This window comes from Petaurus breviceps, unplaced genomic scaffold, assembly GCF_028583685.1.
Source record: "Petaurus breviceps papuanus isolate PSGF00001 unplaced genomic scaffold, PetGlider_PUasm1.0 189, whole genome shotgun sequence".
NCBI lineage: Eukaryota > Metazoa > Chordata > Mammalia > Diprotodontia > Petauridae > Petaurus > Petaurus breviceps.
This window is the reverse complement of record NW_027185809.1, coordinates 48,068,726-48,140,814: the sequence shown is the minus strand read 5'-3', so window position 1 is coordinate 48,140,814 and position 72,089 is coordinate 48,068,726. Positions and strand designations below refer to the sequence as shown.

The following is a 72,089-nucleotide window of genomic DNA, read 5'->3' as shown; positions in this document are numbered from 1 at the left end:
CTCAGACATTTATTAACTCATAACCCTGGGCAAGTGATTTAGCACCTGCTGCCTCAGTTTTTTTTTTTTTAATCTGTAAAATGGGGTAATTAAGATTACCTCCCAGGTTTTGTTATGGGAATCAAATGTAAAAATATTTGTAAAACACTTTGAAAAACTTAAAATGTTATGTAAATGATTTGTAGTAGTAATACTATTAGCAGCAGCAGTAGCAGTAGTAATACTACTAGGAGTACAATTAGTGATGATAAGTGGTGGAGGTAGCAAGAGAAGTAGTATTAGAAATCTGACAGTTGAAAACAAATATTCTACTGCACTATTTGGTCAGGCCAATTCAATAAGTTTTTTTTTATTATTGATATTAGTGAAATTATTCCATGTGCCCAGATGTAATTGCTCATTCTTTCTGGGATGCTTTGGTGGTCATGGAGTATATTATCGCAAGAGTAGATATCCAAGTTTATTTAATTATATTTTGTTCTTCCATTTAAAAAAAGGTAAAAATTATGTATTTAAACCTTCATAGGCATTATTACTTTTTGTACCTTGGTTGACACTAACTTTTCAGTGTACTCAATGTATATATCTGAAGCATACTTGGTTTGTTCAGTTATAGGCAATGTAATATAATTATAATTCTAAGAGAATGCACTGCCTTTAGAGTTACCGGTAATGTAAGATAATGTCATCTTGCAAGAAGATATAGTGGAGGCTGTGTCAGCACTTCCACTAAAAACCCCAATTTTCAGTCATTTATAACATTGGCAAATGGGTCTTCAACAGGCCTAATACCATCTGTTGTTATTAAGAGTGACATTGCCGAAGGTTAGGCCAGCCCTACACAAGCTTTTTCATCTTTAGTGTTCATTGCTTCTCTTCTGTTTACTCTGAACTTGTCTAGTTCACTTGATGAAAAATATGCAAAGATCAGCTTGGATTTACTCCAAATCCTGTTGGAAAAACTGAATCAAACAAGGAAAATATTCATTTATCAACCCTTGTGCTTCCCCCATCTCATCTCTACTGTGATAGTATCACACAACTACATAAGAGTCTAAACTGTACATTTAAAGCTGGTCAGTTTTTTATGGAACAACAGGATACCTTGCATAGTTACTATCACTTAATTTGTAATTGGGTATAAAAAAGCCTGAAAAAAGTATTAAGAAATTTGAAAAAAAAAAACATGGAGAAATATGAATATAATGCTAATATCTAGTGTACAAAGGGAAAAAATGCATAATGTACTAGAAAAATCTCCTCAGGCTTGGATAAAAACTCATTCTGAAGAGACAGCCATAGAAAAATAAGGTAGAGTCATACCAACTTTCAGTCATTATACTGCCTTTTTGGCAATAAATCTAATGTGATACTGGATTAAAAACTGTTAATAGGGGGACAGAGACACAATGGCAGAGTAAAAGAAGGGACTTGAATGATGTCTTCACCTCAACACCTCCAAATACCTGTAAACATGACTCTAATCAAATTTTAGAGCTACAGAACTGACAAAATGACAAAGTGAAGCACATCTCCAGCTGAAGACAGCCTGGCAGGCCAACAGGAAGGTGCTATCGTGCTGGGCTGAGAGTGGAAGACAGTTCAGCATGACTCCTGCCAGTGAAGACTGAGCTGTGACAAACCTCAGGGGACTGAATCACTGGCAGCTGTCATGGCTTCCAGATATCTCAACCCACAAATGCCAAATAAAAAGTAGAAGATCTGTGGGGAAACTCTGTTGGACCTGGGTGAGGAAAGAGCACAATTTGGCCCCAGCCACAGGGTGCTGGAAGTGACCACAGCAGCCATGGTAATTTCTACTGCTTCTGGAGTTCCAGGCCCACATATGATGGGGAGATCAAGCAACTGATCAGAGGGCAATTTCAGGGATCTCTTTGTTGCAGCTGAGACAGGATTCTCTGGTTTTGCCTGCTTGGATCTGGGGCACAGTCTTGGGTGATGGTCCTGGGGTGAGGAGGAGAGCTGGCATGGAAGAACTTGTGGCAGCTGTGAAGAGGAAGTCCTCCTCACAGTTCTGAGGCAAATTGTGGTCAATCACAGACCAAACCACTGGCCACATCACCTTAGAAGAACTGAAAATTTACAGGTGCCTAGAAGTAACTCTGACAATAACTAAGCAAAACCCAAGGAACTTAGGAGAGAACACTTTCCACTAGGGGAGTAGAGTGCTATCTCGGCAAAGAACTCAAAAGTCAGCTGATTGACCAGGAAAATGAGCAAACAGAGTGAAAAAATCAGACTATAGAATATTATTTGGTGACAAAGAAGAACAAAACATACAACCAGAAGAAGGGAACAAAGTCAAAATTCTTGCATCAAAAGCCTCCAAGAAAAATATGAATTGGTTGCAGGCCATGGAAGAGCTAAAAAAGGATTTTGAAAATTAAGTAAGAGAAGTAGAGGAAAAATTGGGAAGAGAAATGAGTGATGCAAGAAAGTCATGAAAAACAAGTCTCCCCCCCAAATACTCAAGAAAATAACACCTGAAAAAGAGCCTAACTCAATTGGCAAAAGAGGCCCAAAAAGCCAATGAGAAGAATATCTTATAAAGCAGAATTGGTCAAATGGAAAAGTCCAAAAGCTCACTTAAGAAAATAATTCCTTCAAAACTAGAAGGGAAGCTAATGACTTTATGAGAAATCAAGACATTATAAAACAGATCCAAAAGAATAAAAAAAAATAGAAGTAATATGAAATATCTCATTGGAAAAACCATTTACCTGGAAAACAGATCCACAAGAGATAATTCAAAAATTATTGGACTACATGAAATCTATGATCAAAAAAAAGACCCTAGATATCATCTTTCAAGAAATTATCAAGGAAAACTGCCCCGATAATCTAGAACCAGAGGGCACCATCAAAGTTGAAAGAATCCACTGATTGCTTCTTGAAAAAAAGATTCAAAAAAGAAAACTAGGAATATTGTAACCAAATTCCAGAGTTCCCAGGTCAAGAAGAAAATATTACAAATAGAGAGCAACAATTCTAGTATTGTGGAAACACAATCAGGATAACACAAGATCTAGTAGCTTCTGCCTTAAGGGACTGATGGTCTTAGAATATGATATTCTGAAGGTCAAAGGAGCTAGAATTGAAACCAAGAAACACCTACCCAGAAAAACTAAGTATAATACTCTAGTGGAAAAAATGGATATTCAATGAAATGGAGGACGCACAAGCATTCTTGATGAAAACACCAGAGCTGAACAGAAAATTTAACTTTCAAATACAAGAATCATGAGATTCTTGAAAAGGTAAATAAGAAAGAGAAATCATAAGGGACTTATTAAATTTGAACTGTTTGCATTCCTACATGGAAAGACAGTATTTGTAACTTGTAAGACTTTTCTCACTATTAGAATAGTGTGTATGTGTATAGACAGAAGGCACAGGGTGAGTTGTATATGAAGGGATGGTATCTAAAAATTAAAATTAAGGCATGAGAGAGGAATATGTTAGGAAAATTAGGAAGGAAGAGATAGAATAGGCTTAATTATCTCACTTAAAAGAGGCAAGAGAAAGCTGTTACAATGGCACACAAGAATGAGAAGGTGAAAGGGAATGAGTCAATCTTACTCTCATTGGATTTGCCTCAATGAGGGAATAGCATACACACTCAATTGGGTTATCTTGGCCTACAGGAAAGTAGGGGGAAGGTAATAAGAAGAGGGGATGATAGATGGGAGAGCAGATTGGGGTAGGAGGTAGTCAGAAGCAAACAATTTTGAAAAGGGACAAGGTCAAAGGAGAAAATAGAATAAATGGAGGACATTATAGGATGGAGGGGAATATAGTTAACCTTTCACAATATGACTGTTATGGACACGTTTCGCATAAGTGCTCATGTGTAACCTATATTGCATTGCTTCTCTTCTCAATGGGGGTGGGTTAAAAGGGAAGAAGGGAGAGAATCTGGAGCTCAAAGTTTTAAAAACAAATGTAAAAAAATATTTTTACATGAAAACAGGAAGCAATATATACAAACAATGGGGACAGAAATCTATCTTGCCCTCAAAGAAAGTAAGGGGAAAGGGGAAAATGGGGAATAGAAGGGAGGGCAGAATGGAGGAAGGGGTAATCAATATGTATGCCATTTGGGTTGGGCATAGGAGAGAGATGGGGAGGAAATCTGGAACTCAAATCTTGTGGAAATGAATGTTGAAAACTAAAACATAAATACATTCTGGAAAAATGAAAAGAAAACTTTTAGTTGCAATGACTCTTCTGGGATACAAATAGGATACATGTTTTAAGCCAAATACGTGTATTTTCATTGTTATATTATTATTCTATTTTATCCAGAAAAGAGAGAAACTAGTTGTCCACATGAATACAATTCACTTGACTCAGATGAACAACATATCTATTTACTGAAGAGTGGTAAAATGTGATTGCTGAGGTACTATCAGTGATATTTGAAAGGTTATGGAGGGACTCCCCTTTCAGCATCCAATATGGCAGACTAATAAGAAAAGTGCTTTCACCCTGCCTTATTGACCTATGAATGTCCAAAAAATATCACCTCATGAAAAATGCAAAACAACTGGGCCAGCAGAAAGATGGGGTACAGCAATCCTTGAAGCTAGGGGGATTAATGGGAAAGGCCCCTCTTGCTCTAGGGGAGCAAGTATAGGAGAGGAGGTGTACCACCAAGCCAGTGGCAAGTTCCATGTCAGCAAACCAGGGTGTGATTCTGAGCCCCAGGGTGGCGCAGCAAGCAAGTGTCAAAACCAGGACCCCTGAGTGCCTCAGCACAGGCAGGGGGACCAAAAGGCACTATGTTGGGAAAACCATCATGTGCACCAGATTTCTCCAGACGCCAAATTTCCTGGTGCTTCAGCACAACTCCAGGAGGCACAGTTCCAGGCTGGCAGACATCCTGCAGCCAAACCTTCCAGTGTTTTATAGAAGCCTGGGTGAGCAAGTGTCTTCTAGGGGCCAGACTCCCCACCTCCTCCCTGAGAGCTCCAGTGTTGTTGAACCCAACTCAGCATTAGGTAAGCTGCCAGATGCTTACAGCCTACAGCTGCCAGCCATCTGAGGACCTAGCAAACAAAGTCAGTGACCAGGTCCTAGACTCCCAGAACAAGAAGCTTGGGTCAGTGCCCTGTGTGTTCCACCAGGACAGCTCATCTTTAAAAGCCATGAAATAGGCAAATAAGATGAGAAAAAAGCAAAAATAAACTTTGACCATAAAGAGTTACTATGGTTACAGGGAAAATCAAAACACAAGCTCTGAAGAGGACATCATTGCCAATATACTTATACCTGAAACCTCAAAGAGGAATATGAGTTAGTCTGAAGCCCAAAAAACCTTCTTGGAAGAACTCAAGAAGAATTTTAAAAGTCAAATAAGAGAGGAAGAAGAACAAATGGGAAAGGAAATGTGAGGTATGCAAGAGAGAGTCATTAGCTTGGAAAGGGAAAGACAAAAACTGACCATAGGAAACAAATCATTAAAAAAATAAAACTGGCCAAATGGGGTGAAAAATCCATATTGAAGAAAGCAACTCCTCAAAAAGTAGAATTGGTCACATGGAAAACAAGACCACTTGTGCTACTGTGAACAGCTTTCAAGATTCTGATAACACAGTATAATGAACACTCTATTTATTCAATAATAAATTAGGGCAAAACATTCACAGAAAATTAAAACAGCATTCAGAATATTACAACTTATCACATAAAATCAAAATACAGCATTAACACCAACTTATCACAGAAAATAGCCACATAGTTTTCACCAGAGTGGTCACATGGTTTTTGTCAAAGTACAATAATTTAGTCAATCGATCCCTTAGTAACTCAATCATTCAAGCAACTTAATCATTCAATCATCCATAAGGAGGTTTGCCTCCTTAAGGGTCACAGAATACATAAGTCAAAGTTCTCTACTCATGGGGAATGCTAAGTTACAAATCAGTCACTTAGTCATCAATTGCTATTCAACAATCAGTCACTACTTAGTCATCAGTCGCTATTCAGTTCTATCTTAAGGGGTTTTGGGAGATACACAAGCTATTCACCCCTTGGTCAGAAGTAAATCACAATTTCATCACTAATCAGTACCCATGGAGAGGTCTTTTCATCTCGCCTGGAGGCAGGCAGCTCCTACCTGAATCTACCAAACAGTCACCTGGGTTGAAAGACAGACAGTTCCCAGTTCCTTGCACAGGTTTCCATGGAGGTCTTGCTCCAAACTGAAGTTCACAGTGTCCAGTCCATCTTAAATCCTTCACAGTCTCTGCTCCCGAGAAGTCAAGGCTTAACAAAGCAGAAGCAGACAAAATACCAAGACCACAGTCATCCTTCCTCAGTTTTCTGCAGCTTCAGCTGGTTCTTGGAAGTCCTCAGCAGCTTGGCTGGCCCTTCGACTCAGCAACTCCTTAGCAGCTTCTCAGCAGCTCTGGCTGGCCCGCGGACTCAGAAGTTTCAGCTGGTTCCTGGAATAAAAATCACTTCATCCAGATTCTCAAAATAAAAGTCATTCTCTCCAGTCTGGGTTTCTCTTCTTCAGCCTCCTGAACCTGTCTCCAAGAAGATCTGAAATTCCAGGCAGGGCTTCTCCTTATATACCTATTAGCTCCTCCCTGTTCTGCCCCTTCCCGTTACATCAGCAGCTTCCTGTTACATCAACAATATGGTTTCATACCTTTTGCTTCTTAACAGTGGCTTGATCTAATTAATTTCAAACTAGAAGCTAAGTATCTGTTAGCTTTGCCAATACAAAATGATCAAATTACTTTACTATTACAAATGCCATGGATATCAAATCACTGAAAAGGAAAGCTTATGAGTGTATTCTCATATCTTTTCTTTGGGATTTTTCTCTGTAATTTTACAATATTCATTTTAATTACTTTGCCAATATTCTTTCCATTTACAATTTTGTACTTCTGCTTACTGCACTCTGTGTAAGTTCACACAAATCTTTCCACATTCCTCTGTACTCATCATATTTGTTGTTTCTAGCACATTAATTGTGTTTATAGCACATTAATATCACATTGCATTAATGTACCATAATATATCTAACCATTCCCAATCAACAGGCATATATTTTATTTCTAGTTCTTTGAAAATATAGAAGATATTATTACAAATATTTTGGTGTATGTGAGGTTTAATTCTTATGACTAGCCTCCCTGAAGTATTTGCTCAGTCACAGAATCTGTTGATCAGAGGATATGGAAATTTTAGTCATTTTATTTGCATAATGCCAAATTATTTTTAAAGTTGGATATACTGATTTACAACTCTACCAGCAGTGCAATAACACTGCTTAGCCCCAAGTTTTTAAATCTTTGCAAATTTCTGGGTTCATAAAAATGTGGGGTTGTTTTGATTCATTATTTTAGTGATTATTAATACTTTGCTATTGTTTCAAAATAGTTTATTAAAAACATTTAAGCACATGTATATTTAGGAATAGCTTTAGGTATTATATGTATAAACATGAATATACATGTACATACCATATGCATATAGATCTCTTGTATATACACATGATATATGATAGATCTAACATGAAACCCCAAAGAATAGACACATATTTGATATTTGTGTATGCACATACATATATAAATGTACATGTTTATATATGTATATATGAGAAGAAATTCTTACTTGAGAATGTGTTTCATATTTTTCTCTATTTGACCCCTTTCTTTTTAACCCAGTTGCATTAATTTTGCTTGTGTGGAATTTCTGTTTCATTCAGGAAAATTATCCTTTTCTTTCAATATTTTCTAGTTTATATATGAATACAAGCATCACCAATATCTTTGAAAAGGAATATGATGTTTCTCTTTTAATTTTTTTATAACATGATCTTTAATATTATGGTCACATATGAATTTTGAAACTATTGTAGACTATAGGGTAATATGTTGTAAGTCTAATTTCTTCCAGACTAATTCCAGTTTTCCAGTCATTAAAAAAACCAGAGAATTTTTTCTTTTCTTTTGCCTTGTAATTGGTCTTTAACATTTACCATATGTTTCTCTTGGATTTAAAAAAAAAGTGATATGCTGTTTTTTTTCCAAATTACATGTCCAGAAAATTTTTAGTATTCATTTTTACAAGATCTTGTGTGTCAAATTGTTCTCCCCCCTTCTATCCCTTCCCTTGTCTCTTTCAAAAATGGTAGACAATTTGATGTAAGTTTTTCACATGATATCATGTAAAACATTACTATATTAGTCACCGTTATGAAAGAGGAAACAGATCAGGAGGGAAAAAAAAACACAAAAAAAGAATAAAGTGAAAAAATATGCTTCAATATGCATTCATAGCCTCTTAGTTTTTTACCTGATGTGGGTAGAATTTTCCTTTGTGAGTCTTTGTACTTCTCCTGGATTATTGTGCGCCTGAGAATTCATAGTTGATTATCACACATTGTTGCTGAAACTTTGTCCAATGTTTTCTTGGTTCTGCTCATTTCCCTTTGCATCAGTTTGTCTTAGTCTTCCCAGGGTTTTCTGAAATCTGACTATTCATCATTTCCTTTTGCACAATAATATTCCATCACAGGAGTGACCAGGTTTGCAGTGAATAGAGCAAAGGCCCTGAAGTTTTTATGAGAGAGTTCATCCCTTTCACATTCACAATTATGATGACTATCTGTATCTTTCCCTCCATCCTATTCCCTCCCCTCTTTATGCTTTTATTTCTCCCCTTCTTCCTTCAAATCCTTAAGAGTTTTCCTTTTGACCACTGCCTCTCTCAGTATTCCCTCCTTATCATCCCCCCTTCCTTTTCCTACCCTTCCCCCTTACTACTTCCTCCCTCCCTTCTCACCATCTCCATCCTTTTTCTTAGCCCTTGCCCCCCCCTTGTACTGCCTGTAGGGAATGATAGATTTTTATGCTTAATGTAGTATGATATTTCTTCCTTGAACCAAGATTGATGAGGATAGATCTCATGCAATGTTCCTCTCCCTCCCCTTTTCTCCTATTATGATAGGCTTTATGTCTCTTCTTGATACAGTCCTATAATTAACTGATTATATTATTCCCTCCTTACATCAGAACCAATGAGGGCAAAGCTCGTATAATGTTGTATCAGCAAGCACCCCAGTGTCCCTAGGGTGGCTGCCAACACAGGTTCTTCGATCTGCTTTGTTAAAGGAAAGCAACTCAAAATGGGTTAACAAGCTTACTTTAATCAGTCAAATATGTATCATTTACCTAGTTCAGGGAGAAAAGGTCAGCACCCCGAGCTTCAGAGTACACAGACAGAATTATCAAGACAGAAACAGATCAAGTAGACAGGTTTCCAAACTGTCCAACCATTACATCCATACCAAATCAACATCTGGGTTTTTCAAAGCCGGGGGGCTCTCAACAACGGCTTCCCAGAGTTTCATCTGATCAAATCACCGAACACTTCTCAAAGTGAGCCCCCAAAGCAAAGCCTCCCATCAGGGATTATATGGCCTTCTCCTGGGTGAGAGAATGTAACCACCCTCTTGACACACTACCCAATCACACAGCATCAAGGTGTGGGCATTCCTGAAAACTAAGCCTCCTGCCACAGGCTCCATATGACCACATTCCGTCTATTAGGAGGCAGAGTATATTTTCAAATCAAGGAAGGTTCTCAGAGTCTCTGAAGCCTACCAAAGGGCCTAAGGGCAGGGAAGATCTTCAAATTTGCATTTCCATTACAAATGTTCATCTCCCTCCTTTCTTTCCCTCTACTATAATGCTTTCATGCCTCTTTGTGTGGCATAATTTACCGTTTTCTGCTTCATTCTTTCCTCTTCTTCCATTTCAGTCACTCTACAGCTCTTAATAAGGTTTTTTTATCATCATTTTGTGTAAGTTATACCCACACCCTCTATTTATCTATACTCCTTTTAAATGTTGTGATAAGTATAGAATTCTTAATATTAACAGATATCAGTTTCCCATATAGAGATGTAAACAGTTTGCTCTTATTAAATAACAAGTTATGTATGTGTGTGTATGTTTGTGTGTGTGTGAGTGTGCTCCCTATTTAACTTTCTATGTCTCTTGAGTCTTGTAATTAGAGATAGAATTTTCCATTGAGCTCTGGCTTTTTCATCAGGAAAGTCTGGAAATCCCATATATCATTGAATGACCATCTCCTTGCCTGAAATATCATGTTCAGTTTCACTGGATAGCTGATCCTTGGTTGTAACCTGAGCTCTTTTGCCTTGCAAAATATCATGTTCCTATCCTTCTTATCTTTCAGTGTAAAAGCTGCTAGATCCTGTAATCCTCTCTGTAGTTCCACGATATTTGAATTGTTTCTTTCTGGCTGCTTGTAGTATTTATTCCTTTACCTGATAGTTCTACAACTTGGCTACAACATTTCACAGACTTTTCAATTTGAGATCTCTTTCAAGAGGTGTCTGGTGGATTATTTGTATATCTATTTTACTCTCTGGTTCTAGGGTATCAGGGCAGGTTTCCGTGATAAGCTCTTGGATGATGTTGTCCAGACTCATTTTTTCATCATGATTTTCTGGTAGACAAATAATTCTCAGATTATCTCTCTTGGATCTCTTTTCCAGGTCAGTTATTTTTTCCATTGAGATATTTTACCTCTTTTTCTAATTTTTCATGCTTTATGTTTTGTTTGACTGATTCTTGGCGCCTTATAGAGTCCTTAGCTTCAATTTGAGTGATTCTAATTTTTAGCGAATTATTTTCCTCAGTTAGTTTTTTAAGCTCCTTTTCATTTTTAGTTCACACGCTTTTCTTTTTAAGGAGCTGCTTTCTTCATTGACAAGGTTGTTTTTTTGCAATTTTGAATTTAAAAGAATTAGTCATTTTATTTTCTACTTATCTAATTTTGTTTTCAAATTCCTTTTCGAGCTCTTCTAAGAATGTGTTCTGTGCTTGAGACCAGTTCACATTCCCTGTTGAAGCCTCAGCTGTGATTGTAGAATCATTGCTGTCTCCTTCCGAATTTGGTTTCTCCCACTTTCAATAACAGGATTCTAGAGTCTTTGTTTTTACAATCTGTTTTTACCCCATTTAGGGGCAGGGCCTTAGTGATGCCCTTCTTCCAGGACTCTCAAGCCTTTACTATTTAAAATTTTGATCTGGGACAATAATTTCTGTGTTTTCAGGGTTGGGGGGGGGATTAGAGCCACCAGGGTTCACTCTGCCATCCTGGTCCCTGGAAGTTCAGATAGGTGCTTTTTAAAATTTCCAGGCTGTGGGTTGATAGTCCCAGGAGTAGCTGCTGCCACTGCCATCAGCCCTGCTTTTGTCTCTTACCCAGCTCTGACAGATTCCAGCCCTGAGTTGATGAGCCTTGGGAATGGCCCTTGCTTTTGATGGATCAACTTGCTCCTGTTGTCTTCAGGAGAGGGGATCACCAGCAGCTGTGGTGGTTTCCAAATTTCTCAACCCATATTCACCAAAGAGAAAGTAAAAGGCCAGTCAGGAACTCTGTTGGAAGAGGGGGATAGAAGAGTGAGGTCCAACATCTGCCTCATTGTCTGGCCCTCCATGTGCTTCCCCCACATTGTGCAGGCTTCAGAGCAGTCTTTTTTTTTTCAAACAGATATTTATTATTACTCCTTGCCACATCCTCACTCAGGCTAGAAGCACAAGGTTATCTTTCTTGGGGCTCCTCACATAAATGCCAAATTTAATGTAGATGCCTAATTGCCTTAGCCCATTGCAGCTTAGAAAACCTAAGCTAAAGAACTCTTCCAATCTCAGCCTCCCTGGTAGCCGGGATTACTTGTTGGGCTTTGGAAACTTTTTCAAGAGGTGATCAGTGAATTTTTTTAATTTCTATTTTGTCCTCTGGTTCTAGAGGCAATTTTAGGGCAATTTTCCTTGAGAATTTCTCAAAAGATTGTCTCTAGGCTCTTCTTTTGATCATGGCTTTCAGGTAGTCCAATGATTTTTCAAATGATCTCTTCTGGATATATTTTCCAGGTCAGTAGTTTTTCCAATGAGGTATTTCACATTGCCTTCTATTTTTTCATTTCTTTGGATATGTTTTATAATATCTTGATTTCATATAAAGTCATTAGCTTCCATTTGCTCCAATCAAATTTTGAAAGAATCATTCTCTTCAGTGAGTTGTTGAAATTCCTTTTCCATCTGGAAAATTTGGCTTTTTAAGACATTCTTCTCCTCATTGGTTTTTTGGGCCTCTTTTGCCATTTGAGTTAGTCTATATTTTAAGTTGTTATTTTCTTCAGTCAGGCTGTTGACTCATTTTTCACAATTTTCTTGCATCATTCTCATTTCTCTTCCCAATTTTTCCTCCACTTCTCTTACTTGATTTTCAGACTTCTTAAGATCCTCCATGGGATCTTTTGATGCAGGAGTTCTGACTTTGTTGTCTTCCTCCCATTCTGTGCTGGGATCTTTTTTTGTCCCCAAAAAAGGAATCTATGGTAGGATTGCATTTCCTCTGCTTGCTCATATTGACAGTCAATTTCTTCACTTTTGAGCTCTTTGCCACAGTAGAACTCTGTTTTCAGGATGGAGAGTGCTTTGTCCCAAATTTCTTGTTTTTTTTTGCAGCAGCTGGAGCTATTAGGAGGGCACACATGTTGCAGCCCCCACAAGTTCTGGCACACTGGCCACACATCCCAGGACCACCACCCAAGACAGTGATTTATATCCAAACAGGTCAAAGCAATAGAAATTACCCTCTGAATGGTAGCTTGATCCCCCTACAATCTGCAGGCCAGGGCTCAGCATGCAGCCAAGAGGCAGTAGATACAGCTTTGGCAGCTCTGCCACCTCTTGCTCTGGGGCCAGGTGCTGGACCTCACTCTTCTGTCCCCCTCTTCCAACAGAGTTCCTGAATGAGCTTTTACTTTCTTTGATGAATATGGGTTGAGAAGTTTGGAAACCACCACAGCTGCTGGTGATCCCCTCTCCTGAAGTCTGTTCTTGCTGGGCCTCTGTTTGGGGCCACCCCAGGACCAGAACCATGTGCTTCATGTGTGACTGTGCTTGACTCCCAGCTTGGTGTGATAGACCCTTCCTGTCAGCCTGCCTGGCCGCATTCAGAAGGGGATTTGTTTATCTCTGTCATTTTGTGGGTTCTGTAGCTATAAAATTTGTTTAGAGTCATTTTTTTACATGTACTGGAGGTGGTTGGAGCCAGAGCCACATCGAGGTCCTGTTTTTACTCCACTATCTTGGCTCCACCTCGACTCTGCCTATTTTTACAAATAGTTTATATAGTATTGGAATGTTCAGTACAATTCACTTGTGAACCCATTTAGCATAATGAATTGTACTTAATCAAAGGCTTTTTAATCTACTGAAATGATCACATGATTTCAAAGATCTTATTAATGTGATTAATTACATTGATTGTTTTTCTAATGTTACTTATTTGGTATAAATCCACCTTGATCATGAGGAACATTAATGAATTATTGTTACCTGTTTGATATGATTTTATTAACATTTTTGAATTAATATTCATTAATGACATAGATCTACAATTTCCCTTCTGTATCCTTCCCTGTTTTAGGTATTAGTTCTTTGTACTTTATTTGTCTTCTTTGAGGAGTGCTTATTTATCAGTTTTTGAGAATAATTTATGTATCATTGGCAAAAATTATATTTTATTCTTACAGGTTTACCCTCCAACTTATATAAATTAGTGAGAAAATATGTTTAGAAGAGGTTTTAGCCTTCTTTAAAGAAGTATTGGTAATGAGTTCTAGCAGCAGCACTATAAGGTATACTTAATAATAAATACAAACTCCTTGTCATTCCTTCCTTTCTTCCCTCCCATAGGCCAGTAAATGTTCATATCATCTATCAGTTACTGAGCAAAAAAGGGGGGTGAGATGCATGGGCATGTGTTCAAGGGATTATTAGTTTATTGGGTAATCACAAGATGACATTTTAGCTCTCATAAATAGCTGTCTCCCAGTAACTTAATTGGACCTAGGTCCTGTACAAATCTAGCAGTATTGTTGTAGTTTAAATCCAGGAACATCAAAAACTGTTGAGCTGGGTGCTCTGCCTACCCAAAAACTCTTGATGTTTCATGATGTGTTATGGTGGAACCATCTCAAAGTCAGACCACCTCTAATACAAGTATAGGCATTTCTTGAGATTGATGCCTCTCATGAAGCAGGTTAAGTCTCAGATGAATCAGCAACTTCAGAGAAAGCAAGGATGGATTTTTATAGGGCAAAGATGCTGACTACACAATAAAAATTTATATAGAGTATAGGAATATGATTAAGATTGAAAACACAGGAGTAGTTTGTTTAGGGACTAGGTAATGGTGGAGGGGTCCTATCTATGTTTCAGTGGTTACATATTCTGGTCATATTGCCCCCTAATTGACTAGCTATTGTGGTCCTGTATGGTCAAGATAGATAGTTAGGTATTGGGGTCCTATCTTGGTCTAGATGGATGATGTAACTGTGGTTGAATACAACAACAGACCTGTTTCTATTGGAATGGGTATAGAAGCAGTGGTTAGGTAGGGGCAGTGGGTGGGATCCCTTCATATAGACATACCTGCTGTTTCTGTGGGAATTAAAAGTTTAGGGACACACCTGTTGTTCCAGTGAGAAGTGAGGCATATATGAAAAAGTTAGGACATTGGTGGGGGGCTACGTAGATACAGTGGGCCTGCTGTTCAGTGTGGCTAGGCCTATAATGATGTTAGAAAATTGGGACCAGGGGTAGTTTTATTAGGATCCCATCAGGATGACCTGGAATATATTTGCAAATTAACCAAAATGAAAACCTTCCTTCATATCATTGAGTACCCATTCTACTGCAGCCTGGCAGGTGGACAGGAAGGTTCTAGTGCACTGGGCTGGGAGCAGAGCTCAGTCCAATGTGAGCTACATTGGCTCAGATTGGCAGCCCATGAAAAACAAATTAATACATGACTGAAGAAAATAACACCTTAAAAATAGGATATCTCAAATGGCAAAAAAGTTCCAAAAAGCCAATGAGGAGAAAAATGTCTTAGAAAGCAGAATTGGCCAGATGAAAAAGGAATTTCAAAAGTTCACTGAAGAGCATAATTACTTCAAAATTAGATTGAAGTAAATGGAATTTAATGACATCATGAGAAATCAAGATACTATAAAACAAATTCAAATGAATGACAAAATAGAAGGCAATGTTAAATACCTATTTGGAAAAACTACTCACCTAGAAAATAGATCCAGGAGAGAGAATCTTAACCTAAATGCCAATATCAAAAAGAGAGCATAGAAATAATCCTTCAAGAAATTCTCAAGGAAAATTGTCCTGATATTGAAAGAATTCACTGATCATCTCTTGGAAAGATTCCAAAAAGAAAATTCCTAGGAATATTATAGCCAAATTCCAGAGTTCCTAGGTCAAGGAGAAAAAGTCAGGAAGAAACAATGTGAGTATTGTGGAAACACAATCAGTATATCACAAGATCTAGCAGCTTCTACATTAAGGGATTGAAGGACTGAGAATATGATATTACAGAGGTCAAAGGAGCTAGGACTAAAACCAAGAATCACAAACCCAGCAAAGCTGAGTATAATACTTCAGGGGAAAAATATGGCCATTCACTGAAATAGAGGAATTTCAAGCATTCTTGATGAAAAAAACAGAGCTGAACAGAAAATCTGACTTTCAAATACAAGAAGCAAGAAAAGCATAAAAAGGAAAGAGAAATCATAAGGAACTTATTAAAGTTGAATTATTTACATTCCTACAAGGATAGATGATATTTTTAACTCAAAATACTTTTGTCAGTATGAGGATAGTTTATGGGAATATACATGTATACACATATATGAATACATACATATATTTGTGTGTATAAGTGGGTATGTGTATATATGTATGCATGTGTGTTGTGTGTATGTTTGTACATGTATGCATAGACAGCGGACAAAAGGTGAGTTGAATGTGAAGGGATGATATCAAAAAATAAAATTAAGAGGCAAGAGAGGAAAATAATGGGAGAAGGAGAGGGGCAGAGATAGAGTGGGATGGATTATCTCAAATAAAGGAGGTAGGAGAATGCTGTTAGAATGGAGGGAAAGAGCAGGAAGATGAAAGGGCATGGGTTAACCTTACTCTCTTTAATTTTGGCTTAAGGAGGGAATAACACACACCTTCAATTGGTTTCAAGTGGTTATATTACCCTACAGGAAAGTAGGAGGGAAGGGTATAATAGGGGGAATGATAGAAGGGAAGGCAAATTGGGGGAAAGTGTAGTTAGAAGCAAACACTTTTGAAAAGGGACAGGGTCAAAGGAGAAAATAGAATAAATGGAGGGCAGGATAAGATGGAGGGAAAAATAGTTAGTCTTTTACAATATGGCTACTATGGAACTATTTTTCCATTACTACACATGTATAACATGTATTGAATTGCTTGTCTTCTCAGTAGGGGTGGGTGAGGAGTGGAGAAGGGAGAGAAACTGCAACTCAAAGATTTTTTTTTCCAAATGCTTTATTAACTTCTGAATACATAATTCATTTCTGCCAGATTTTGAGTTAAAAATTTTCTCGCCATTTTCCCCCTACCCTATGCCCCTAAATAGCAGTCCCACAGAATATCCCCTCCTCCAAACTGGTCTTTCCCATATTTTCTCCCATACCCATTTCAACTTCTCCAGGGGATCTTTATGCCCTAGTGCCTGTATGTCTTATTTGCCAAATACATGTAAAATAGTAGTAATAATAGTATATATGTATAAATATATTTAAACATTTGATTTTAAAACTTTGAATTCCAGATTCATTTTCTTCATCCCTTGTCACTCACCCTTACTGGGAACATAAGCAGTTGAGTACAGGTTGCACATTTGTGGCTAATGCAAAACAATAACATACTAGATATATTGTAATGACTGACTATATTTCCCTCCCTCCTATCCCACCTGCCACTTGTTCTATTCTCTACTTTGATCCCATACCTTGTCAAAAGTGGGTGCTTCCAACTTCCCTCCCACCCAGCCTGCCCTCTCTTTCATCATCCCCCCTATCATCCCCTTCCCCCCTACTCTCCTGTAGGGTGAGATTACCTATTTGGTGTGAATTTCATTCCCTCCTCAAGCCAAATTCTATAGGAATAAGTTTGACCCATTCCCTTTTGCCTTCCTATTCTTCCCCTCCATTGTAACCATTTTCCCTTGCCTCTTCTATATGAGATTGTTTATCCCATTCTGCCTCTCCCCATCTCCTCTCATTATATTCCTATCTCACCTCTTAATTTCACCTTTTAAGTGTCATGCCTTCATGTTAAATTGGTCCTGTGTCCTCTATGTATGTATACCTGTAAACATACATACACACATGCACATATGTATTCATATGCCCATATACACTATACCCTCATATATATTTATGTGTGTGTGTGTGTGTGTGTGTATTCCCTTCAATTACTGAGAAAGGATTCATCAATTACAGTTATGGTTTTTCCATGTAGGAATGTTAATACTTCAACTTTGGTAAGTTCCTTATGATTTTTTTTCCCTGTTTACTTCTCATGTTTCATTTGCTTCTTGTATCTGAATGTCAAATTTTCTATTTAACTCTGGTTTTTTCAACAAGAATGCTTGAAAATCCTCTATTCCACTGAATGACCATATTTTCCCCTGAAATATGACACTCATTTTTGCTGGGTAGGTGACTCTTGGTTTAATCCCAGCTCCTTTGAACTCTGGAATATCATATGCCAAGACTTTTGATACCTCAGTGTAGAAGCTGCCAGATCCTGGGTTATCCTGATTGTGTTACCAAAATATTCGAAATTTTTCTACCTGGCTGCTTGTAATATTCTCCCCTTAATCTGGGAATTCCAGAACCTGGGTATAATACAACTAAGAGTTTTCTTTTTGGGATCTTTTTCAGGAGGTGTTTGGTGGATTCTTTCAACCTCTATTTTGTCCTCTGGTACTAAAACATCAGGGCAGTTTTCTTTGAGAACTTCCTGGAGGATGATTTCTAGGTTCTTACTTTGATCAGGGCTTTCAGGTAGTCCAATCATTTTAAAATTATCTCTCTTAGATCTATTTTCCAGGTCAGTGGTTTTTCCCATCAGATATTTCACGTTGTCTTCTATTCTTTCATTTCTTTGGGTTTGTTTAACAGCATCTTGATTTCTCATAGTCATTAGCTTCCATTTGCTCCAATCTAATTCTGAAGCAATGATTCTCCTCAGCGAGCTTTTGACATTCTTTTTCCATCTGGCAAATTTAGCTTGTTAAGGCATTTTTCTTCTCATTGCCTTTTTGAGCATCTTTTGCCATTTGATTTTAGTCTGTTTTTTAAGGTATGATTTTCCTCAGTCAGGCTGTTGACTCTCATTTCATAATTTTCTTGCATTGTTCTCATTTTTCTTCCCGATTTTCCCTCCACTTCTCTTATTTGCTTCTTAAGGTCCTCTATGGCCTGTAGCCAGCTCGTATTTTCCTTTGAAGGTTTTGGTTCAGGAGTTCTGACTTCACTGTCTTCCTCCTGTTCCATGCTTTGCTCCTTTTTGTCCCCAAAATAGGAGTGTAATATTGGAATCTTCTGTCTCCTTTGTTTCCTTTGCCTGGTCATGTCACCCCTCAGTCACTTGACCCCTGGGCTTTTTGCCACATTAAGACTCTGCCACCAGATAGGGCAGCTTTCATCCCAAATGCTGGGGTTTTCTCAGCTGCTGGAGGTATTAGATGGGTGCCCTCTCTGAGGCCTTCACATGCTCTGGCAAGCTAGCCACACACCCAGGACCTCTACCCTAGACTACAATCAAGATGCAAACAGGTTAAAGCAAGAGCAATTACCCCTCACACTGGTGCTTGGTCACCTTACACTCTTCAGACCAGGAGCTGAAGCTGCCAGGTGAAGCTGGCTGGCTGTGCCTGTGTCTCAGAGGCTTCTCACCCTTTGGGCCAAAGCCATGCATTTCTACTTATTGGGTCCCAAAGTCCAGACTGCACTGACCTCTCACTTTGTCCTTCATATCTATGTGCTGATAAATTTGGAAACAGCCACAGCTGCTGATGATCTGGAGTCCCTCTGGCCTGCTGCTCAGGCCTGCCCTGGGGCTAAAGCCTAGGCATGGGGCTAGGCTCAGCTCCCAGAGCACTGTGCTGGCCAAATCCTGCTGGCCTGCCAGGCTGTCCTCAGTGGGAGTTTAGCTTCTCTATGTCATTTTGTGCGTTCTGCAGCTCCAAAGTTTGCTCAGAGTTCCCTTTTTACCTGCATTGGGGAAGGTGGAAGCTGGAGCTGTGGGGAGGTACTGCTTCTATTCTGCCATCTTGACTCCACTCCTGCAACTCAAAAGTTTTAATAACAAATTTAAAACAAATGCTTTTTACATGCAACGGGGAAGTAAGATACACAGACAATGGGGTATAGAAATACATCTTGCCCCACAAATAAATAAGGAGAGAAGATGAAGTGGGATATGAGAGAAGGCAGATTGGGGGAAGGGGTGTTCAGTATTCTTTCTTGGTGTGGGGGACATGGGAGATATGGGAAGATCATCTGTAACTCAAAATCTTTGGGAAATGAATGTTGAAAACTGAAAATAAATAAAGAAGTTCCTTAAAGAAGTGATTTAAAAAACAGGGAGGAGAGAAACTGTGGATTAGAATTCCTTTTGATATTACAATGACAACAATGCTACTGGATAAAAGCCAGAGTTGCCACTTTGCTGAGATGTCATCCTATCAGAATCATGTATGCCCTCTTAGTCTGCTTCATCTTTGCCTCCTTTAGCATGCTATGTCAATGTCTCATTCAGTGAGTCCCAAGTCCAGGAAGTCTCAAGATCATGATTTCCATTCTTTGTTATATTATTCTTGTTTATTCAAGAAAAGGCTAAAGTTCTGGAACATATATCATCTGCTTTTCCATTCTGTACCATAAAAACACTGGGCAAAAGCCCTTTCAAGGGCAAAAGAAACTAATGAAATTAGGGAATTAATGATTCATTGAATGCATATATTTCTTTACTTTGTAAAGTGTCTGTGATGCCTTTATTCTGGTGTTCCTAGGAGTATTGGAAATGTAGGTTACATTCCTATCTTTGCTAAAAACTTTCATATGAATATGTGGTAATTGAACTTGAACTATTATACAAGACATCAAATGCTAATTAGGTTATATTCCTATTCTTAAATGTAAAAATGTGATGCCATTCTTCATTCTTATTTTCAATGACTTAGTGATATATAATCCTGAAGCTTGGGTGGCATGCCTGCCATTATTATTCTCACCTTGAATTTATCCTTTTTTCTGACAAGCATTTATGTCCTGAGTTGGTGTTTCTCCAGTCATTGCAAGTCTTAATTATGAAGTCTGTTTGAAAAATTAATTATTTAAACAATGTTTTAAAACTGTAATAAAATTTATATTAATTTTAACTAAGACAACCAATTATGTCTGTGTTTTTTAACTTACTAAAACTCCCTTGTCATTCAGCTATGTGCCACCAACACTTCAAGTTCATATATCCCAGTTAAAAATAAAGTATTTAGAACCCAACTGAATTCTTTCAGTTCTATGCATTATGAAAGAACTGGGGAAAAGAAAAAAAAAACATTTATTTTTAAGTACATATTGATTGCAAACTTTAGGAAATTTTCTTTTAGGAATACAATTTGTTCTCATCAACAAAGGAAGGGATTCTACAGAGTTTCATTAAAAGAGCAATTGATGGAAATATATTAACCATTTCCTTAGCTGAAGAAAATGTCTCTTTGGAACATAGACAACTTTGGAGGAGAGAAAGAGAGAAGAAATTGAGAGAGCACAGATACGCATTTAGTAAGGACTTAATAAATATATTTAAAATTTCAAAAAAAAATTTAGATGAGTGCTTTATAAATGACTCCAAAGAATTATAATGTTCAAAAGATGCTCCTGCCTTGTCAGAATGCCCTGTCCTGAATGTCAGAATTTAAAGCATCCACACTTTCTTAAATAAAATACATTTTAGTGTTTCAGGAAGTCATGATTTCAATGATATGGTGTCTCTTTCAGAGTGGTCCTAATACCTTAGGAAGCAGTCTTTATGAATACTGTCAAAAAACAAATCAAAACTAACACTCTGATGCTATCTCTATGAATGTAACTAATATTATTCTTAAGTGAGTGAAACACAATCAGTGATCTATAACCATATTTTTTAACTTTTTAGATTCATAAGATTTTAAAAATAAATTAAATGAAGCAAAGTTTGATTCAGTATTTACTCTATTCAGATAACTGCATTGGATGTTAGCAAAGATACAAACATTGAAATAAGAAAGGGTCCTGCCCAATAATGCTTACAATATAGAGTAGCAGCTGAAGCAGCAAAGTCTTGTAGTGCATAGAATGGTGGGAATGAAGTTGGGAAGACCAATCCAGCTTCACTTCCTAGTTGTTTGACCTTGGGCAACTCTTTTAACCTCTACCATGTTGCCCCAATAATAAGACACTGTCTTATTAAATTTTTTGGACAGAAATACACCAGAGGGCTTATTTTCACGGGAGGGCTTATTTTAATGAACATTGACAGCAATTTTAATAAACAGGTAAATATGAACAAAAAAATGTACCTTTATTCAATAAGCAAATCACTGGGGAAGAACAGGATGACGCGCTCACTGCTGCAGCTCTGATTGGATGCAGCTCGGAGCATGGCATGCCTTTCACGGGGGGGAGGACGGTGCATACAGAGGGTACCGTAATATATCGTGTAGCGCAGGGGATCACCTTCACTACAGTAGCAATCTCAATAGGGCTTATTTTCGGGGGAGGGCTTATTTTAGAGGAATCTTAGTAAGGGGAGGGCTTATTTTCGGGATAGGTCTTATTATCGGGGAAACATGGTATCTCAAGTGTACTCAACTATAAATGGGGAATAATAACACCTACTCTCTAGGAGTTTTGTGAGGTTCAAATAAGATATTTGTAAAGCACTTATCATGGAGCTTAACACATAATTTTGTTGCTGTTGTTGCTGTTATTGAGTCATTTCAATCACTTACAACTCTTTGCAATCCCATTTGGATTTTTCTCAGCAAAGAGAAAGTTTGGCAGAAGGAGAAGGGGGTAGAGCAAATGGGGCAAAGTGTCACTTCTTTCTCCACTTCATTTTATAAATGAAGAAACTGAGGCAAACAAGGTTAGTGACTTGTCCAAATTTATACACTAAGTAAGTATCTGAGGCCAGATCTGAACTCAGGAAGAGATCTCTATGTAATAGGGACTACTACAAAAATGTAATTTTTCTAAAATTAGCTGTCAAAAATGATGACCCCCAAAGTACTTAAAAAATTCTATTACATTTTTTCTTGGTAACAACCCTGAGAGGTAGGTGCTGTTATTATCACCATTTTATAGAGGAGGAGGCTGAGGGGGGCAGAAGTTAAGTGATTTACCTGTGTTCACATAGCTAGTAAATGTCTGAGACTGAATTTGAAGTTATGTTTTCCTGACTCCAGGTTCAGCACCTATAAGACCCCACTGCCTAGATAAGGGTAAAGATATATACAGAGGAAAACATAATACATATAAATCTGTATAGAATAGTAGTTAGTTGGCTGGTCTTGGAGTCAGGAAGATTTGGGTTCAAGCCTTAACTCTAACACAGTAGCTCTATCACCCTAAAACAAAACAATTAACCTTTGACTGTCCCTAGGCAATTTTATAAGGACTCTAAGTTAAAAATGAATATCTGACTGAGTTATACAGGAGTTGTGATGTATTTTCCGCACCAGAGATTATCTCCATAAATGAAGTTATAGCTCCAGACCTCCCAAAATTTATACCACACAAAGATATATGGTAAGTGCTAGAGAGGTACAAAATGTGGTGTTTTATGAAGTGTGATAGAGATCCTTATCAGTATAGGGAAGTAGTTCTCAAAATTTTTGGTCTCAGACTCCTTTACACTCTTACTTTAAGACCCTTGGAGTAAATAATATTGTCAAATTAGAGAATGTGGAAAGAGGAGGCCAAAGATCAGTTTTGGGGTATAACTACCTTCAGGAGTCAGAAAGACAACTAGGAGCCAGCCAAAAATACAGGAAACAAACAGAGAGCTAGAAAAAGTAGGAGAGAATAATATTTCTAAATGTAGGCAAAGTGAGTAGTCTCCACTAGACCAAACTTCAAGAACAAAAGGTCATTTCTATAAAATGCTGAGACATTGAAGTTGGATGTTGGCGCATCATGGTATGGAACGGCAATAATGCAGTTTTATTCTTTCTAAGTCTACCAGGATTATGCCTCTATACCTACAACTGCATCTTTTTGAGGGTGAAAGGACTTACCAAGCGTAAGTTTTATATAGGTGTCAAGTTAAAATTTATATAAGACACCATTTAAAGGGAAAAGGAGGAAAAGAAATATGGGTGAGTGGCAACATGAAGCATGAGGAGTGAATGGGAGGAAAAGATAAATGAAACTTTTTTGCTAATCATTTAGCACACTAATTGACATGCACATAGCCTCTAAAACAGTGAAGGAGAGGAGGGAGATGATAAGGGGAGGGCGTGGGAGAATTAGGAAAGGGAGAAATTAAATGACTTTATCAGCATGTCAATTTAAATTTGCATTTTATCACTGGAAAATTTTTTTAGCTTTAATTGCAACATCTCATTCTGTTCTCTCTACTTTCCTCAGTTTCTGTTCTGTTAGAGTCATTGAGTCCTGAAAGAAGCACAAGGATCACAAAGCATGGAACACTGGGCAAATGTCCCTCTTTGTCAAGTATTAGAAATTGTTCTGTGCAGCTTCATGAAGAAGTCAGCACATAGATGATCAGTTATTAGGGTTGTTATATTTTAACCAAATGAGAAATGACAACATTTATTGGTTGTAGAAGAAATATGGGAAGACATAGAGGAAAAGAATATGCTAAAAAAGACAAATGCATGAAAGAGAGGTATCTATTGAGCTGGAAGACTGAGATATTTCTTTTAAGGACTAGAGCTCTAAGAACTAAACAAATAGAAATTGTGTTTATTTGAGAAGCTAGACACAATCTATATTTATGAAAGTAAAGCAAAACCAAACAGAACTATAATATTTTTCTCTCAATTAATACATTTGGTTCATCTGTACCATTATGTGATAAGGATCCCAGAATATTTGATGTTCCACAATGTAGCAGTACAATGATTCAGGAAAAGCTAACTGACTAAACTGATCTTTCGTTCATAAAATTTGTAGCCAGGGGCATTAATTAGTAGAATGACCTTCTGTTTTACAAAATGAGAAACTGAGGGCTACATAGGTAAAGCAAGTCATCTAAGCTTATACACAGTGAGAAAATGGCAGCATCAAGACTAGAAACTACCTCTCCTGACTCTTAAATCAGGTGTTATTTCTTCTATTATATATCTAAATTGGGCAGTGAGCCCATACTATATTGGTTGCGGTAGCTAGGCAGGACTATGTAATTGAATTCATTTCAATAATCATTTATTAAATAACTACCATATGTAAGGTAGAAAGCCAGTCTCTCTCTCTCTCACTATATATATATATGTGTGTGTGTGTGTGTGTGTGTGTGTGTGTTCATATATATATATATATATATATATATATATATATATATATATATATAAACACACATATATATGGCATCGTGCTGGAATTTTTAATATACAAATACAAATTACACTTTTTGAATACAACATGCACACCATTAAATTTAATTTAGGAGAGAATGTAATCATCTAAAAAGAAATCCAGGAAAGGTGTTCTAGAAAGTGCATTCATTCTGTAGGGTCAAACAAGCTTGATTTGCCATGGGATAGGCAGGTCCAAAGATAGAACTGGCAGAACTTTGGCATCAATATCTTGAGAAGCTGGCAAGGGTTGAACAACTATCAAACCTCTTCCTCTTTTTTGATGATGAAATATGACTCTATAGTTTCCTGGAGAGTAATAAGCATTCCTTATGCTTAATTAGTTTTCCATGTTTGTTTGAATGTTTTTTAAATTCATTCCCATCAATTTCACTTCCCCAAAAGATAACTTCATGCATCTTGCCTGACAAAAAAAGACAACATGGTTTCACTTATTCTCTTCCTTTTCTTTGACTTCCAGAGTCAAGATTTGACTTCCAAATTCAAAGCCTTCAGTCTCCACTCCCCCCTGCCTTAATATACAATTAAGAATTTCATACTGAGGATGAATGAGATTTTGATATTATTGGAAAAGTTTCCATAAAAACAAAGGAAATTTATGTATTTTTATTGGAGTAATATAATGTAATGCTCTGTAATGTAATATTATCCATGTACATAAATGAACGAAACATTTATTAAGCACCTACCACATTCTAGGTACTGGGCTAAACAGGAGAATACAAATATGAGGCATTTCCTCTCTTCAGCCACTGAAATGATTTTCCTAAAGGGCAGGTACAATCGTATAAATTACTCAATAAAAACCAGGGTTTTCCTATTTCTTCCATTGTTGCTCAATTGTTTCATTCATGTCTTACTCTTTGTGATCACATTTGGAATTTTCTTGGCAAATATAATGGAGTAATTTTTCGTTTCCTTCTCCAGTTAATTTTACAAATGAGGAAACTAAGATAAAAAGAGTTAAGTGATTTGCCAATGGTCAGTATCTGAGGTCAGATTTGAGCCCAGGAAGATAAGTCTTCCTGACTCCAGCCCTGGCATTCTATCCACTACACCATCTAGCTGCCCCCTATTGCCTCTAGGATCAAATAAAAATGTTCTTTTCACTTGCAGAACCTATCACCTAGCCCCTCTCCTACCTTTCCATTCTTCTTAATCCTTACTATCCAACATGTGGCCTTTAATCCAGTCACACTAGCCTCCTAGTGGAATCTGTTACTCAGGGTTTGTTTGTTTTCCTGACTTTCCCCCATGTCTGGAGGCTATTGACCTCTTCAGCTTCCCTCAGGTCTCAACTAAAACCCTATGTTCTCTAAGAAGCCTTCCCCAGTCCTCTTTACAATGCCTCCCCCAGTTAATTATCTCCTTTATCCATTATATCGTCTACTACATATATATTTGTTTTCACATTGTCTCCCCAACTTGATTGTGAACTCTTTCAAGGCAAGGGCTGATTTTTGTCTCTCTTTGTCTCCCCACTCAGTGCCTGGCACATTGTGGAGTCTCAATAAAATTTTTTTGAAAAGACTTTTGAATAAAAGTAGTAATTATTTCCACTAAAAATTCTAGAAAGATTTATGTTTTTCTAGTCATTATATAAAAATATATTTTTAAAAAATTCTCTAGAAATCATGTCAATAAATGGAGCTTTCCTCAATATGGGAAATATCTACCTAAGCCCAAGAGCAAATATCGTAAGGAATGGAGATGGACTAGAGGCTTTCCAATAAAATCAGGAATAAACCTATTATGCTTATTATCACAGCTGCTATTTAACATAGTTCTAGAAATGTTAGATATAGTAATAAGACAAAATATAAAATAAAAGGAAAAAAATATACAAAGAAGCAACAGAATTATTATTTGTATAAGATAATTAAAAAATTCAAGGAATAAAATAATTGTAAACACAAATTGTAAGACACACAATAAATCTGTGCAAAATAACAGCATTCTGTTATGTTGCCAACTAAATACAGTAGGATGAAATAGAAAGAGAAAATTCATCCAAAATAACCATAGAAGCTATAAAGTATTTAGCAATGTGTGTGTGTGTGTGTGTGTGTGTGTGTGTGAAAAGAAAAGGAATGCAGGTTATAAACCTATGCTAGTCATAGTACATAGTTTTTATAATATATTATTGTAGTCTACTTGCTAATATTTTATTTATTTTTGTTGCCTCAATGTTCATTAAGGATAATGGTCTGTAATATTTTTTCTTCATTTTGACCATATTTTCATCCTAAAAAGAGATTAGAGGCAGCAAATGCATTCCACTGGGCCCAGACTTTTTGATTAATGCTAGTTATAACCATTTGGATACAACAAAAAGGCATACTTTGCAGAAATAACTGAAGAAACATTAATTGCTCATGAGTAGGCTAAGCCAATACAATAAAATTTAAGTATCACCTAAATTAATTTACTTATTCAATGCTTTACCAATCAAATGATAAAAGGGATATTTTTAGAATTAGAAAAAATAATGTAATGCATAAGAAGGAAGTAAAAGTCCAAGACCTCAAGAGAAATAATGGAAAAAATGGGAAGGAAAGAGGTCTATGAGTAGCAGATCTCAAAATATTGTTGTAGTCCTTCATTTTCAAAGAGAACCAGTGACTTCACATGGTGATGTCTTAATTCATGCGTGAATTGGAGTTAACTGAAGCACAGTTGCACAAAGTCCTCAGCCTCATTCTCTCTCTTCCAGAATCATCATAGTACAGTAATAAGAGAAAAATCAAGATAACTGGCAATGGCCCAGGATGCAGTGGATGACCTTAGTGTCTTCCATGTCTCACTAAGCTTTAAGTACTTGACAGTATCTGCTTTAGCTGCCTTCATGTTCATTGGAACAGATTTTTCTCATTCACCCATTCCACCAGAGGATGACTTCACATGTTTGAGGTAGATATCCCCTAACTCTCTGAAAGGTTTGAGGCTTGTAAGTTACCCTCAAAATATGCTAGGGGCAGCTAGGTGGCATAGTGAATGGAGCACCGGCCCTGGAGTCTGGAGGACCTGAGTTCAAATCAGACCTCAGACACTTGACATACTTACTAGCCATGTGACTTTGGGCAAGTCACTTAACCTCAACTGCCCTCCAAAAAATGGCAAAAAATATATATACACCCCAAAACAACATCATTAAAACAATGGTTGTTAACTGAAAGCTATCAAGGTGCCACATACCTCTAATCTCAGCTACTCAAGAAGCAGAAGCTGGGGGCCAGAGCCAAGATTGCAGCATAGAAGCAGGAACTCCCTGCCCTTCCCGCATAACCACCTCAAAAACCTATAAAAAAATTACTCTAAACAAACTTTAGGGCTACAGAAGTCACAAAATTACAGAGAGAAACAAATCTCCCACAGAAGACAGCCCAGCTGGTGGGCAGGAAGGGCTCACAGCCTGCTGGGAGTGGAGCCCAGCCCTGAGTGAGCCCTCAGTTTTAGCCTCAGGGTGGTCCAAGCAGCTGAGGCTAGAGGGACTTCAGGAGAGTAGATGACCAGCAGCTGTGGCGGTTTTGAGAACTATTGACCCATAAATGCCAAAGACAAAGTGAAAGGTCAGTATAGACTTTGGGAACAGGAAACTGAGGCATGGTGGCCATGCAGTAACCACTTTTTAACTGCTTCAGAGCTCCTGGCCTGCAGATTGTAGGGGGACCAAGTGACCAGCCTGGGGACTAATCACTCTTGCTTTAATCTGCTTGGATCTGGATCCCTATCCAGGGTGGAGTGACTGGGATCTGTGATATGGTGACAGAGCCTGTGGAGGCTTATGAGAGGGCAGCCAACCAATAGCTCCAGCAGCTGAGAAAACCCCAGCAATTTGGGACAAAGCTATATTCCTCTGGAAGCAGAGTTCTACTGTGGTAAAAAGCTCAAAAGTCAAGTAATTGAGTGGCAACATGATAAAGTAAATTAAACAAAGCAAGCATAGAAATCCAACTTTTGATTCCTTTTTTGGGGACAAAACAGAAGGAACAGGAGGAAGACAATGAAGTCAGAACTCCTGCACCAAAGCTTCCAAAAAAATATGAACTGCTTACAGTTCATAGAGGACCTTAATAAGAATTTTGAAAACCAAAGAAGAGAAGTGGAGGAAAAATTGGGAAGAGAAATGAGAATGATGCAAGAAAATCAGGAAAAGAGAGTCAACAACCTGACTGAAGAAAATAACACCTTAAAAAATAGACTAACTCAAATGGCAAAAGAGGATCAAAAAGGCAATGGGGAAAAGAGTGCTTTAGAAAGCTGAATTTGGCAGATGGAAAAAGAATCTCAAAAACTCATTGAAGAGAATCATTCCTTCAAAATTTGAAGGATAATTTCTAGGCTATTTTTTTTATCATGGCTTTCAGGTAGTCCAACAATTTTTAAATTCTCTCTCCTGCATCTATTTTACAGGTCAGTTTTTTTCCTAATGTAATATTTCACATTATCTTCTATTTTTTCATTCTTTTGGTTTTGCTTTATAATTTCTTGATTTCTCCTAGAATCTTTAGTTTCTATCTGCTCCACTCTAATTTTTAAGGACTTATTTTCTTCAGGGAGGTTTTAGACCTTTTCCATTTGAACAATTCTGCTTTTTAAGGCATTCTTCTCCTCATGGGCTTTTTGGACATCTTTTGCCATTTAGGTTAGTGTATTTTTTTAAGGTGTTATTTTCTTTAGTATTGTTTGCAATATTGTTGACTTGTTTTTCATGATTTCTTGAATCACTCTCATTTCTCTTCCCAATTTTTCCTCTACTTCTCTTACTTGATTTTCAAAATCCTTTTTGAGCACTTTTATGGCCTGAGATCAATTCATATTATCTCTTGCAGACTTTAGATGTAGGAGCTTTGAATTTATTGTCTTCTTTTGCTTGTATGGTTTGAGCTTTGTCACCAAAATAAGATTCAGTGGTCTGAGCCCTCCCTCTCCCACCCCATGACTGGTTGCTCATTTTCCCTAACCTATTAATTGACTTTTTAACTTTATGTTAAGGTAGGGTTCTGGCACTTTTTTCTGCCTTGGAACTATGAGGAGGATTTCCTCTCTATTGCCACCACAAACTCTGCCACGCCAGTGCTCCTTCTTGCCCCAGGACTTTCACCTAAGACTGTGACCCAGATCCAGCTGCCAAATTTGCCAATTGCCAAACAAGAGAATCCTACCTCAGCACAAGCAAAGAGGTATCTCCAATTCCCTTCTGATTAGCAGCTCTATCCCCCCACCATCTGTGTGCCTAGAGCTCTGACAGCAGCTGCAGCTGCCACCAATCAATGACTAGGGCTGACTACACTCCTCTCTCACACAGGTCCAACAGATATTCCCTACTGACCTTTTAAATTGTCTTTGGTGTTTGTTGGTTGAGAAGTCTGGGAAGCACTGTAGCTGCAAGTGATTCAGTCCCCTGAGGCATGCTCTGAGTTTGCTGGGGCAGGTCTGTGCTGGTATAGCTTGTTCCGGACGGTGTCTCTCTGCTAGCCTGGTGCAACAGACGTTTTTTATTCACCTTCCAGATTGTCTTGGGCTGGAAATTTGTTTCACTCTGTCTTTTTGTAGGTTCTGCTGCTCTAGAATTTATTTAGAGTCATTTTTTCAGCTACGTGTAGAGGTTTGGGGAGAACTCAAGCAAGTCTTTGCTTTTACTCCACCATTTTGTCTTTCCCCTCCCACTTCTACGTTTTAAAATATCGAGAGAGGAAAAATCAGGGTGTCCTGGCATACAAGTGTCCCAGAACCGGGGCATTTGGCTTTCTAAGATACATCAGCATTCATACATCAAGGAATCATCTTTAAGAGAGACCATCTATACCCAGTTATTCTTCCAGCAGTCATGGAATATCTGAACATGAAATTGGTAAGACTAATGCTCTGTAAGTACTTTCCTAACAGTGAAGCTTCTCTCTCCAGAAACAGAGGTGCGATAGGGTAGAATGTTCCCCTGAGTTGTTTAGCAGAAATGCTTGTACTTTTGTTATTGCTATATCTTTAAAGTAAATATCCATTTGTAAAAACTAATTGAAGCTAACTGGTTAAATTGAACTGGAGTATTAATCACTCAAAGTGAAGAGTAGGGGTTATACAGACAGTGGGAACTTGGACTAAGGGTACTAGAGAAGAGACACTTAGGGGTAAACTGAAGAGTGTTGGTTCAGGGCTCAATCTAGAAAAATATGATCAAAGAATACTTATTATATTTATATTTACATTTGTTCTATATTGTATATAATGACCTTTTCCACTATTTGAAATTACTCTTTATGGTTTCTGTGGCATATATGAGGTTTTTGACTGTACACTCCATATTATTAATTTCATTCCCTAATTTCTGATGTTCTTTTTTATTTCTTAAGAACTGCTTGATTTCCTCTTCTGATTTTCTTCTTCCTTTATATTCTTATTTTACATGGTTTTGTGGTTTTAGTAGTACTACCAATTTTTGCTTAATAATTTTTAAATGTGTCATTTATCCATCAAAAAGCACTTTTCATGATGTATGGTTTCTTTTTCTGTCTCTGTTATTTGAACTGAATCAGTTTTTTATATATTATCTTAAAATTATATCTCTGTATTGTAGAGCAGTGGGGAGAGATTTAGAGATTTTCATGTGAGCACATGTGTTTATGTGTGTGTGTTAAACTGCTTTTCTTTGATGTTTCTGTTTATTCTTTCCTCCCTCTTTCTTTCTTTCTTTCCTTCATTCATTAATTCACTTGTTCATTCATCCCTCTGTTCCTTCTTTCATTCTTATTTCCTTTTTTCCTTCCTTCCTTGTTTCTTTCTTTCCATGCTTTATTATTTGGATTGTGGGAAGAGCTCAACCCTCTTAACTCCTCTCATTCTGACACCTTGGATCAATCTTCAATTTTTAAAAGAAATTAGAAGACTAATTTTGGTTCCCAGGTCTATAGTTACTAGGTACTTATTAAAAACCTTAGGAAATTGAAAATTTACAATCCTTAAGGCTGTATTACCAAAGTCAAACAAAATGGCTCTCAAAACCTCAGCTCATTCTAATCCTGCATCTTTCCACATAGCATCTGCTAACTGATTTCCAGAAATGTTCCATTTTTTAAGATTATTACTTGAAGCTTAATGAATCATTTTCTCTCATATAGGGCTAGCGTTAAAAAGATCCTTAGAGAGCATCTCACTAACTCTTTCATATTACAGATGACTAAATGGAGTTCCTGAAAATATAAAGGATAAATGTGTTGTCTAAAGTCATATAGATAGTAAGTGGCAGTCTCACTATGAACAGCAAGAAAGCTAATTTGTTACTTTGTCTTGACACCTTTAACTTGCAGCCCTCCTTAAAAAAAGGAATTACATAAGCTGGATGTGGAATAATTACAGCTAAACCCATAGGACTAAAAAGAGAGATAATACTGAAAAAATAAAATGAAAAACTGAAGAAATTTAATAGATAAAATATTGCTCTTCCTCCACTGAGTTGCATAAACCAAATCAGTTGTACATTCAAACACACAGGTTTGCTACTTGACTTACTTGGGGATCCCCTCCCATCCCCTGCTGCAGAAACTGCACTAGAAATGTCCTCTTTACCCTCTCCCCCACCTTCCTTCCCAGTATTATAAAGAAAAATGGAAAATGACTGGAAAGGTTCTGGCTTCTGATTCAATCTTAGACCTAAGTTACTGGAGCCACGCAACTAAAAAGACCATACAAGAAATACCTTCCTCCCTTCTCTTCCCCCTTAAAAGTTAAGAAAAGCTATTTCAACTCAGACACAAAGTAGCAGGAAAAGCCAAAGGAGGACTTAGGGCAGGTACTCCCATTGCTGTGCATAGGAAAGGGCACAAAAACACAGCTGGGGAAGGTCCTGCTTCCCAAAACTTCTGAAGGAAATATCCCTAAGCCATTAGATGCTATGACCTCCAAGGGACAAAATGGCTTGGGTCCCCATGTATATGGCCTCAGGAGTACACCCACCAACCAGAGGGAAGAATAGTCCAGAAAATGAGGGATGAGAAAACAACAAAAAGATGAAACAATTGAGAGAAAAATCATCATAAAAGCCCAGAACACAAGCAAATAAATAGAGAATCTGAAAACCTAAAAGGAATCATAAAACCTCAAAGAGAATACAAAGCTTTAAAAAAATTTAAGATGAAAGAAAAAATATATGATCAAATAAAAAATACCATGGATTCCCAAGAAAGCTAGAATAACAAGAAACTATAAAATAGTTCAAAGGGGAATTTAGATGCATAAGAAATTAGTGTAAATATGATTAAAACTTAGACCTCTCAATGTAACTTGAGGAAAAATTAATTTACCTTATAGGGTCTCTATTAAGTGAGAGATTAACAGATCTGATATACAAAAAGTACTGAAATTTTATTTAAAAAACTGGCAAAAGGGAAGCAAAGGACAATAAAATAAAAAGAACACAAGGACTCTATACAAGTCAAATCAGTTGATCATTAAGATGGTTGGTTGTACTTGATGTTCACATGTTTTTAGTCATGTCAATTCTTTGTGACTTCATTTGGGTCTTTCTTGACAAAGATAATTTAGTGGGTTGCCCTGTCCTTCTCCAGTTCATTTTACTGATGAGGAAACTGGCACAAATAGGGTGAAGAGACTTTCCTAGGGTCACACAGCTATTAAGTGTCTGACGCCAAATTTTAACTCAGGAAGATGAGTCTTGCTGACACTAGGCCTGGAACTCTATCCACCATACCACCTATTGGTTAGAGACAACTTAAGTTCAAAGGTCTCCCTTCTGAATACCATAATAAATAAAAAAGTCCTAACACTATAAAGCAGAAAATAATGCATGAAAACTTTCCAGAACTTCTAAATACAAGGCACCAGTTAAGAGAATAAACATAGCAGCTCCAGAAAACAGAAACAAACAACAACAGAAAAAGTAAAATAAAGGCCCTGTGTTATACCCCCAGGCACAGAGTGGTTAAATTAAACTTGTTCAATGACAAACATCAAATCTGGCAAGCAGCCAGGATAAATACTAAGGATGGGATATTTGAATAATGCAAGATTATCCTTTAGTCAAAAGATATGATAGAATTAAATGTGTTTTATGTGTACATATGTAATGTGTGTATGCGTATGTATATATGTGTATGTATGTGTATATATATATACTGTATCTGGTATATATTTTTGTATATGCATAGAGAGATATACATATATATGTTTGTGTATATATACATACATATTTATACATATATATGAAATGTATCTAAAAAGCATAGTATCTTTAGTCTCAATGTCAAATAAGTGGCAGACTCAATATTCAGATCCAGTTCTTTTGATGCCAAGCCATTTGCCCTATTTATTACAAATCTTCCACACTCTAGCCTCCACATTTTCAACATTCCCTCTGAGAAGGGAAAGGGTTTCATTGCTATATTTCTCACTAACAAATGATAAGATTTCTAGATTCTTGAGTGCTAGATTGAGTTAAATTGACAAGAAGGAGGATGAATTAAGGAAATTTAATATTTTAGTTTTCCTTTCTCTATTTCAATTGACTAAATTTCATGCATTGTCTTTTCACAGAAACACAAATACAGTATTTTCAAAGAAAAATTATTTCTAGAATTCCAGAGGTGGAAAGATCGATGAAGCTTATCTAGGAAAAGTTTCATATTACAGACCATTGAAAATCAAGACCCACTATTTTAAGTAATTTGGAGGACTGGTCACTAGGTATTGATGGAATTGAGTGAAACTAAGACTCAATTTCCCTAACCTCTGACCTTATGTTTTTGTTCTGATACACTATATTGTCACTGTTAATGACCCTCAAAACTACATACAAAGCAGATTAAAACAAACATATCGGGGGCTAAAAAGATCACAAGAAAAAATAATTTTAGCATGCAAAAGAAAAAAAGACATACAACTGTATAAATGATTAAAATTATGGCATGCCTTAGCCTTGCTCACATGTGCCTCACTGTTTTATAATGTCCATCATTTGTATAAATGTGCAAATAAGGCTAATCAGAAGCATTAAAAAAATTAGAGAACTGATGAGAACACAAAATGAGAGGGCCCACACTGTGACAAGGCATCTGTTAGTGGTGCCTACCCCACTCTGACAAAACAGTCCAAGAGAGCGGCTTCATGATCAATTCTGATCATTGAAGAGACTGTCCCTAGTAATTCATTAATCAAAACATCTTTCTTGGCAGGCTCCCATAGACAGCCTGTCAATGGCCACTGTCCCGTTCAAACACACAGATAAGTATCTGATTATAGAGACAGAGTCTATAGGGAAGAGAACTTGGCACTCTGCCTCTTGCAAATCTCACTGTAGACCAAATGGAACTGTTTGGATTAGTGTAGCCCTCCTGGTGAATCTGCTTGTAACTTGCAGTTTAATTTTTTTGCTCTGATAATTTTCTAAAACCCTTTCAATGCTTACAGCTGAACAGTGGCTACTGCATGAGATTCAGAAGTGCTTAGCTCTAGAGTTGATCAAATCATTCCCCTATTTAAAATTCAGAAAATTCCTAGGTTTTTTTCTTGATGGTTTCTCATAGTAGTAAAGTGATGTGATTATAAAATTTAATTCACTTCATTACTAAGACATAGGTTTATGAGGAAAAGTCTTTTCAGACATTGATTGACTAAATATGTCTATGATAGGTCAGAAACGTGGCTGAGAGGGTAACAGAAACCTTGCCTCCTGGGCTTGATAGGAGAAGGGAGAGATTATGGCTTTGAATGACAGTATTGTTTGACAATTTTTTTTCATTATTTTTTTTCAAATGCTTTATTAACTTCTGATTTACATCATTCATTTCTGCCAGATTTTGAGTTACAAATTTTCTCCCTGTTTTTCCCCTACCCACCGCCCCAAAATAGCAGTCCCACAAGATAACCCCTCCTCCAATCTGCTCTCTCCCACATCTTCTCCCATATGCCCTTTGACTTTTTCAGTAGGGCATGGTGGATCTCTATGATTGCTTGATAATTTTGGTAAATAATATGATCTGTTTTATAGCATGGCCTTTATAGGCAAAAATGGGAAGTATATGGGAATAGTGACCATAAATATAAGGTGAGGTCTCTGGCCAGGGAACCTAATTCTTTTATGAGGAAGAAAGGTACAAAAGAAAGTATAAGTTAAAGGTGTATTAATTAGCTACCTGAAATAACTCTATGTTTTTTTACTTTATGGAACTTAACTGGAGGGACTGACTTTTCCTAGAAGGAGATGACAGACCTCGGCAGTAGCCAAGACTATAAGGACACAAGGCAAGAAAAACTTTCTGATAATCCTAGGACAAGTATTTTTATTTTTCTGCTTTTTCTAAAAAAAAAACTGGGGAAAAGAATCTGTGTTTAGGCTTTAAGCCAAGAAAGCATGGTAGTGCTTATTGTTTCCTAAGGAAGAAATAGTCAAGGATTTCAGTTTAGCCAAAAACTAGAAGTGATGAAGACTATGCTAAAGTAGCCCCTGTCAGAGATTATTGTGAATCAGTGGGGACAGGGGACTATAAAACCATCAGGGAAAAGGCCCATCCAGCATGTGCCAATGACGACAACATAATGACAGGACTGAACTAGAAGATATCAGTGATTCTGTATTGTTGGAAGCATTTTTTTCTGTCTATGTCTATGATTTGATCACATGTGCTCCCTGTGTGTGCCTAATCCATATGTGTTCCATATATTTTAGCACTTTTCCCAATAACAATTATGGGGGAAATGTTTTGTTGCTACTTGTAGGCACAGTTCTAACCCCACATGTTCTTCACTCAAATTAAATATTGGGACAAAATTAGGTACTCATGAGTCATTGTGTAGAGAAGGCTTATTTTGTCCCAACACAGCAAAGATACATAGCAAGGATACAATGGACCTTATCTTCTCTGGAAACCCCCTTGCTCATTTCCATCTGGAAATATATCTGGTCAATAGATCACCAGACTTTGATAACTTGCAGTCTCAGGTAGCCTGCAAGTCTTGAGAGGCGCCATTGATGGGACCTGGGACCTGGGGCTTTTTATGTCTGCAGGCTAGGAAGCTTCATTTAAGGAAGCTGGAGGCAATCAAGTTGTGTGTGGAGCAGGAAAATGCTATCAGGGAATTCTCCTCTGGAAAATGCTGGTCCTATCTCACTACTATATATTAAATGCCTTTGCTTTGAACTAGTTGTGTTCTCCGGGTGACTATTAAAGGTAAATACAAATATGGTTTTGCATAATGTTTCATCTCCTCTTGTCTTTTAATCTTTATTATAAGAGAGGGCTTTCATGAAAATATACATTGGGAAATAGAAGTGATGCAAAAATAAGAATACTAATACAATTTTATTTAAAATATTAAAAAACCTAAAAATAAAAATAATCATGAACCATTATTAAAAGCTATAAGCTCATGGAATTGTTTGAATTTAGGATAGTCGCTAATTTGGAAGCTTCTATCCAAGTCTGAGAAGCCCCCAAACGCTACACAAAGTTAAATTTTTGTCCTCCAATAATTGCTGGTTTGTAAGTTAATAGGGAAATAATCTGAGAGGGTTAGAAAAATAGTGAGTGATCAAGGAGCTGAAATATCTAGCTACAATCTGACAATCTTTCCCTTATTTACCTGTTGAGTGAAATGTATTTGTACCCAATTCTGTGTGTCGGTATCTATTGTTTCTTTTGGCCATTTCAGATGACAGTGAGGTTCAAGTGTTAGCTATACCTCTTTCTCCCTCCTCCTTGTTTGTATAAATGTCTGTGTACCCTCATTATGCAAGATAATTTTCCCTAAGTTTCCTTTCCCTTCTCCCCAAATCTACCTCAAAGTGTATGACCTCTTTCCCTCTATAAGAGGCAATATTTTAGTTTAGTGAGAAGATCCCTGCCTTGAAATTAAAGACTCTAGATTCTAATATTGTGTATTCTATTAGTTTGACTTTGGACAAGATCAGCCCAGACCTTTCCTCCAGAAATGTGGCAGAGTGTATCCGTACGTAATAGGACGTCCAAATTCAGGAAGTAAGCTGTATGAATTGGAAAACAGAGAAAGAATCATGCCCCAATGAGCTATTATGGTGGCAAGGATACTCAAGACACAAACGCATACAAAGTGAATGCCTGCAAATCATCTATCAGCAATGCCTCAGTGAAAAACACAGCTAGGGCAAATATTCTAGAATCCCAAGAAGAGATGAAATAAGAGTGTGTATATGTGTGTATGTGTATAAGTATGTATATATGTATGTATGTATCTATATACACACACACATATATATATACATATATGTAATGAGAGTGAGAGAAAAAATAGAAAAGAAATGATAGCTGTGGAAGAAGGATTAGAAAGAGAATTAAGCGTTTGACACAGGAGATACAAAACCTTGCATAAGCAATAAAATCCTTGAAAATCTGAATGTACCAGATAGAAACCGATGTTTTTATGAATAAAATAAGAAATATCAAACTAAAGCCAAAAGTCTGAAAAATGGAGGAAAATATAAACTATCTCACAGAGAAAAAATAATACTGATGTGGAAAACAGATTAAGGAGGAAAAAAAATGTGAATCATCCAACTATCTGAACCCATTAACCAAAAAAAGAGAATGGCATCCTATTTCAAGAAATCTAAAAAGAAAATTGTCTAGAGCTTTTAGTACAATAAGGTATAACATTCCTGATGAAAAGACAAGAGTGTCAGAAAAATTTTGAAGTTTAAAGATAGGAGTGAAGATAAGTATAAAGAAGCAGGCATAAATGAAAAAATAAAGGATTAAATAAGGATAAACTGCTTACATTCAAATACTGAAAATTAATACACATGTCCCCTCTGAATCCTATAGTCTTCAGACTTCATAGAAGAAGTTCAATTGGACAAGGCCTGGGAGTGGTTTTATTATGTCTTGATAATCTTAAGAAAAAGAATGGAAGGGGAGGGGGAAGGATATGCACTATGAGGTGAAATTGGGGAGAAGGGAAAGGAAGTTTAGGAAAAATTATTTCATGTAACTAAGGTGCACAATTAGACATTTACACGAATAAGAAGAGGTGGTAAGTGGTGTAACTGACACCTGAACCTCATTATCATCTGAACTGGTTAAAAGAAAGATGAATACATATATGCACATAGAATTGGGTACAAATACATTTCATTCAACAGGAAAATAAGAGGGGAAGAGGAGAAAGGGGGAGGGAAATGGAGTTAGAGTGAGGAGTGATTAAGGAAGCGATTAGTCCCAAGCAAAACAAACTCTAAAGGCATACTAAAATATTTATATCTCTTTTTGAAGTAGCAAAGAATGGGAATCTGGGTGCATATCCATAAATAGAAGAATAGATGGAACAAGTTATGGTATATACATGTGATGGAATACAATTATTCTGGACTTTTGTCAACATAGTGATCAAACAGGATTTTTGAATACTAATGAAACATGTCACTCAATTCCTAATAGAAAGGTAAAGGACTCACAATGCTGAAAGAGACATTTTGTTGTTATGGTCAATGCGGAAATTTGTTTTGATTGACTATACATGTTTCTAAGCAATTTTGTTTTTCTCATGTTCTCATGTTATTATTGTGGCTTGGCTGGGGTAGAGAGTGAGAAGGCAGATCACTGATTTAAACAAATGATGGACATATAGAGAGATGGATAGATAGATAGACAGATAAGAATTGCTGGGACAACTAGAAAGTAGTTGGGAGAAAATAGGCTTAAACAATATTCCACAATAAATTCAGAATGGATACATGACCTTAATAATAACCTTAAACACGTGAATTTAGCAGAACTAGGAAAATATTGTATATAGGAATAGTAATTTTGCAATGACAATCACCTGTGAAATACTTAGCAACTCTGATTAATACAATGATTTTTGACAGTTGCAAAGGATTCATAATGACAAATGCTGTCTTCAGAAGAGCTGATAAAATTCTGAGTACAGATTAAAGCATATTTTTCTTTCTTTTTATGCAACATAATCAATGTAGAAATCTGTCTTTCATGAGTCCATTATGTAAAATGAGTACTGTATTTTTTGCCCTGTCAATGGATGGGGAAGGAGAGGAGGGAAGAAGAAAATTTGGAACTATATGTATATGTATATATATACATATATACATACATACATATATATATGAAACTAAAATAAACAGAGTATAATAGTTTTTTTGTTTTGTTTGCTTTTTGGAGGGCAATTTTGGGGTTAAGTGATTTGGCTAGTTTTTGTGTTAAGTGTCTGAGGACTGATCTGATACCAGGTCCTCCTGACTCCAGGGCTGGTGCTGTATTCGCTGCACCACCTAGCCACCCCTAGAGCATAATATTTTAAGAATGAAGAAATTTATACCTTCTGAAGACCCTTGTAGTAATTTTTTGTTTGTTTCATTTTTCAGATGCTTTATTAACTTCTGATTTACATCATTCATTTCCACCAGGTTTTGAGTTACAAATTTTCTCCCCGTTTTTCCCCTACTGACTGCCCCAAAATAGCAGTCCCAAAGGATATCTCCTCCTCCAATCTGTTTTCTCTCCCATATTTTCTCCCATACCCATTTCGATTTTTTCGGTAGGGCATGGTGGATTTCTACGCTCCAGTGCCTGTATATCTTATTTCCCAATTATATGTAAAATGGTATAAATAATAGTGTATGTGTATATATATATATATATATATATATATATATATATATATATATTTATTTAAACATTTGATTCTAAAACTTTGAATTAAAGATTTATTACCTTCCTCCCTTGTCACCCACCCTTACTGGGAAGAGAAGCAGTTCAGTATAGGTTGTACATGTGTAGCTAATGCAAAACAATAACATAGTAGATATATTGTAAAAGTGACTATATTTCCCTCCCTCCCATCCCACCTCCTGCTTGTTCTATTCTCTACTTTGATCCCGTCCCATTTCAAAAGTGGATGCTTCAAAATTCCCTCCCCTCGGAGACTGCCCTCCCTTCCATCATCTCTGCTCTGATCCCCTTCCCCCCACTCTCCTGTAGGCTGAGATACCCTATTTAGTGTGCATTTCATTCCCTCCCTAAGCCAAATTCAATGAGAATAAGGTTGATCCATTCTCTTTTGCCTTCCTATTCTTCCCCTCCATTGTAACCATTTTCCCTTGCCTCTTCTCTATGAGATAGTTTACCCATTCTGTCTCTCCTCATCTCCTCTCATTATATTCCTCTCTCACCAGTTAATTTCACCTTTTAAGTATCATCCCTTCCTTTTAAATTAGTCCTGTGCCCTCTCTCTATGTATAACTGTAAACACACATACATACAGATGTTCACATATGTATTCATATGCCCATATACCCCCACATATAGACATATAAATATATATATACATATATGTATATATATTTCTATTCTCTTCAACTATTTTCATAGTGACAAAAGTTTCATCAGTTACAATTATTGTTTTTCCATGTAGGAATGTTAATAGTTCAACTATGATAAGTTCCTTATGATTTCTTTTCCCTGTTTACCTTCTCATGCTTCTCTTGCTTCTTGTATTTCAATGTCAAATTTTCTATTCAACGCTGGTTTTTTCATCAAGAATGTTTGAAAGTCCTCTATTCCGCTGAATGACCATATTTTCCCCAGAAACATGATACTCAGTTTTGCTGGGTAGGTGACTCTTGATTTTAATCCCAGCTCCTTTCACCTCTGGAATATCATATTCCAAGCCCTTCAATCCCTCAGGTAGAAGCTGCCAGAACCTGTGTTATCCTGATTGTGTTTCCACAATATTCAAATTGTTTCTTCCTGGTTGCTTGTAATATTCTCTCTGTAATCTGGGAATTCTGTAACATGGCTATAATATTCCTAGGAATTTTCTTTTTCAGATTTTTTTGGGGAGGTGATCAGTGGATTCACTCAACCTCCATTTTGCCCTCTGGTTGTAAAATATCAGGGCAGTTTTCTTTCAGAACTTCCTGGAGGATGATTTCTAGGTACTTACTTTGATCATGGCTTTCAGGTAGTCCAATAATTTTTAAATTATCTCTCCTGGATCTATTTTCCAGGTCAGTGGTTTTTCAAATGAAATATTACACATTGCCTTCTATTCTTTCATTTGTTTGGGTCTGTTTAACAGCATCTTGATTTCTCATAAAGTCATTAGCTTTCATTTGCTCCAATCTAATTCTGAAGCAATGATTCTCCTCAGTGAGCTTTTGAGATTCATTTTGCATCTGGCAAATTAGGCTTTTTAAGGCATTCTTCTCCTCATTGCCTTTTTGTGCCTCTTTTGCCAATCGAGTTAGTCTATTTTTTAAAGTGTGATTTTCCTCAGTCAGGCTGTTGACTTTCATTTCATAATTTTCTTGCCACGTTCTCATTTCTCTTCCCAATTTTTCCTTAACTTCTCTTATCTGCTTCTTAAAATCCTCTATGGCCTGTAACCAGCTTGTATTATCCTTTGAAGCTTTTGTTTCAGGAGTTCTGACTTCACTGTCTTCCTCCTATTCCATGCTTTGCTCCTTTTTGTCCCCAAAATAGGAGTCTAAAGTTGGAATTTTCTGTCCGCTTTGTTTCCTTTGCCTGGTCATGTTGCCCCTCAGTCACTTGACCCCTGGCCTCTTTGCCACAGTAGGACTCTGCCACCAGATAGGGGAGCTTTCATCCCAAACTCTGGGGTTTTCTCAGCTGCCAGAGGTATTAGATGGGTACCCTCTCTGAGGCCACAACAGGCTCTGGCCAGCTAGACACACACCCCAGTTCCTACACCCTAGACTGCAATCCAGTTCCAGGCAGGTTAAAGCGAGAGTGATTACCCCTCAGACTGTTTGCTTGTTCCCGCTACACTCTGCAGGCCAGGAGCTGAAGCTCCCACATGGTGCTGGCCAACTGTGCCTGCATCTCAGTGGCTTCTTGCCCTTTGGGCAAAAGCTGATGTACTCCCACTTACTGGGTCCCAAATCCAGACTGCACTGACCTATCACTTTGTCCTTCACATCTATGTGTTGATAATTCTGGAAACGGTCATAACAGCTGCTGATCTGGAGTCCCTCTGGCCAGAGGCTGGTCAGGACCACCCTGGGGCTAAAACCTCAGCTTAGGGGGCCTGGGTTTGGCTCCCAGAATGCTGTGCTGCCTGATGCCTGCCTGGCTGTCCTCAGCTGGAGGTTAATTCCCCTTTGTCATTTTGTCGGTTTTGCAGTTCCAAGTTTTGTTCAAATTCCCCTTTTTACATTGATTGGGGAAGGTGGAAGCTGGAGGCACTCAGAGGCTGTGCTTCTACTCTGCCATCTTGACTCTGTCCCCATTTACTCTCTCCCAAATATGAAAACTTGATATAGATATCTAGAGACTCTAAAATGTGGACAAGAAGCATTTTAGTCTTAAAGAATTTTTGAGTACTTCCCATAATTATTCAGTTATGGACAGAGATGGAAAGGACACATACTGAGAGAAATGAAACTTAAACATAGTCCTCGGATAAATTAAATGCTGATAATAAAATTAATCATAAATCATTTTCCCTTAATGCAGCATTTTCCCCCCAATATTTTGAAGAGCATGAGTTTACAGGGAGAGACTCCCAGATCTTTATATAATGATCAATAAAATAACTAATATTTTTAAAGTACTTACTATGTGTCAGATACTGTGCTAAGTACTTTACAATTGTTATCTTATTTGATCCTTATAACAATACTTAGAAATAGGTTCTATTATTATCCTCATTTTACAACTTAGGAAACTGAGGCAAATTGAGTTTAAGTGAATTGCTAAGGGCCTCGTAGCTAGTAAGTTTCTGAAGTCAGATTTAAACTCAGGTCTTCCTGAGGCCGTCAGGCCCAGCATTCTATTTACTGAGCTACCTACCTGCCCTCATAAGTAAACATTTATTAAATTATGTTCCAGGCATTGTTCTATGTGTTCAGGATAGACAAAATGAAACCTCTGTTGCCCTTCACAAGCTTACATTTGTTTATATGTGTGTGTGTGTGTTTGTACACACACACAAAGCAGGTGTGAGAAATCAAAGGAGAGAGAGAGACAGAGATAGAAAAGAATGAATGAATATACGTTGTACAAGCATCAATTTCTTCTTTACTAATCCATAAGGATGTTTGGTTTATTTTTATATACACTTTCTTGCAGAAGGTAGTGGCTTTCTCCTTCATTAGCAGTCTTCAAGCAAAGTTTGGGTGACCAACAGTTGGTGACTTCATGGTCAGGTATATGGTGGGTTCCCTTACAGTCTTGTGTATCTGTGATTTTGATTGTGCTATTTTTATACAGATTCTGCCTAACGTTTAATAATCTCACCACCTTATTAGTGCCATCTCCAGAAAGGCAAATATGCCATAATTTTTCTTCAAACCATTCCTATATATGCTCAAACTGTAGTGGAAAGAGCCTAATAAGCTCTTAAATAAGACAATCTATGTTCATATCTTGCTTTTGATAGTTGCTTACTACCTGTATGACACTGAGCAAGTCAAATAATTTCCCTGGGCTCAGGTTTCTCATCTATAAAATAAAGTCATTGGGTTTCATGTCTTTTAAATCCTAGAGTTCTAGATCTATGATTATTCTAGTGAGCCAAAACGTCTTTTGTGTTAAATGACCTGTCCCCCAGTCACCTTAGCAAAGTACCCTTAGCTCCAGATTCTGACACTGTTCGTCACATTTAGCAATTGAAGAAGTGATGACAGTATACTAATATAGTGCTTGACTAACAGAGCTTTGTATTGTTTGCTTACAGGCATCTTGTGGACAGTTTAACAGTGTCACAAACAGTTTCATGAAGTCATTTGCAGAACTGTTGTCAGGGAAATAAAATACTCTGCCCATAGCCTCCTGGCAAACTGTTAAGACATTGTTAGTAGTTTCCTAGCAAGGCCATGCTGAAAATATTTCTTAATAATATGATCTGGCTCCAAGTCAACATTTCCCTAGTAGGCATATGGAGTATTCTAAAGTTTCAATAAAACATATTTGTAAAATTTACAAGTTATGAATTAAACTTGTTTCCTTTGTATCTTAACAACAAAGAAAAAATTATCCCTAATTACAAAGCAGTTTATTTATTATTTCTTCCAGAGGATCACATCTCCCTACCTCACTCCCAAGATGTTATGTAAAAATATAAAATAAAGCAAAACACAAAAAAATAATGTGGATATATCACTGTCTTCAATACACCTGGATAGAAGTTAAATGTGGGCATGTGATTTCTGGTTCACTATATTAAGAGTTGTTAATCAGAAGAGGTTAATAAGATTCAATTAAGGATTAAATAAGCATAAGAAACGTAATAGCATGTTCTAGGGATAGAGTTGCTCTATAACACTAGTTTCAAGATAAATGGTAATCAAGCCTCTGGCTCCAGGGAATAAGCTAACCATTTACCAGGGTCAGGAAGAAATTTTCTCAGTGGTGCTGTATTTCCCAATTAGGTGCATCATGGTGAGTTTATGATTTCCTGTAAAACATTTGTCATTAGACACAGTGGGAAACAGGATGCTATACTGGATGGACCATTGGTCATATCTGGTGTGTGAATTCCTATCTTGAGTTTGAGAAACTCTCCAGACTCAAAAGTTGTCTAAATTTCCTTTGGGCTCTGGAACTTCAATCATCACACATTGATAAACAGAGATATATTTAAGCTTCTGAGAAGGTATTATGCTCTTGGGGGAAAAGGCCAAAGTGATGAGACTTTGAAAAATCCACTCTCACTTAATTTTTGGTCATACATTTTATTCACAGAAACACATACACACATATATGTATATGCATGCATACACACATACAATATATAAACAAAATGGGGTAAGATCATAGGTCATTTTCTAAATTCTTCGGAGAAGGGAAAATGCTTTAAAATTCTAATAAAATAAGTAAATTCATTTTAAAGTTGATTTATTAATTCCTAAATATGTGAAAACATGTAGAATAGTTGGATATTGTGCAATTAAGAAGGAGAAGCAGTGAGGGGAAAGTGAAGTATTGACATAATAATTTCACACTAAAAATCACAATATTCAATAATTATTTCCCATTATAGAGAAATGCATTTCCTGATGGTTAAAGCTAAAAATGAAAAGCTTGGCCTCAAATTCTACCCTTGTAATGATTCATCATATATTACAGTGCTGACGTAAACATTGGAGCATTGTCGGAAACCAGTAGAACAGAATGTAGAAATTAAGAAAAATGAGGAAAATAATAAGCCAAGCAGTATAGAATTGGTCCAGTAGATTTTGAGTACCTGCCTTTTGGATAAACATTCTTTGGACCTTGGAAGAAAAGAAGAAGGTTAAAAGGGAGAACTGACAACAATAATCACCTTGTGTACTTCTGTCCAACTCTCAACTCTTCTTGATTCTGAAGAGGTCGTTCTGAGCACGAGAAGCTTTAAGTCAGTTCTTCAACATTCCACATCTCTCAAAGAAAGACACATTAAAGTGAGTGACATGCCTCATATCCTGATTGGCAGTTAGAAGAATATGCCACCTGGTTACCCTCTTCCAGTGGGCACTCAACAACCCCTCCCTCCCCAACTCCTTCTTCCCTGAAGGGAGTTTTGCACTGTACTTTGATGTCATTTTTCTCTTCCCTTCCCAATCTTCCTCTTCCCCAATCTTCCCCTTTCCTTTCCCTTCCCTTTCTATTCCTTTTCCCTTATTCTTCTTTCCCTTTCTCCATTTCTTTCCTTCCCCTTCTTTTTCATTTTCCTCTTCTTTGTCTCCCCATCACCTTTCCTCCTTTCTTTAACCTTCCCTTTCCAAAGAAATGGAGATTGAGGAATTCATGCTAAGTTTTGTACACATAAATATTCACAGGCACACATTTTAGTGGAAACTACTGAGATGACTGAGTTTTGTGAATATCAATCTGTAGATCTCACATGTCTTTATGGAATGGAAGCAACAACTTTCATTATATTTTAACCTATTATCTTTTAAATGGAATGCTGTAGAATAAGCAAACAATATGAACACATGTATGTAGCCAGAGGAAATTCAAGCTTAATATCTAACCTCATTCTTCTATCTTCCTTGATACTCACTTTATTTGGTGTGGTATAGTGGAAAGTCTGACAACTTTGATATTAGGACACCTTTACCAATAATTATATGACAATAGACAATTTAAGTCATCAATCTATTTTACAGAATTACTGGTAGAAACTACTTTCTAAATTTAAAGTACTATTCAAAAATCATTTATTATTACCTGGTTTACCTTGGGTACATCCCGTATCTCCTCTGAGTCTTATTTTCCTCATCTATAAAATGAGGGTATTCTTTGTCTTAATTTCCTAACAGGATTATTATAAGGCAAGTAGTTTGTAAATCTTAAAGTTCTGTAGAAATAGGAGGAGTAGTGTGGTTCAGTGGAAAGAGTGCTAAATTTAGAGTCAGAGAACACAAGTTTGAACCTTGTCTCTGTCATTTATCATCTACATGAAACTGAAAAACCATTTAACCTCCCTCGACTTCACTGTCTTTGACTTTAAGATGAGGAGGTTTGGCTAGATGATCTTTTCATCATTAAATCTGTGCTCCTTTTAATATTACTATGGAGAGTACTAGTATCTTTTCAGAGAAAATGAGGAAAAGCTTTGAAGGAGAGCTTATTTTTCTCCATTTGAATTAATAAACTTCAAAGTAAATTGCCCCAGCTAGCCCAAGGTAGGTCAATATATTTTTTGCAGGATGAATCTTTTGCTGAGTTTGGAAGCATGTACTAAGATCTTCCAAAATTAGGGGCGGCCAGGTGGCTCAGCGGGTGAGAGCACCGGCTCCAGTGTCGGGATGACCTGGATCAAATCCGGGCTCAGATACTCAGCACCACACCCATAAATAATAACTGGCCGTGTAACCTTGAGCAAGTTACTTGACCCCAATTGCTTAAAAAAAAAAAATCTTCCAAAACTGTTCTCTCGTGTTCCTGTAATTTGTTCTATGGCACTACCATTCCTTTAGGCTCCCATAACCTTGGCATTGATATTTAATTTCCCTCTCCTTGGCATACCTTCCAAATATTAGCGATTCTACTTCCAAACTATCTGTTGAATCAATTTTCTCTTATCTACTATCATTTTCATTACTCTACATCAGAACTTCTTTATTAGTGAGCTGAAATATTACACTAGTTTCCTATTAGATCTTCTCATATCCACTCTTCCCCTCAGACCTCCACCCCTTCTAAGTTTCACCACCATCACCATATTAAATTTTCCTATGTATCAATTTAGGCATCTAACTCCACTCCTCAAAGCCCTTCCAATTATTATATTGCTTTTTTGGCTAAATACGTTAAAAAAATTTAAATCCTTGCAAAATCTGGCAGCACTCTACTATTCCAGTCAAATTTCATACTACACTCTAAGCTCCTAATACCCATTTATAAACCTTGTTTTCCTGCCACTTTCTTTGCTTACTCAGTTTTCTTTCCTTATTTATAATGCCCTCCTATTTTCTTCTATGCCCAATGAAACTCTACCCAACCAAGTTCAAATACCATCTCCTCTAAAATCTTTTCTTCTTCTCACAAGTTCAAGATTATCCTTCCTCAGTTCCACCTAAGACACCACAATTACTGCCACTTAAGCTTTTATTTTAATTAAGACAAAACCATTTCTACCACTTACGTTTTTATTTTAATTATATTTGATAGTATTTTTATGCAATGTCATAGTAGAATATGAGCAAGTATTCTTTTACTTGGTATGAAGATTTGCCAGTTTAAGAACTTATTACACACTTCATGCCTTATGTGTTAAATCAAAGGACACCGTAGTAGAAAGAGTGTTGGATATTGAAATCAAGGAGCTGAGTTCAAAACCCATCTCTGCTAGTAAATTGTGTGATTTTGGATTAAACATTTTCTTCATGTTTTCCCATTTGTAAAATTAGGATGTTGGGCTACATGAACTTTGACATTTCTTTTTGCTTTAAAGTCTAATCTATGATAAGTGAATGAATGAATGCATTCATCATTTCCAATCTAATCCAACAAACATTTAGTAAGCAAATACATACGCATGCCACTATACTAGGCACTAAGAATATACAAAGAAAAAAGTAAAAACAAGTTACCCTCAAAGAATTCACTTTCTATGAGGAGGATACACAGAGCAGATAAGCATGTACATGATCATTTAAGAGGAATTGAGAGAGCATTAAAACTAGGAGAATCAAGAAAGACTTCCCAAGTGAGAAAAACATGGAATGAGCCATAAAAGATGCTAGGCATTTTAAGATGTGAAAGTGATGAAAGAGTACACTCTAGGGATGGGTGACAGCCTCTAACAAAGGTAAGGAAGCAAAACACCAAGTTCGGGGTCCAGCACTTAAGCCAGTTTAGATAGAATGCACATTTTTTGAAGGATAATGGTATAAATAGACTAGGGATAGATGGTGAAGTGCTTTCAATACCAATTTGAGGAATCTACATTTTATCATAAAGGAATTAGGCAGCCATTGATGGTTCTTGGAAAGGGGGTGCTATCATCAGACTTAGTCTTTACACTTTTTTTTCTTTGTTTTCTTTTTCTTGGAAAGGGGAGAACCTAGAGGTTGAGACTAATTAGGAGGCTATGATAATTAGTCTCAGCAAGATATGAAGGGGTCCTGAATCACTACAGTGGCTATGTGACTGAAGAGAAGACGAATTATGGAGCAAGTTATTTGAAAGAATAATTGATAAGTATTGGCAACATGAGGGAGACAATTAGTTATTGAGATAATAGTACAGGAAGAAAAAATAGAAAACCCCTCACTGAGGGATTGACAAGCTATCAGATGGAATGAGATGGGGAGGAACTTGCAGACTAGCAGAAGAATACATTGAGGATGAATATGTGGAGTTTTTCTATTGCATAAAGGTACTAGTTGTTCTGGTTAAATTTAGAGACATTATTCCATCTTTAATATTAGTTGTGTCAGATTTTCTTATCCCTAATTGTTAGACAAAAGCAGAAGGAAGCTGTATTAACTCCTTCTAATAGGAAGTCACCAGCTTTAGATAAATCACAACCTCTGAAGACTCAATATCTACTTTCTTTCCTAGAACAAGACTTTACTTCCACTCACTTCACTCATTTGTCAATCTTTTTGCAATTTGGTTACTGATCTCAGCATTCATTTGAAATGGCTTTTTTAAAAGTCACCAATGATCTCTTAATTATAAATCTAATGATCATTCTACACCCTTCTTCACTTCTCTGCAACATCTGGTCCAGTTGAATACTCCTTTCTACCGCACTACCTCTTCTTTGAGTTTTGTGAAATTATTCTCTTCAGTTTCTTTGTTGTCTCACCACCCTCTCCCTCCCCCTTAATTGTGTATATATCTTCTCTTGCCATTTCTATCTTGGTGATCTTATCAACTTCAGTTGCTTTAATTATCATCTCTATGCAGATTACAACCAAATATATATAGCCAGACCTATTCTTTCTCCTAAACTCTAGTCCCACATCAGCAATTATCTATTGTAAATTTTAAACAGGAAATCTCATAGGCTCCTAAAACACAATATATGCAAAACAGGACTCTTTATCCCCCCCCCAAAAAAAAATATTTACCCTTTCTCCCAACTTCTTTATTTTTGTAATGAGCTTAAAATCTTTCCAGTCTTCTAGATTTGCAACTTCAGCATTATCTTTGATTCTTTATTCTCCTTAGTCCCATGTTTCTAATCAGTTTTCAGATCTTATCACTTCTACCTCCATGATATCTTTCTAATCTAAAGCTTCTTTGGGCTCACAGGAATCACTTTAGTTCAAACCCTTATCACCTCTCACGTGGACTACTGCAATAGCTTCATAATTGGTTTCCCTCCCTCAAGTCTTTTTGCAATCCAATCTCCACACAGCTATGAATGTGATTTTTTAGAAGCTCATATCTGACCATATCATTATCCTTCTCAATAAACGCTATTGGCATCCTATTGTCTGTAGTTTCAAATATAAAATGACATTGGATCCATTCTCAACTTTCTCCCAGACTCATCATGTATTACTTCCTTTCCTACACTGTACAGTCCAGGCAGAATGATCTTCTCTATGTTCTTCAAATGCTGAATTATCTCTCATCTCCGTTACCTTGCACTAACCATTTCTCATAAATAGGATGGAAGTACTTCCTCCCCACAACTGCCTCAGAGTATCCCTCACTTCCATCAATATAAAGTTTTCTGTCTTCTTTAGTAAGCCTTTTCTGATCCCACCCTCAACTGTCATCATCCTATTCACTATTTTGTATTTTCTTTGCACCTCTTCTCTATATATACTCATATGTACATATATTGTCTACCCCAATAGAATGTAATCTCTTTGAGAATAGGAATGAATCTATTCTTTGTATTTGTATTCCTGGCACCTAGTATAGTACCTGATACATAGTAAGGCTTAATAAATGCTTGTTGAATACTTATTTCTTCAATTTCATAAATAGAATCACAAACTTTTGAGATTTAAGAGGGCATAGCATGGTCCTGTCTAATGGACATAATAATTCTGTCTGGGTTGTTTATTAGGATCAAAGGATATAATTTATACAAAAAAACTCTGAAAAATTAAAAAAGTGCTGTATGAATAAATATTCTAACCATATGTTGCTGTTATTAAGAGCTGATATGTCTATGTAGATGAAAATGATTTAGATCTTTGTTCATGTAAAGGATAAATATGTTATACTGTTTAAGTCATACTGTATAAGTCAAGTCTCTTTACCAAATGAAGGCATTATAAGACTGAGGAAAACTGATGTCAGAAGAGAAAGGAGGGAATGGAAAATAGGATTGGCAATTGTCCACATACGCTAACTGCTGTTGTGTAGTGTTATATTCTATATAAAAGAAGGATATATGGTAAAGATATTTGGTTTCATTGGCTTAGGGAGCTCCTAATGCAGGAAAGTGCTTCAGGAAAACATCATAATGTCTATGATTTAGTATGGTACACAAGTTTTAGGGAATTGTGTAAGGCGCCTAGAATTTAAAAGATTTACCCAAGATAACCCTACTATTTTCACAATAAAGACTTGAATTCACATCTTCTTGATGTTGATAAACTGGAGAATATATAGAACAGTGCAACTCAGACAGTAAGTACTCCTTAGATAACAATTATTTGAAGGAACTGGGGGCTGGTAGACTTCAGAAGAGAAGAAGCAGAGGGGAAATGTATTTCAATGACTATCATGGGGAAGAGAGATTAAACTTTTTTTTTCTGTTTGGCCCCAGACAATAGAACGAGGAGCAACAGGGAGAAGTTGCAAAGACATGTATTTAAGTTGGATAGTTAGAGGGGAAACCTCCTAAAAATTAAAATTGTGCAAAAACAGAAAGGGCTTCCTCCAAAATTAGTGTCCTGTTAAGAGCCCTCAGATAGAAGTTGCAACATCAGTTGTCAGATATAGTCTAGTAAGCATTTCTTTGGGAGATATGGGTTAGATTCTATGAACTCTGAGGTCTCCAACTCTAAAATTCTGTGATTCTTAACTTTAAGTCTAGATCTTAGCTATTCTCACTCTAAATCTCTCTATCCACACACATTTGTAACTGGTGTGTATTTGTGCACATAGATATATTTAACATTATATTCATGTTTTCAAAACACTGCACTCAATGAAATATTGTTTGCAAAGATAAAGTTCATATCAACATGCAATCAACATGCAAACCTACAGGTATATGGTTTTGTCCTTCACTCTCAAAGAGGAACAAAATGACATCACTATGTTGGGGTCAAGTACAGTGTGTCCAACTTCAGCTGATCAGACCAATACATACATGGGAGGTTCTAACATAGTTTGGGTACAAAGAGTCCATACAAACATTTGGAGTGCAGATGTCTCAAAATCTGTGCATCTCATGTTTCTTTTGAGATGCTACAATTTTCTTTTCCTCATAGACCCTATCACCTTCTTTGAGGTGAATATACCATGTTGGGCAGTCCTACGTCAGTGTCTCACAATTAATTCCAAAATTTTTCCTAGAGATCTTGAACTTCAAGACTTCAGAAGTATCTGAGTATTTGAGAGTATCTATGTATCATGTATTCTGATCTCTGTGTAAGTGCTTACCTTGTGTGACTTTTCTGTAAAATAGTTTTTTAGAAAAAAACTTATATTTGGCATTCAAACAATATGGACGAACTATTGGAGTTATGTTCTCCACAGTAGAATTTGAATTGTTTGGCACTTCAGCTTGAAAAATAACCTTAGTGTCTGGTTCCTTATCTTTTCAGGTGATGTTCAGAATCTTCCTAAAACAATTGAAATGGAAGTGATTGAATTTTCTGGCAAGGTACTGGAAGACATACAAAAAAAATTTCACAATGGCTCTGTAAACCATCAGTTTGGTAGGCAGTCTACTGCCTCTTCTTTCTCATACTTTTATTTTTCTGAGCCTCCCAAATACTGAGTTATCTCTGGCAATGTGTGCATCAAACTCATCATCTATGGGGACATCCCTGGAAATTATAAAGCCAGGTAAGTGAACTATTACACAGCATTCAAAATTTCTCCATTTGTTGTAAACAATGGTTCCATATATGGATAGTGTGGTGCTGGTTGGTGGAGAAGCTTTGTTTTTTTGGTGTTAATTATCAGGTCAAAATTAGCACAAGCAGCAGGAATAAATACATACTCTATTGCACCTCAGCCTTAGATACTGCATTGAGTGCATAATTATCTATAAACTAAACAAAAATTGTTACATCTGCGTTCTTATTAAGACAAGAATCTTGCATCTCTCTAAGTTTCACTTGCATTTTACTGCTGATGGAGTTTAACACTGCCTTCTTAGAGATGGATGAACTATTCTTTTAGTAAACCCTGTGAAGTTCCCAGTTTGTTTTCATTTAGAAACTTCTGAATTTCTTCAATGTTTTGGTCAAAACTATCTTGATGTTTGTGAATACTCTGGCCCAGAAGAGTAAATGCAGTGTTGTACACCAGATCTCTGATGATCATTTCTTTCCTGCTGCACTGTTACCAACCATGTATTGGCTCAGATTTCTCTCCAAGTTAGCGACAAATGCTCTAATCTGTTGACCATAAGTCTTCTGGTAATCATCTTGCATTGGACTCCCTGTATTTATTAAATGTTAATGTTTAGCTTAGAAAGGAAAATTCTGTGATAAGTCCAGTACTCTGTGCCACACATCATCTTCATCACTCTTATATTCCTTCATTTTCCTTATAATGACAGTCTATGCAATGCTAAAGTCTGCTATGAGGGTGCATCGATGACATTTTATTGCATTTAGGTAAACAGAAGAAAAGGTTATGAAACACACAAGTCTTCAGTAGAAAGTGACTGTTGCTTTCAATTCTATTCCTCCCAAGGACTCCTTGCCATGTCTAATATTCTGAGCCTACTATAGTGTTAAATTCTACCAAAATACCAATCTTGTCTTCTTTTGGCACATTTGTTCTGTTGTGCATAAAATTTTTCTTTGACCTCAGCAAGGATGGAGCACAAGCACTCATGATGGTGGTGTAGCACTTTCCAGAAAGTTGCAAACACATTGTCATGAGTCGGTCATTCACTCATTTTGGGAGGCATATGTTTGTTGACCAGTTTAGTTTTGATTGTGAAAGCTGCAGAAGCTTCATGGTACTCCCCATCATTGCACCCACCCCAGAAAAACATGCATCCAGCTCCAACTTTGGTAAGCTTGCCTTCATTTGCCATCCTTGTTTCATTCAGGGCTGCTATTTGGATGTGATACCTTCTGAATTCTCTCATAAGAGCTCTTTTGTCTACTGGATTTCATGTTGTCCATAAGCATGTGCACATTCCATATATTGATGCTGAATGAATGGAATAATCTTTGCAAAAATTTTTGGACCTTTTCATGTTTTGAATATAAGGTAGGGTGCCTACCTACCATGGTAAACAGGTCTGAGTTAAATGAAGCAGAAAAAAATTTGTGGCACTTTTTCTATCTCCTCCCTCATGCTAGGAGGTGAGCAGTGCAGTTCTTAAAGTGTCCGCTCACACACACAGGGGGCTATCAAATGCCACTCTTGCTTCAGTCCAGTGAGAAGATAACCCAATGGCCTAGGTTGCCTGTGTGCAGGGTTGTGAATAAAGCCCCCAATGTATCTTCACCTGTTGCTTCATCATTGTCTGTTGCCATAGGACTTTGAGGTAGTAAAAAGGGGAGACAGTATGGGTGATGTATCTTGATTTGTGAATAAATTGGATATAATGAGTCAGAGTTGTGGGAAGTCATCAGCTTACTCTCTCTTCCAGGACAATTGGAGTTCAGTGGCAAGACAAAAGTAAAGATGATGGGCAATGGATTAGGATACATTCTATAACCTTGGTGTCTGATATCTAATCAAACTCTAAGCTCTTTGCAGTGTCTACTATAGTCTGCTTCATGACCATTGAAACTAATAATTCTCACTCATCTCTTCTACAAGGGGAAGTCTTCATATGCTTAGAGGAGATGCTCCCTCATACACAAACAGCTTTGAGACTCCTCAGTTTTCCTCAATCTGGTTTAATTTGTCCGCCTAAAATTGTTACTTGGGTGTGGTTTCTGTGTATTCTGCAGCTTTTTAGAGCCACAGATGAGAGTTGGTTGGATCAAGTGGACACCAAAGTTGGAAAGCAGCCCTAAAAAGGGACTCCAGAGATACTAGTCTTCCTGAACACCCCTATACCCCAAACCACTAATATAAATTCTATCATAAGCACAATTTCCTTAAACTACAGTCTTAGTGTTTGTTAAGTTGACATGTTTAGATAATCTTATTTCATTTCTATCTATCACTTTATACTTTTATCTCTCTATATATAAATATATACTTATATGTATTGTGTTTATGTGTGTGTGCCCATTCTTATGTATGCATCATGTATATAACTATTAACTTGTCCATACAGACTTGGAATCAGAAAGCTTTGGTTTCAAATCCAACTTAAAGATATTAATCATGGGGCACTGATCAAGTCATTTAAGTCCTTACCATGCCAGTTAATACTATAAGTGACAGGGCAGAGTCAAGATGGTGGAGTACATGCAGGACCTCCCCATTGCTCCAGCTTCTACCTTCCCCAATCCATGTAAAAACAGGACTCTTAACAAACTTTGGAGCTGCACAAGGCACAAAATAACACAGAGAAGCTAACCTCCAGCTGAGGACAGACCAGTAGGCTGGCAGGAATCGGCCAGCTCAGCATTCCAGGAGCCCAGCCCAGCCCTAGGCCAAGGCTTTAGGCCCAGGGCGGGCCTGACCAGCCTCCAGATCAGCAGCAGCTGTGGTCATTTCCAGAATTAACAACACATAGATGTGAAGGACAAAGTGAGAGGTCAGTGAAGTCTGGATTTGTGACCCAGTAAGTGGGAGTGCCTGGCTTTTGCCCCTGGGTTGAGAAGCCGCTGAGAGGTAGGCAAAGCAAACCAGCACCTCGTGGCAGGTTCAGCTCCTGGCCTTCAGAGTGTAGGGGGGACAAGCAACCAGTCTAAGTGGTAATCACTCTTGCTTTAACCTGCTTGGATCTGGATTGAAGTAAAGGGTAGAGGTCCTGGGTGTGTGTCCAGCTTGACAAAGCCTGCGGAGGCCTCAAAGATGGCACCTATCTAATACCTCTGGCAGCCGAGAAAACACCAGCATTTGGGATGAAAGCTCCCCTGTTTGGTGCCAGAGTACTACTGTGGCAAAAAGCCCAGGGGTCAAGTGTCTGAGAGGAAACATGACCAGACAAAGGAAACAAAGCACAGAGAAGATTCCAACATTACACTCCTATTTTGGGGACAAAAAGGAGCAAAGCATGTAACAGGACAACAGTGAAGTCAGAACTCCTGCACCAAAAGCTTCAAAGGAAAATACAAGTTGGTTACAGGCCATAGAGGACCTTAAGAAGCAGATAAGAGAAGTGGAGGAAAAATTGGGAAGAGAAATGATAACGATGCAAGAAAATTACGAAATGAGAGTCAACAGCCTGAGTGAGTAAAATACCACCTTAAAAAATAGACTAACTCAAATGGCAAAAGAGGCTCAAAAAGGCAATAAGGAGAAGAATGCCTTAAAAAGCTGAATTTGACAGATGGAAAAAGAATGTCAAAAGCTCACTGAGGAGAATCATTGCTTCAGAATTAGATTGGAGCAAATAGAAGCTAATGACTTTATGAGAAATCAAGATGCTGTTAAACAGACCCAAACAAATGAAAGAATAGAAGGCAATGTGAAACATCTCATTTGAAAAACCACTGACCTGGAAAATAGATCCAGGAGAGATAATTTAAAAATTATTGGACTACCTAAAAGCCATGATCAAAGTAAGAACCTAGAAATCATCCTCCAGGAAGTTCTCAAAGTAAACTGCCCTGATGTTTTAGAACCAGAGAGCAAAATAGAAGTTGAAAGAATCCATTGATCACCTCCTGAAAAAGATCCCAAAAAGAAAACTCCTAGGAATATTATAGCCGGGTTCCGAAATTCCCAGATTAAGGAGAGAATATTACAAGCAGCCAGGAAGAAACAATCTGAATATTGTGGAAACATAATCAGGATAACCCAGGATCTCACAGCTTCTACACTGAGGGATTGAAGAGCTTGGCATATGATATTCCAGAGGTGTAAAAGAGCTGGGATTAAAACCAAGAGTCACCTACCCAGCAAAACTGAGTATTATGTTTCTGGGTAAAATATGGTCATTTAGTGGCATAGAGGACTTTCAAATATTCTTGTTGTAATAACCAGAATTGAATAGAAAATTTGACATTCAGATACAAGAAGCAAGAGAAGAATAAGAAGGTAAACAGGGAAAAGAAATCATAAGCAACTTATCAAAGTTGAACTATTAACACTCCTACATGCAAAAAAAAATAATTGTAACTGATGAAACTTTTCTCAGTAGTTGAAGGGAATACATACATACATACATATACATATATATATATGGGTATAGGGGCATTTGAATACATATGTGAATGTGTGTATATATGTTTACAGGTATACATAGATAGAGGGCACAGGACCAATTTGATGGGAAGGGATGTTACTTAAAAGGTAAAATTAAGAGGTGAGAGAGGAATATAATGAGAGGAGATGGGGAAAGACAGAATGGGGTAAACTATCTCATATAGAAGAGGCAAGGGAAAATGGTTACAATGGAGGGGAAGAATAGGAAGGCAAAAGGGAATGGGTCAACCTTATTCCCATTGAATTTGGCTTGAGAAGGGAATGACATACACACTAAATAGGGTATCTCACCCTCCAGGAGAGTAGGGGGGAAGGGGATGAAAGGGGGGACGATGGAAGGGAGGGCAAGCTGGGGGGGCAGGGAAATTGGAAGCACCCACTTTTGAAAAGGGACATTATCAAAGTAGAGAATAGAACAAGTGGGAGATGGGATAGGAGGGAGTGAAATATAGTCAGTCTTTTACAATATATCTACTAGGTTATTGTTTTGCATTAGCCACACATGTACAACCTATACTGAACTGCTTATCTTCCCAGTAAGGATGGGTGACAATGGAGGAAGGGAATAAATCTGCAATTCAAAGTTTTAAAATCATGTTTAAATATATGTACATATATATTTATATATATATATGTATGTATGTATATATATATGTGTGTGTGTATTCTATTATTAATACTATTTTACATGTAATTAGGAAATAAGATATACAGGCACTGGGGCATAGAGATCCACTGGAAAAGTGGAAAGATTTATGAGAAAAGATGTGGGAGAGAGCAGATTGGAGGAGGGGATATCCTGTGGGACTGCTATTTTGGGGCAGGGAGTAGGGGAAAAATGGGGGGACAATTTGTAATTTAAAATCTGCACAAACTAATGATGTAATTCAGAAGTTAATAAAGCATTTGAAAAAAAATACTATAAGTGACAGAAAAGTTTATAACCTGCATTGTTGTAGGGAGTTTTTATAGCAGGATTTTTTTCTCTCACTGGAATCATAGGTATGGACCAAAAAAGAAGGTTATTTGAAAATTGGTGTTGTTTTTGATTTGTTTCAATTATGTTCAGCTCTTTATAACCCCATTGGGGTTTTCTTGGCAAATATACTGGAGTGTTTTTCCATTTCCTTCTCCAGCTCATTTTACAGATGAGGAAACTGAGGCAAACAGGAGGAAGTGACTTGCCCAGGATCACATAGCTAGTAAGTGTCTAGATTTGAATTTATCAAGCAGAGTCTTCCTGACTCCTGGAGCACCACTCTATACAGCGGACCACCTAGTTGTTCATATTTGAAAATTACCCTAGTAAAGATATAGGTGATGAGGTGAAATAAAGTGTGTTTTCTTCTTTGCAATTAACAGTTTTTTTGTATAAGATAATTTTTTTCTTCTTTCATTTGAAATAGTTTCCAGGCATCCTTGGGTGAGGAGTTCAAGAAGAATTGATTGTTAAAAAGAACTTTGTCTTTAGAAATTGCACTTAGAGAAAGATGAATATTTGGTATTTCGGTAATGCAAGATCTCCCTGAGCATTTTAGAGTTGTCTTTTAGGGCTGGGTTAAGGACTATGTCACAGACAGAAAGCATGGACTCTCCCTTATATGGATCAAAGGAAAATGTGAACAGTTTGAATGGGCAGATGATAATTCACAACTGCCACAAACTTATGCAGTTTCAGCTATTTTTTTTCAAAAGCCTGTCATACACCCAATGCTGCTTGAATTTTGTCTCAGCCGATCTGAATTCTTCCTTTCTTCATTCCCTTTACAGATAAGTTGTCATTTCTGGGAGTCATATGCAGGCACAGAGAAAATACTGCCTTTGCTCTCAAAAAAAGGAAAAACTGGTAAGACTTCGAAGGCACAACTTTTCCCATATGTGCATGTCTCATGACTCATTCTTGTTCCAAGAAAATGGGTAAAACATTTCTTCATGGCAGATATTAGAGGTCTATTGAGAAATCTTTCTGGATGTTGTTGCATCTCTGGGAATTCATAGAGAGGTCAATGCCAGCTATGAAACAGTACAAAGATGGGCAAAATAGAAGCAATGCATTTGGGATTATGCTAGTCCTATTTTCTGTAACATGTAGAAAATTTATCTTGCAAACTAGGCAGGAAAAATGTTAACATTACATATTTATCAACATATTTATGAGTAATTGGAGTCATTTAGTAGTGATTTCCCTTTTCTCAGGCTCTGACAAGTGTAGATAATCAATGTTGCAGAGTGACTCTGAATGATTTTCTCAGGTAACTGTGGGGTGTACATGGTCTGTGTGTGTGTGTGTGTGTGTGTGTGCCTTTTCTCTTCAAACAGATAGTTTTCATTTTAAGACATACTGTCACTTTCATCTGCTAAATAGGAATGCTCACTCTTCCAGAAATAATGCTTAATTGACTAATTGCCCCTTAATGCTTCCCAAACACCAGCACCATTACAAAGTTTCAATGTCTTGCTTGTCAAGTACATAGCACATCAAGTCAGGTAAAATCCATAAAGGTAGTTGCCATCCATTATGAAAAGAAGTTTTTAGGTAGGTATGTGGACAGAACATTAGCTACACTCAAAAGCCATATTTCATTACCTCAGGGGAACCTAATACTTTGTGGGTTAAATGGAATCTCTAAAGGTAAAAGGTAAATGAACTTTTTTCTTTGTTAAAATTCATACAACTTCTGTTAAATTTAGATGGAGAATTTTAACAGTTCTGAATCCATATAAAGTTAAAATATTAGTAAAAATTGAGTGTGGGTAATTTTTTAAAAATAGTAATTCTACCATAATAGTAATAACTAACATTTAATACATGTTAATATTTGCAAAGCACTTAATACTTATGTCATTTGAGAAAAAGAATAAGGATTATTTTAATAGCCTTTGAAAGGCTCTGCTAGCCTTCACTCTCCTTCTATTCCAATCTATTCTATTCGCTACAGCTATCATAGTAAGCTTCATAATGCAGAATGCTGATCATGGAACTTTGAATTTAAGCTCTAAAACATTCAGTGGTTCTCAATTACTACTCAAGTTCAAAGCTTTTGCTTTAATATTTGAAGTCATCTATAATCTGTCTCTAACCAAACTTTCAATTTTTTTATCACACTCTTCCCTTTTATCAAAGCTAATGTCCTGTCAAATTATGTGCTGATAAAGAAGTCACTTTACCTCTATGGGCCTCAGGTTCTTCATCTAAAATAAGAAGGTTGAACTTGATTTCTGAGGTCATTTCTAGCTCTAAATTCTGTTCCCCTAAATTTCTGAAATTATTTGCCTATCTCCAAATTATTTTTGCCTTTCCCTACTCCAAACATTTGCTCATTCTGTCCCCTATTCTTTTAATGCTGTTTTTTCTTTCTCACTGCTTATAATGTCTTTAAATACTACCTATCCTTCTGGGCCCATTTCAAGTTCTGTCTTTTCCATGTTCCTTTTCCTCACTTGCACCACTGCAAGCAATCTGTCCCTCACTGTACTTCTTAATCAATCAAGAAACATGTCCTAAGTACCTTCTATGTGGCAGACACTTTTCTAGATGATCAGAATACAAAGATAAAAACAAAAGTTAACATTATAATAAGTGAGACAACATAAACATATATTCAAAAGATGTAACTTTGGGAAAGAATGCTCCAAAAGGTGGAAGGACTGGGAAAGTCTTCCTAGAAAAGGTGGGTACTTGAGCTGAGAGTTAAATAAAACTAGAGATTCCAAGTGGCATAAGTGAGAAGAAAGTACTTTACAGCAGGAACATCCAAAATCAAATAATTCCTACGTACAAGGGCCTTACAAACTATTGTGGGAGAGAAGTACTTATAAAGATGTATATAGATTAAAATATGAAGATAATAAATATCAATGTGTATGAAGAAGTTAAATAGGAGATACTTTGGAAGAGAAATCACTAGCAATTTTTGCAATTGGGGAAGGTTTCATGCAAAATATGGTGCCTGAGCTAGATCTTAAAGGAAGAGTAGGATGCCAGGAGGCAGAGGTAAGCAAGGGAAGGTATTCCAAGCATGTGGGATAGCCAATGCAAAGATGTGAGAGATGTAGCATCCTGTATGAAGACTAGACATAAGGCCAGTTTGTCTGGATTGAAGAATGTGAGTGGGGTATCAATGTCCAATTAGGTTAGAAAAATAGATATGGGTCAGATTGGGTTGGGTTCAGAGAGCTGAATAGAATAATCTAAATTTTATCCTAGAGGAAATGTGGAACCATTAGAGTTGTTTGAGGAGAGCCATATGGTCATAACTGTCCCTATGCAAAATTACTTTGTAGAAAACCCTTAGGAGCTATCAGAGTAGATTGAAACCTATGTGGAGAGCATGGAGGTGATCTGGGAAAAGAGAAGAATGGAATAAATCCCTTTTTCTAGCTTTCCTCTGATTGGAAAGGTTTTGCAATGAGCAGCTATGCAATCTTAAATATTGAGTTTTCATGTTGAAGCATAAAGGTACTAAATGCTAATGTTTTCTCTTTTTAATCTGTAACCAACTCTAATTATAAAATTATATAAAATATATAAAATTATAATGAAAATCCATAGAAGCTGTGTGGCTACAATATGTATAAATAAAGACATGTATATGCTTGCATTCTGAGATCATTTATCCAGCTCAATGGGGACCAAACTTGATTGGAAGGGAGGAAAAGTTTGATTTTTCAAATACAACAGAATTCTATTATCTACACTGCCAAGAAGAATGTCCCGGCATTTATACCACACTGATTTAAGTTACAGAAGAGAAGAATTTGAAAAGTTTAATTTGAAAATACGATTATTTTGTTAAATTTATGGCAAAGGAAATCAGAAGAATCAATGACTTGATAGACTGGGAAACTTCCTGTGCAGCTGAACATGCCCTCTGGCTACCTGCTTAGAGATGAAACAGGGATTGATCTCCTTTGATGGGGGATGGCGGGCAGGGTTTGTCTCATATTGGCAAATCACAAGATTATCTGAACAACCTTGCTATAAATGTGGCATCTTGGAGGTTAATTTAGCTTTGTCAATTACAGACATTCTGAAAACCTTAGTTGCTGAATAGATGGCTTATTTTGACCTTTTAACTTACTATTAACAAGAGTATTCAATATTTGAGGGTCTGTTATACAGAGAGCATGATATTAAGTAATGAATGAGGATATAAATGATATGACCTCTACCCACAATGAATAGTTGAAGAAACTGGGTATATTTTACATGGAAAGGAAAATTTGGAGGGCATATTCACAATATTCTAATCTGTTTTTATTTTACTTTCAGATTTATATTCCTTATGTGCAAACTTTGACCATGTTGGTCCTTGATCCAGAAACAGTGTTGGATCTGGAATCAGGGATTCTATGTTTGAATCCTGACTCAGCTACTTTGAAACTTTCACTTTTTCATTCAGCCTCAGTTTCCTAATGTAAAATGAAATCAAACTACGTGATTTCTAAGACATTTTCTGACTCTAAGTCCCATGAATCTTTTTGTTGTTGTTTAGTTGTTTTTCAAGTCATGTCTGACTCTTTGTGATCCCACTTGGGTTTTTTTGGGAAAGTTACTGAAGAGATTTGCTATTTCCTTCTTCAGGTCATTTTATAAATGAAGAACTGAGGCAAACAATGTTAAGTGATTTTCCCAGAGTCACACAGCTAGTAAGTGTCTGAGATCAAGATTTTAACTCAAGAAGTTGAGTCTTCCTGACTCCAGGCCTGGTATCTCTACCCATTGTGCCACTCAGATTCCCCTACGAATTGTTAATCACTGACTATTGAATAAAGTTAAAATCTTTCAGCCTGACATTTAAGGTCTTCCACAAGTTCAGCCTTCCTTGCTAGTTATATCACATATGACTTCCCTTCAGTTATTCTGCATTTCATCCAAACAGGAGTTGCACCTTTATACTACTTTCATGTCTTCGTTGCTTCTTTTCCTTGTGCTTAGAATACTCTGGCCCAATCTAAAGAAAATCTCTGCATCCTTTAAAACCCAACTTCAATGTCATTATTTTCAATCAATCAAAAATGATTTATTAAACAATAAGAATGTTTTCAAAAACACTTTGCTAGGTGCAGAAAGAAAAAAGGGAAAGAGTCTGCCCTCAAAGAGTTTATGTTTTAACAGGGTATAAAACATGCACATTTATGGGTAATTGTAGGCCTAGGGTAATAAGGCTATGCTAGTTATAAATAAGGGGCAAGTAGGTGGCACAGTGGATAGAGTATTGGATTTTGAATCAGGAAGACTCATTTCCTTGAGTTCAAATCTGGCCTCAGATATTTATTAGCTGTGTGACCCTGGCCAAATTACTTAACCCTGTTTGCTTTAGTTTTCTCATCTATAAAATGAGCTGGAGAAGGAAATGATAAATCATTCCAATATCCCTGCCAAGAAAACCGCAAATTGGCTCATGGAGAGTTGGACACACTGAAAAATGACTTAACAATAACAAAGGTGTAACTAGGCTGGTTGGATACCTCAAATTCACAATTAGAACAAAATGAGACATCCATAGGTCATCTAATAATTAACAAAATGAGGCTTATTTAGCCATAGCTATTGAAGGATATAGTAGTTTATATCCTTGATTCAACTGAGTATAGTGTTAGCTATGGTCATGCTACTGCTCTATTGCCCAAAACTGGAGACAGAAGCTTCAGTGTCCTCTATCCTGGCTATTTTTCTACTAAGGGGATGAGGAAGCCATGTTGATACCTGGGGCTTACTACCCTGAGTCAAGTAAATATTTAGGACAGTTTCAGCATTTTTTAAGGAATAACAAAACAAAATGCAAACCTAATATTCATGCAGTGAGACCTTGGGATGTTGCTTGTACAACATAGATGTAATAGGGAATAGTGGTGGTGCTAGATTAAGGGGAATGTTTGTTCCACTTTTCCAATAAAGGTTTTTTTCATTCATATTAAGTAAGGAATAGAGGTTGTGGTCTTAAAATTTTTAAACAAAGTGAAAAGATGTTTGTCTTCTCTATTATCCTTTAGAAAGTTTGAAGTTCCCCTGATAGATTTGGAAAAGCATCTTGCTATTGGTTAATTAAAGACTGGAAGCATTCCTGGTGGCCTTTATAAAACTAACCACATCAGCCCGGGAGGCAACAGAAAGAATTTACACAAGAAGTACTTTTATGGAGTGTGATAACTCATGCCTCTCTAAGAGAGTAACAGAGGGATGAGGGATTTCTCTACCATGCATCCCTACACATTATTGGTCATTGTGTCTTACAGCACAGTTATCCAGTCAATAGAAAACAATGGGCCCAGCAGAGAACAGAGGCAGAGAGGCACTTGTGGTAGGAAGTTTATTCAAGAAATGTGAACACACTAATAAAGGAATATTAGATGTGGTTGCTGGTACCTGAGCCCAAGAGAAGAGAAGAGCAGGCCCTAAGAACCATCTGAGTGATCTTTCCAGAATGAATGCTACAGCTGGTGGGGAAGAAAGTGAAAACACTGTAATAATTGAGAGCACATTGGGGCCCTATAGTACTAAAAGTCCGAGTTATCTATATGTGATCATTACTACCAGCACAGCCTAGGTTTGCGTTCATCTATTCCTCTGATGCCACATGTATTTGTTAGAGGGTGATTCCAAGTCTATAAGGGAAAACAGGGTATAACTACTGTTCAAACTACTCTTTTTTTAGCAAATGTCTTTGCTTTAAACTAATTGGAAGTTCATGACATAGAATATTAAAAGCATGGGCTGACAGGACACTTGTTTTCTTTTTTAAAAGACCATCATTTATTTATTTTTTAGCATTTTTAAAACATTGAATTCCAAATTCTCTTGTTCTCTTCCACTCATTGAGAAGGCAAGCAATATGATATCAACTATCCATGTGAAATCATTCAAAACATATTTTTGTATTAGCCATTTTGAAAAAAAAAGCAAGAAAGATAAAGAAAGTGAAAAAATGCTTCAATTTGCACTCATATTTCATCATTTCTCTCTCTGGAGATGAATAGCATTGTTGTCAGTAATTTGTAATTACTTGGAGCATTGTATTGTTCAGTTAAGTCTTTCATAATTGATGATCATTACAACATTGCCGACAGTATGTAAAATGATTGGTTCTACTCACTTTTCTTTGCATCATTTCATACAACACTTCTCAGATTTTCCTACAGTAGCAACCTCATAATATAGTACAATATTATTCCATCAAAATCATATACCACAATCTGTTCAATTATTCCTCAATTGATGGACATCTCCTTGATTTTAATTATTTGCTATCACAATAAGAGCTGCTGAAGATATTTTTGTATGTTTAGATTTTTTTTCCCTTTTCTTTGATCTCTTTGGTATATAGACCTTTTAGAGGTATTCCTGGTTCAAAAGATATACAGTCCATTGGGCATACTTCCAAATTATTCTCCATGATGGTTGGACCAGTTCATAGCTCGACAAATAGTGCACATTAGTGTTTTTCCACTTTTCCACATCCTTTCATACATTTTTCATTTTTCTTTTCTTTCATGTTAGCCAACCTGATAGATATGAGGTGTTATCTCAAATATTTTTTTAAGTTGCATTTTGCTTGCCAATAGTGATTCAGCAGTTTTCATATGACTTTTGATAGCTTTGATTCCTTTATCTGAAAACTGACTGTTTATATATTTTGATCATTTATTAATTGAAGAATGACTCTTATTTGTATATATTTGACTCAGTTACCTAAATAATTGAGAAATGAGGCCATTATAAGAGAAACTTGCTGTAAAAATTTTTGCAGTTTTCTGCTTACCTTCTAATTCTGGCTATGTTGGTTTATTTTGAATAACTATTTTTTAATTTCATTAAATTTTAATAAAACCTTTTAAATTGCATTAAATTAAGCTTATTGATTACATTTCCTGTGATCCTTTTTAGCATTTGTTTGGTCATAAAATTTTCCCTTATCTTTAGATCTAACAGGTCAAAATATCCATGTTTCCCAAATTTGCCTGTGATATCACCATTGAGGTCTAAATCATGTACTGATTTTAATGTTAGTTTTATATACAGTATGAGATGTTAATTGATGTCTAGTTATGACAAACTTCTCTCTAGTTTTCCCAGAATTTTTTTCTCTAATGGTTTTTATTTGTGCTTGAATCTTTGAAGTTATCCAACATTGTATTTTACTGCTATGTTTTGTATACTTAGTCTATTCCACTGTTCCACCACTTTTTTTTTAAGCCAGTACCAGATTGGTTTGATGATTACTGTTTCTAAGTTGGTTTGAAATTTCATACTGCTGGGACACCTTCCTTCACTTATTTATTTTTTTCATTAATTCTCTTGATAGTTTTAACTTTTTTCTCTTCTCTAGAATTTTTTTTTCTAGATCTAGAAAATAATACTTTGATAGTTTGATCAATATGTCACTGAATAAGTAAATTATGCAGGTAGAATTTTCATTTTTATATTAGCAAGACCAATGCATGAGCAATTAATATATCTCCCCAGCTGTTTGGATCTCTTTATTTATGTGAAAAGTATTTTATAGAGGAGTGTGTGGGGAGTGGGGCAAAGCCAAGATGGCCAAGTAGAAACAGGACTTCCACCTGACTCCCACTTCCACCTCCTCCAACACATGTAAAAGAATGTCTCTAAACAAACTTTAGAACTACAGAATCCACAAAGAGAAACTAATGTCCCATTGAAGACAGCCTGGCAAGCAGGCAGGAAGGGGTCAGAATAGCGGCCTGCTAGCAGAGTCCAGCCTAGCATGGGCTTCCAGTTTGGACCTCAATGTGGCCTGACCAGTCATGGCTGGAGGGACTTCAGGAGAGTGGATCACCAGTAGCTGTGGAGATTTCTATGCTTTTTCTCCTAAAAAGTCTGTTTTACTTCTGACCACTGCTTCCATTAATCCACTATCTTTGGCCCCCCTTGTGTCATCCTTTCCTATTTTTTTTTTTTTGCTCTTATCCTTTCCTTCCCCTACTGCTTTCCTGTTGGGTAACATAAGTTTCTGTACTCAACTGAGTGTGACATATATTTTTCCATCTTTGAACCAATTCTGATGTGTTATATTCAAGCATTTCCACCCACTACCCATCATTTTCCCCTCAATTGAAAAATCTCTTTCCTGCATACCTCTTTTATGCGAGATAATTTTCCCCATTCTTCTTCTCCCTTTTCTCCTTCTCCTAGCCATCCCTTCTCATACTTTATTTTCTTTGAGATCACCCTGATGTCCTCTCTCTATGTAGAGTGCTTCCAATTGCCCTATTAGTGATACAGTTCTCAGGAATTGTAGGTATCATCTTCCCATATAGGAATGTAAACAGTTTAAAATTATTAAGTCTTTTATAAATCATATTCTGTGTTTACCTTTACATGTTTATTTTGAGTCTTGTGTTTAAATGTCAAATTTCCTCTTCAGCTCTGGTTCTTTCATCAGGAATGTTTGAAAGTAATGTTTCATTAAATGTTCATTTTTCCCATGACAGATAATATTGTTTTATTATGTAGACTATTCATGGTTTTAATTCTAACTTCTTTGCCTTTTGGAATATCATATCCCTAGTCCTCTAATCTATTAATGTGAAAACTGCTTGATGTTGTATGATCTTGATTGTATCTCCATGGTATTGAATAGTGTATTTCTAAATTCATAAACTATTTTCTCTGTGGGGTGGCTAGGTGGCTCAGTGAATAGAGCACTGGCCTTGAAGTCCGGAGGACTTGAGTTCAAATCTGGCTCAAACGCAACAAAAAAACTAGCCATGTGAACTTGGGCAAGTCACTTAATCCCAATTGCCCTCCAAAAAGCAAAAAAATAAAAATAAATTTCTCTTTGACCTGGAAGTTCTGGAATTTGGCTGTAATATTCCTGCAAGTTTTCATTTTAGGGTCCCTTTAAGGAAGTGATTAGTGGATTCCTTCCATTTCTATTGTACCCTCTGATTCTAGGATATCAGGGCAGTTTTCCTTGATAATTTCCTAAAATATCATGTCTAAGCTCTTTTACTTCTTTTTAAATCATGACTTTTAGATACTCTAATAATTGTTGTTTTCTCTTTATGAACTATTCTATAGATTAGTTGTTTGTTTATTTGTTTTTCAGTGAAACAATACACATTTTTTCTTCATTCTTTTGACTTTGCTTTATTACTTCCTGATATCTGATGCAGTCATTAGTTTCCACTCAACCAATTCTGATTTTAAGGAATAATTTTCTTCTGTGAGCTTTTATATCTCTTTTAGAAAATGGTCGATTTTCCTTGTAGGGAGTTCTTTAGTGATTTTTTGTGCTTCTTTTACAATTCGGTTCATTCTGCTTTTTTTTTTTTTAATGTAACAATATTTTTATTTTTTTTTATTTTTCAAATGCTTTACTAACTTCTGATTTATATCTTTCATTTCCACCATATTTTGATTTACAAGTCTTCTCCCCGTTTTTTTCCCCTACCTACCGCCCCAAAATAGCAGTCCCATAGGATATCCCCTCCTCCAATCTAATCTCTGCCATATTATCTCCAATACCCTTTTCCAATTTTCCAGTGGCACTCTATGCCCCAGTGCCTGTATATCTTATTTCCTAATTACATGTAAAATAGTATTAAAATAGTATATATTTGAATATTTGATTTTAAAACTTTGATTTCCAGATTCATTCCCTTCCTCCCATGTCACCCACCCTTACTGGGAAGATAAGCAGTTCAGTATAGGTTGTACATGTGTGGCTAATGCAAAACAACAACATAGAAGATATATTGTAAAAGACTGACTATATTTCACTCCCTCCCACCCCACCTCCCGCTTGTTCTATTCTCTACTTTGATCCTGTCCCCTTTCAAAAGTTGCTGCTCCCAACTTCCTTCCCCCCCAGCCTATCCTCCCTTCCATCATCCCACCTCTCATCCCCATCCCCCCTTACTCTCCCGGAGGGTGAGATACCCTATTTAGTATATATTTCATTCCCTCCTCAAGCCAAATTCAATGGGAACAAGGTTGACCCATTACATTTTGCCTTCCTATTCTTCCCCTCCATTGTAGCCATTTTCCCTTGCCTCTTCAATATAAGATAGTTTACCCCATTCTGTCTCTCCCTATCTCCTCTCATTATATTCCTCTCTCAACTCTTAATTTCAACTTTTAAGTACCATCCCTTGCTATTAAATGTATGTATGTGTGCGTATGTGTGTGTATTTCCATTCCCTTTAACTACTGAGAAAGGTTTCATAAGTTACAATTATTGTAATTGTAGGAATGTTAATAGTTCAACTTTGATATGTTTCTTATGATTTATTTTCCCTGTTTACATTCTCATGCTTCTCTTGCTTCTTGTATCTGAATTTCTCAACTCTAGTTTTTTCAGCAAGAATGGTTGAAACCCCTCTATTCCACTGAATGACCATATTTTCCCCTGAAACATGATACTCAGTTTTGCTGGGTAGGTGACTCTTGGTTTTAATCCCAGTTCGTTTGATCTCTGGAATATCATATTCCAAGCCCTTCGATCCCTCAGTGTAGAAGCTGCCAGATCCTGTGTTATCCTGATTGTGTTTCCACAATATTCAAATTGTTTCTCCTTGACTGCTTGTAATATTCTCTCCTTTATCTGGGAATTCCAGAAACTGGCTATAATATTCCTAGGAGTTTTATTTTTGTGATCTTTTTCAGGAGGTGATCAGTGAATTTTTTCAACCTCGATTTTGCCCTCTGGTTCCAAAACATCAGGGCAGTTTTCTTTGAGAACTTCCTGGAGGAGGCTTTCTAGGTTCTTACTTTGATCATGGCTTTCAGGTAGTCCAATAATTTTTAAATTATCTCTCCTGGATCTATTTTCAGGTCAGTGGTTTTTTTTTTCCATGAGATATTTCACATTGCCTTCTATTCTTTCATTTGTTTCATTCTGCTTAACAGTATCTTGATTTCTCATAAAGTCATTAGCTTCCATTTGCTCCAATCTAATTCTGAAGCAATGATTCTCCTCTGTGAGCTTTTGAGATGCTTTTTCCATCTGGCAAATTAGGCTTTTTAAGGCATTCTTCTCCTCATTGCCTTTTTGAGCCTCTTTTGCCAATTGAGTTAGTCTATTTTTTAAGGTGGTATTTTACTCACTCAGGCTGTTGACTCTCATTTCGTAATTTTCTTGCATCGTTCTCATTTCTCTTCCCAATTTTTCCTCCACTTCCCTTATCTGCTTTTTAAGGTCACACAGCATCAGTTCATATACATCTTTCCAGGTTTCTCTGAAGTCTGTCTGTTTATCATTTCTTACAGCACAATAGTATTCCATTACATTCATATACCACAACTTGTTTAGACATTCCCTGATTGATCCCCTCGACTTCCAGTTCTTGCTCACCACAAAAAGAGCTTCTATAAATCTGTTTGTATACGTGGATCCTTTCCCCATTCTTATGATCTCTGGTATTCAGCTGTAAAAGTGATATATTAGTGGGTCAAATTGGATGAAAATTTTTATAGCCCTTTTGGCATAGTTCCAACTGCTCTCCAGAATGGTTAGGTTAGCTCACAGCTCCATCAACAATGAATTAGTGTTCCAACATTCCAACATCCTCTCTAACATTTATCATTTTCCTGTGTGGCCATTTTAGCCAAACTGATAGTTGTGAAGTGGTACCACAGAATTGTTTTGATTTGCATCTCTCTAATTAGTAGTGATTTAGAACTTTTTTTCATATGGTTATAGATAGCTTTAACTTCTTCCTCTGAAAACTGCCTGTTATTCATATTCTTTGATCATTTATCAATTGGGGAATGACCTATATTCTTGCAAATTTGAATCAGATCAAATATATTTAAGAAAAGAGGCCTTTATCAGAGACATCAGTTGAAAAAAAAATCTTTCCCAGTTTTCTGCTTCCCTCCTCATTTTGGTTGCATTGGCTTTGGTTATGCAAATCTTTTCAATTTAATGTAATCAAAATTATCCATTTTGCATTTTATTATGTTCACTATATCTTGTTTGGTCATAAATTCCTCCATTCTCCATAAATCTGACAGATAAACTATTCCTTCATCCTCTAATTTGTTTATAGTATCAGTGTTTTTACCTAGACTGTGTATCCATTTTGGTATATATTCTAGTATACACTATCAGACATTTTCTTATGTCCTGTTTCTGCCATACTATTTTCCAGTTTTTCCAGCAGTTTTTTTTTATTATTTTTTTTTTGTCAAACAGTGAGTATTTATCCTAGAAGCTGGGGTCTTCGAATTTATCAAACAGTAGATTGCTATAATCATTTACTTTTGTGTCTTGTGTACCTAAACTATTCTACTGCCTTTATTTCTTAGCCAGTACCAAGTGATTTTGAATGTTTAGTGTTTTGTAATACAGTTTAAGAGCTGGTATGACTAGACCACCTACTCTAGCATTTCTTTTTATCAATTCCATAGATATTCTGGATCTTTTGTTCTTCCAGATGAATTGTGATATTGTTTTTTTAGCTCTAAAAATAATTTTTGCTAGCTTGATTGGCATGGCACTGAATAAATAAATTTAGGTAGAATTGCCATTTTCATTATATTATGTTGGCTTATTCACGAGCAACTGATCTTTTCCCCAATTATTTAGATCTGGATTTATTTATGTCAAAAGTGTTTTGTCGGGGCGGCCGGGTAGCACAGCGAGT

The 72,089-nt window shown here is 36.7% G+C and overlaps 1 long non-coding RNA gene across 1 annotated transcript; it reads left to right on the top strand.

Moving 5' to 3' along the window:
• Positions 1 to 30,046: 30,046 nt before the first annotated feature.
• LOC138164091 (uncharacterized) lies at positions 30,047 to 59,322 on the top strand. Its single transcript, XR_011168994.1, has 3 exons — positions 30,047 to 30,436; positions 52,781 to 53,024; positions 59,247 to 59,322. It is a non-coding gene; the product is annotated as an uncharacterized lncRNA (long non-coding RNA).
• The last annotated feature ends 12,767 nt before the right edge of the window (positions 59,323 to 72,089 follow it).